General features: G+C 47.3%; 1 protein-coding gene across 1 annotated transcript; it reads left to right on the top strand.

The window, feature by feature from the left end:
• Positions 1-38,128: 38,128 nt before the first annotated feature.
• Positions 38,129-57,268, top strand: LOC132375291 (GMP synthase [glutamine-hydrolyzing]-like). Its single transcript, XM_059940567.1, is given in 3 exon segments — positions 38,129-38,183; positions 55,714-57,101; positions 57,104-57,268. Coding segments are annotated over 3 exon segments (1,608 nt in total).
• The last annotated feature ends 14,821 nt before the right edge of the window (positions 57,269-72,089 follow it).

The following is a 72,089-nucleotide window of genomic DNA, read 5'->3' as shown; positions in this document are numbered from 1 at the left end:
TCTTCAGTCTTTTAATTCACCACTGCATATTTTGAAAAAATTCCCTTGCAATGGATTTGTTAAAGAAAACAAAACTAATAATTGATTAAAAAGGCCTGTGATTTTTAACACTGAAGTTTTAAAATCATTTGAGTAAGTTTAGTGAAAATGTCACTATTAGCCTGATATTTGTAAGTTAATCAATTTACTACAGTTATTGAAACAGTTGGGAACCTTTTCTTGTTAGTCATAAGTTTCCCCTCTTAGGCATTTGACGGTCTTAAAGAGAAAAAAAATATATTAAATATATGAATGTAGTGAAAAATATTTAGTAAATTAGCTAAGTGTATAAACTGGGTTCTTCTGAGAGAAATGTGTTCAACTTGAATTTATGGAACATTATTCAAAAGTCTCACGAAAAGTGATTATTTCATTTTGACTTAATTTACTAGATTTGTAAATAGAACAAGCATTGTAGTTGAGTGTAGACTTAGGAAAAACAAATTTCAAAATATTTTGTTTTAAAAACCAATTTAAAACCCATGTAATTGTAAATAACCCTTTCTGCACACTTACAAACCCATGCTGACATTTTCAGCCCACTTCAATTACAGCAATTACTGTATTACATGACCATGGCTGTGTCCTGCCCTGTCTGCCTGCTGCCCTGTGAAGTCTGAGCTCTTTGCAACCGGAGGCTCTTTGACCCGGTGATGTCAGGCCCTGGGACCGGCCTGTGATGGGCTCTGGGAAGCCCGTTTGCCTTCACTGTTGCCCCAGCTGCTGGGGCGCTGGCTGGCAGACCCTTCCCTTCCTTTGGGGACTCCTGCAGCTGCCAGCCACTTGCCCAAGGTCACGCACCCCTGGGGCAGCCCCTCTCCAGTGCCTGATGCCTGGGGGTGGGGGTGGAGCAAGGCAGTAACTCTGAGGCACCAGAACTCCCAGCCGTGGGCCAGGCTGCAGGTTGCCCTCGGCTGGTATCCCAGCTCAGCGCCTCCCTCCCTGCCAGGTGCTGACCCCCAGGGCCTTCTTAACAAACATCCTGCAAGCTGTTCTCCCCTTCAGAGCCTGCTTCCTGGGACGCCAACCTGCAACCTGACCCACAGAGAGGAAAAGCAGGAGAGAATTATTCCCAGATCAAAAAGGAAGTGCTGATAGAAGTGTAAGATTCAGGAGCCGCCCAACACGGATGCTAACCGACTCCAGCAAGTTCCGGTCAGATCTTCTCCACCCAAGGTCACCACCACCGCACGTACTGGCAGGGCGTCGTGGTCCACGGCCAGAGCCTGGGGGCCAGCACTCCTGGGGGCCAGGAGGGAAGGCAGGTTCTGTGGCTCTGGGCAGCTTCATTTTGCATTGACTTTTTCTTTCCTTCCCATCACTTCAGCCAAAAGTCCAACTTCCCCAGCCTCTGTATTATCTGGTTTCAACACATGAAGGACCAGTTCTCAACATGGAAGGTGTATGTCTTTAAGCTCTGATTTAGTCTAGGTCTAGTGAATTCGAGTGACCCCGTCACTAGCTCTGGGCCTCAGAGTACATTCTCCAGGCTCTTTGTGGCATCAGTTTGAGGCGTACTCCACGGCTCACGTTTACCACCTCCCCAGCTCCCCTACGCCTTGCCTCCTCCCTGCCTCACTGTGACATGAAAAACAGCTTCTGACAAAAAAAAAAAAAAAAAAAAAAAAAGCAAACACCTTTTGATTTCTGTCCAAAGAAATTGACAACAGAGTTGCTGTCTGGGCTTTTTACAGTGTGATCACCCCGCTCACACCCAGAGTCTGGACATTTAGATAGGGACGTGAGTTTAGGATGCCTGCCGGAAGGAAGTTCCCGCTTCGCTTTCCCAGGGGCAACTTTCAAAATAACCACTTAGTGTTCAGCCCTTGAAAAGTTAGTGACCCCAGCCCTAACCACCTTATAAGTAATAGGTGTTTGCTACCCTTCTCTGTCTCCTGTTTGCTCATGACCTGGGACAGAGGACTGCCCTTCCCCTGGGTCACAGTGTCCCCTTGCTTCTGGGATCTGCAAGTAATAAATCTTGTGACCCTACTTCCTTTGGGTGGGTGTATTTAAACTGTAACTTCAATCAAGACAACCCTGGGGTTTTCACTTCCCCAGGTGGGAGCTGAGATGCTGAGCGAGCTCCACGCATCCTTCGAGTGGGTGGCTGTGTCCCCTCACTCAGCGGGTCGTAATCTGCTTGTTCTTAACTCAGTACACCAGCTCTGGCCTCTCAGCACACTCACCCATAAACCACATCCTCCAACAGCCAGGTATGGAGCTGCACAGTGAGCTAGATCGGACTCCTACATGAGTCTCCACTCCAGGGGCCAGCTCTCTATCAGAACCCAGTACTACGGCAGGTGTCCGTGAAGTTTTGTTAAAAGGATAAATGAGGAGAAACTTATGAAGCTTGAAAATAGATCAGTAAAATTTCTCTGCGAATGTATGGGTCGCCAGAAGAAGCAGAGGAAGCCCAACTCATAAGACACATTTTAAAAAGAATCCCTGGTTACGCAGTGGTTAAGAATCTGCCTGCCAATGCAGGGGACACGAGTTCGAGCCCTGGTCCGGGAAGATCCCACATGCTGCGGAGCAACCAAACCCGCGCGCCACAACTACTGAGGCTGTGCTCTAGAGCCACAACTACTGAGCCTGCATTGTGTTGCAACTACTGAAGCCCGCATGCCTAGAGCCCATGCTCCGCAATAAGAAGGCACCGCAACAAAAAGCCCGCGCACCGCAACGAAGAGTAGCCCCGCTCACCGCAACTAGAGAAAGCCTGCATGCAGCAAAGAAGACCCAACGCAGCCATAAATAAATAAATAAATAAATGTTTTAAAAAAAAGAACCAGGAAACAAAAGTACCATGAAAGGAAAAACCATCGCAGAGGGTATGTCAAGTGGGTGCATTTCTCAAAGAAAGCTCCTCCCACCCCCCCCCCCAACCCCAGAAACCAAATCAACTTGTGAATTGTTTTAAACTTTAAAGACAATGGCAGGATTTTTAAAGGGGCCAAGGACAAAAGAAAGATCGCACTAAACGTTGGAAGAATTCAAGCAAATCTCAGCCTCTTTTGCAGACTGCCGGGCAAGAGCATTGCTCAGGAAGAAGCTGTACCAGGCGCAGAGAACTGGAATTCTTGGCCCCCAGGTGGCGGGCACAGCCAAGATCAAATCTCCAGGTGGGAAGACCATTCATTAGAGGAAGCAGAGAGAGCCAAGAGCACAGAACTAACTAGACAAAGAGGGAAAATCGAGAGTTTAGAAGGGGCAAGTCGATCTTCACTTTGACATCATCCACACTTAATCACATAAAGTCAACACCGCCAGGAAATTAAACACACGCTGTGAGAGACCATGAGGTGAAAAGATGAAATTTTTACCATTTTATGGCAAATGTCTAACCCTTCTCAGTGCTTAACACGTCTGTTTTCCTACAGTTAACCTTTTTTATTATCTTTTAAATTAATTTGTATACCCTTAAATATTTCAACCCACCTTTCTGGACTAGGCAAGATACATATCATTTAAAAATATACTATTTCATCAAGTAGCCCAGACTCCCAAGATATAAAGAAGTATGAATCAGAAATAAAATAGAGGAGGGACAACTTTGAAAACTAAACTTAGATCCTGTGCAGATAAGGGGCTCCCCCTTTATTTAACTCATTCCATACACATTTACTTAATGCCGACAGTGGGTTTGACATTACACTTGGCTCTGTGGGAAAACAGGTGAAACAGGCAGAGTCCCAGCCCCAGTGAGATTATGAATAAAGTTGGTAATTGAGAAGGAAACACGTTTTTCTTTTTTTTTTTGAATTTTTGAATTTTATCTATTTTTTTATACAGCAGGTTCTTATTAGTTATCTATTTTATACATATTAGTGTATATATGTCAATCCCAACCTCCCAGTTCATCCCACCATCCCCACCCCACACCACTTTCCCGCCTTGGTGTCCATACGTGTGTTCTCTACATCTGTGTCTCTATTTCTGCCCTGCAAACTGGTTCATCTGTACCATTTTCTAGGTTCCACATATATGTGTTAATATACGATATTTGTTTTTCTCTCTCTGACTTACTTCACTCTGTATGACAGTCTCTAGATCCATCCACATCTCTACAAATGACCCAATTACACATTTTTCTTTTATATTTCTTATAATTTAGTGAAGAATTATTCTCGGTTCCATAGTAATAAAGTTGATATCTAACTGGAAGTACATAATCCTTCATACATGTTTTTAATTTCCGAGAACTAATATGAAATGGAGAACATGACCAGACAAATAACAGAATAAGAAATAGAAAGCAGTGTTATTAAAGATTTATCCTGCACAACAAAGCTACTCCAGATGGATTCCCTAGGTGCTTTTCTTAACTTTCAGAAAATCAAGGATACTTGAGTTTTACAAAGTTTTAAGAATATAAAAAAAGATGAAATGTTAGCTAACATTTTTGGAGGCAAATACAGACTAATTTTCACATCTTACAGACACCAATCATGAAAGCAAACTGGAACAATTCACTTTGGAAGAACAGATACAAAAATCCCAAATAAAAACTTAGCAAATAAAAGGTAGCACCTTATGAGAATTACTCACGAAACCCAAGCCAGGTTTAATCATGGAATTCAAACCATCATACAGGAATTAAAAGCCTCAACATAGTTAACCGTATCAGCAGAAAAACAAAATAGCAAGTGTCGTTCCATTACCTTCATACGTGCCAGAAATAACTTTGGCATGTTTAAAAATCCATTTTGTGCAGATCAAAACTATAATGAGATACAACCTCACATCGATTAGAATGGTCATCTTTAAAAAGTCTACAAATAACAAATGCTGGAGACGGTGTGGAGAAGAGGGAACTCTCCTACACTGTTGGTGGGAATGTAAGGTGGTGCAGCCACTATGGAAAACAGTATGGAGGGTCCTTAAAAAGCTACAAATAGAGTTGCCATATGACCCAGCAATCCCACTCCTGTGCATGCACCACAATGTTCACAGCAGCACTATTTACAATAGCCAAGACATGGGAACAACCTAAATGCCCATTGACAGATGAATGAATAAAAAAGATGTGGCATATATACACTGGAATACTACCCAGCCATTAAAAAAAAAATGAAATAATGCCACTTACAACAACATGGATGCAACTAGAGATTATCATACTAAGTGAAGTAATTCAGAAAGAAAAAGACAAGTACCATATGATATCACTTATGAGAAATTCCTTATATGAGGAATCCAAAATATGATACAAATGAACTTATTTACAAGACAGAAACAGGCTCACAGATATAGAAAACAAACTTATGGTTACCAAACGGGAAAGGGTGGGGAGGGATAAATTAGGAGTTTGGGATTAGCAGATACAAGCTACCATATATAAAACAGATAAACAACAAGGTCCTACTATATAGCACAGGGAACGACATTCAATATCCAATAAACCATAATGAAAAAAAATCCATTTTGTATACAATTCTAAGATTCAATGGATAGCTTCTTTCTTTAAATTACTTAATTATTTTAAATGGATTATTCATCTCATTTCAACCTACATATATTGAGTGTCAGTTAAACGCAAGGCACATTATACATGTCGGAGAAATGTTAGCGTTATACCCTTAAAATACAAAAATAAAATAAGACCAAAACAAAGATGTCTTCTTCATTGTATCTATTTACTACCATGCTAGAAGAGCCTGCCACAACTTTTCAAGAGGGAAGACAATAAAAGACATAAATAATGAAGGTAAGGAATAAAAATGTTGCTTTTTACCAGTGACCTAGAGAATCAAAAGAAATCAACCAAAATATTATTAGAGGTAATAAATGAATTTTGTGGAGTTATGGGATATAAGATGCAGCCTCAAAACTCAACTGTGTTGTTACAGACCTAGTAGCACACTGAAAATAAAAACAAAGAGTTCATTTATAGTAATAAAATTTTTGAATATCAACCTGCACCATGAGAGATTTATTCAAATAACATTACAAATATTTAATGGCAAAAAGAAGACATTAATGCCTAGAGAGAGAGATCTACCTCACGCCTAGGAAGACCAAAGGCAGTAAGGTAATAGTGCACCTGTGTTTTCCTGATGATCCTCAGCCCCATTAGTTCTCCCTCCCTGTCTACCTAGGTGGGCCAACATCACGGTAAAGGGAGCACCTCATTAAACCCAGAATGGTGGACACAGTCACCAATGTTGCCAGCTTACTTTCTGCTTGGTCTATTTCTTCATCACCGTCTCTGTCTAATCTTCCCAATTCTGATTCCCACTCATTGAATTTCAGGTCCCAATTTTTGGCTCATTTTCCTACTCATTCATTTTGAGGCATCCCCTCTTGGTGAGCCATCCCCATGGCCAGATCAACCAGTGATGGTTGTCTTAATGGGTCAGCCTCCAAACACCCCCTTCTTGGGTATTACTTTAGCCAGCAGTGCTCCCAGTGCCCTTGGACAATATAAATATGAGATTTAACAAAATAAAAAAATATATATATATATAAATACATATATATATAAACGTGAGATTTAATGCAATTCAAATTCAAACTTCCATGGGATACTTTAGAGTGGAATCCAATTGGGAGAATGAGTGATGAAATAATTTAGAAAAGATAATAAGGTATGCATGTAAGTTTTATGAAATTTTTTCTGTTATATTTCACTATTAAAATATGTATAAGAAAGAAAAGGTAATTAGGCTGAACTAATCTGAGAAAATAGCTTCAGAGAAGACAAATGATGTTTTTCCAAGGTCATGTGGGAGGTATGGAGAAAAGACAGAATTTGAACTCATATCTTTTTGACACCAAAGGCCGGGCTCTTAAATGTTACTCTCTGTAGACTCCACATGGATCAGAGATAAATATAAAAATCCAATCCATAAAAAAATATAGAAGAAAACATAACAGAATATTTATCTCAGTTCTGGGGAAAATAAATTTATGAATATTAAAAATGGAGGTTATCAACGGCAACAAGATGGATGTGTTGAAATCCATAAAACCAAGGACTTCTGTACAATAAAAAGCAATAAAATAAATATCAGAAGGAAAGCAACAGAAAAGGGAAATATATTGGAATATAATCAGAAAAATTTATTGTTCAAAATATATGAAGACTTGACACAATATATAAGGTCGATACCCAGATTCCACAAAATAAGAGATAAAAAAAAAGAAAAGAAAATGCTAACTCAAGGAAATTTAGATGGTAAACCATCTCAGGGAAAAATGTATTCACACTATCAAAGATATGCAGATGAAAACAACTTTAAGGTATAATTATACACATTTAACGAGCAAAACCAAACAAACCATTTTTAGGGAGGTGGGAATGGGCTATTTTCACATTAGGTTTCCAACAGCTACAAGATTTTCTTAACCGTAACTCACATGGGGTCTGTTACCCACTGGCCCCTCTAAGCAGTTTGGAAGGGGCCTGATTCATTCTACCCCGGCCAGACTTAGCACAGAAAAGAAATTTAAGAGCCGTAGGTGCTAGACAATTCACCTTCCGCAGTGGCATCATTATTATTACCCGTTTGCATGATTCATTTACTTACTTTCCGTCATCCCCCTCTTTATTGGGGTTGTTGAACAATAGACCTTTCTGGGTGGAGCCCATGGGGCTATAGCAACTGGGCATCTTTTAGGTCCTGCGAGGAAGCCAGAGGTCAGGACCGGGAGAGCGAGGCCAGAGGCAGAAGGTGGGCCCAAGAGCAGGTCACCAATCTGATAGGCCAGGGCCAGAGCCAGAATATAGCGATAAGACCTGGGACAGTGAAAATCAGCAAAGATTAGGATATGGCTTGGAATGTGTTATCCAATGGTAGCTTTCCTCACAGTCGCAGGGTGGATAGGCTGAGTCCATTTAAAGGGGAGATTTGGAGGAGACATAAATATCCATCAACTGCCCAGAACCCCAGACTGTTCCTCCTATCTGTCCATTTGCACATGTATTTCTGGCTGCCCAGGATGCTATGGTGGCTTTATAACCTGTGGACTTAGCTAAGCTGAACCGCATTTCCCAGAATTCCCTTCCCTGTATGTGTTTGGGTAGAACCACAGGAGAAATTTGCAGGAGATTTGAAAGGTAGAAGGGAGGCAGTTGCCACACTTACTCCCTGAAGGATGAAATTCAGGCTGTGTTTTAGCTTAGCTAACTTCCCTGGCTGGCGTGGGCAGCGGCAGGGCCCTCAGCTCCCCCAGCTCCCATGAGACCTCCCGGGCCAGGTGTGAGTGTGGCCCTGCAGCCAGAGTGCCGACTTCCCCTGCCGGTCACCCAGGGAGAGAGGGCAGAGATGAGAGAGACAGTCACACACCTCAGCCTGTTCCTCGTGGGGTCCAGCTGTCTCTTTCCCCAACTTCAAAACACTTCCCCCCCCAACACCTGTCCTGTGAGTTTAGGGTCGGCCCCAGACAGAGAAAAACTGCTGAAATGAGATTTTACCAGCTCCCACATACCGCCAGTTCCCTCAGACAAATCCCATATTCTATGCCGTGCCTAGTGTATCTCTGGTACAGAACTTGGTACCAGAAGTGATTCCAGGAAACAGACTCATAAGGATAAGTTCTCTGAATTGGTTCTGGTTTGTTGTGATGGGTTCTCTAATTTGGTTAGATTTAAAGGTATTAATGACCATGTTTCCTGTGGTAAAGAGGTCATTGGTGGCCCATGGCAAACAGTGGTAAACAGCTACTTAAATTCTCACCTGTAGACATCTGTTATCAAGTGACTGTAGAAGGCAAGGCTTGAGGTGACCGGGTGATTGCTGCCATGGAATGTTTTGGTGACAATAAGGAATTTAATTGGGTTGGCTGGTTTCCCCCAACTGTGCTTGGGAGAAAGAAATCAATATGCTCAGGGCTTTAAATTCTCACTCAAGTTCTGCTAAAGGTACCTGAACATTCTGTGACGGACCCAAAAGAAACTTTTATCACCTGTGGCCACCAAGATCTCTGAAAACAAGACCCAAAGTCTGAACTCACAAGTGGTTAAACTACACAGCAAGTGAAAATTTCAACCTCTCAGCCTCTTAGGTTAAACTTCGGGCTCTTCTTCGGAAGGGGTGGTACACTGAAAATCAAACGAGGACACATGGAGAGATTCTGATGAAGCTGGAGACCTTGAACCCCTAAATCCTGCCAAGTCTCCTTTTCTAAACGAAGCGGCCCTTCCACTCGTGCTTCAGGAGGCTGGCCTCCCCTTGTGACAGCCTCCCTTGAGGTTTTCAGCCACCTTGCAAGGGACTACTGACTCTCCTGGGCACCCACCCCCCTCCCCATTGCTGAGACCTATAACCAGACTCAAGTTCAAACAGGGCCCGAAGAGTGAGGGAGGAATTGTTACTTGTGAGGAGGTGCCACACATGCCAAAAGAACTGCATGATTTTTTTTTTCCAATTTATAAATATAGATAAATTTCTCTATATAGAGAAATCTGGAGAATATATGTGCGAATGGAACTTAAGGGTGTTAGAGTGTGAGACGTAAGTGCTGGATTAAGTAGAAGTTATTGAAATGGGCTCACTAAGCAGAGATCCTGGACTTGTATGTTAGCTCTAATGGCTAGCAGTAGCTCCAAAAGCCTGTTGGGTTGACTGACTGAACCTCAGGATGGTCTACACTAAATCAAGTTGAAACGCCAGTCTTTTTTTGGTACACTGTAGAGGAGGCTCTCCAAAGGCTTAGGGAGACTAGAATGCGAGAACGAATCCTTATATAAGACCTGCTCCCTCATCCACTAAGCCTATCACCTAGAGGACACTCCCTTCACAAAGGACATAAGAAGTCTATTCAGAAGGGGAAGCCCTGCACCGTTGGAGAACTCTGTAGTAACTATACTCTAAAGGCCAGGAATGGCCATGGGAAATACTGCCTCCAAACTGGGCTCCCTGAATCCATTGGGGAGGATGGATCCCTGGGTGACAGGGGACAAGTGACAAGATGGGCATGGTTACTTTGTGGGCAACAGAGCTGAAGCAGTAATCAGAATGATTTGACCTGCAGAGATCTTTGGTGTGGCTAGTTGATCATGGTGGTCCTAAAACAGAAATAGAGAGGCAGCCTATGATAGGTTTACTTGATTTATGTTAAGTAGAAAAGCTTTAAGTATGGTAACAGAACTCTAACCTAAATTACCAGGATGGAGAGTTCCAGTTCCTCAACCAATTCTCAGATTTGAACCAATTCATAGATCCAGAAGGTCTGGAATGAAGAGGCCAAGTCCCCTTGAGGAAGGACTTGTGACTATGTGATGGGAAAGGGAAATAATCAGACTTTTCAGGGATTAATATTAGCATTAGTTCCTAGATTCCAGCTACCCCTGTGGAGTAGGGGCTCATGGCGGTGAGGTGATCACAGTGGGTCCAGTGGGTCCCCAAGTCCACCCTGCAGGTATTTCAAGAATGTATAACTGGAATAAACATGGAAGCTGGAAGAGTTCCACACATTGGTTTCTGATCTGGGGAGTGAGGGCAGTCCTTGTAGGAAAAACCAAGTGGAATAGTCATTTGAAGATTTGGTTACTGCTCTAGCTGGGTGGCAACACCTTACAGGGCAAAGGCAATGCTCTCCAGGATGTAGAATATGCTTTAAATCACTAACTGATATATTTTACCTGTAGCACGATTTATGGGGACAGGAATCCAGCAGTAGAGATGAGAGTGGCTTCTTTCACTGTTACACCCAGTGAGTCACTAGTGAAATGTTTGCTTTCTCATCCCCATCCCTTTGAGCTCTGTTGCCAAGAGGAAAATGCTTATGCCAGGGACACAACTATGGTTCCATTAAACTGGAAGTTGGGACGGCCACCTGGCCACTCTGGGCTCTTCATGCCAGTGACTCAACAGACAAGGAAGGGGGGTTAGCTGGGGTGATGAATCCTGACTTACAAGGGGAAATCGGGTGCTACACAAGGTGGGTAAGGAGGAGCTTATGGAATGCAGGCAATCTCCTGGGCTGCCTCATAATATACTCCCACGTCCTGTGATTAAATGGAGAATGACTACAACCCAATGACCCAGAATCTAAAGTTCTGAGTCACCCCACCAGGCAAAGAACCATGACCATTTGAGGCACTTACTAAGGGGCAGGGAATATAAAATGAATCATGGAAGAAGGTAAGTTATAAATACCAGCTACAACCACATAATCAGATTCAGAAAAGAAGATGCAAGGAGTTATGAATATTTTTCCTTATTTTGATATGAATATATTTTGTATATATTAACCCATTTTCCCTCCTCTCATTCTCATTCATTAAAATGTATTAATAGTAGTTAATTTTATATCTTAGTGCTTGAGTTATACAATATCAAAGAGAAGATATGACACAGGCTGAAGGGAGTTAACATAACCCAAAACTGGGTAAAAGAGTGGTGTCTCCCCTTTTGAGGAGAGGGTTGGTGTGTTTTCAGTTGAAGGATCGCGTCACCTCATATTAGGCAGAAGCTTGACTTTGCTATAGTCTATATTTGGAAAGTCAGTATAGTTTAAAGAGCTGTGTATCCCAATGCCCTAATTTCCTTATATATACCTGATAGACTTGTCGTAAAGGTTAAAATGATGTGACTTAAGACATAAAGGAGGCATTCAATTAATGGTATCTTATTTTTATTAGTCATAGTATATTGGGATCAAATGTGATCATGTATAGAAAAACACTTTGTCAACTGTTAGACATTATAAATAAAATGTGCTGATGTGTTTATGATTGAAAGAGATAGAGAGACAGACAGACAGACAGACAGACAGAGATGTGTATTGATTGTCAAGTCCTTATGGTGTGGACTGTGGTGGCTTTGTCCTGTGTTAACTTAGCTGTGCTGGAAGTGCATTTCCTGGAATGTGTGGTTTCAGGCTAGAGTTGGCCGCAAGAGAAATTGAGTCAGGTTTGCAAGGCAAGTAGTCCTGCTTCCTCTCTGAAGGTCAGTGTAGGTGGATCTGCTTCTTTGGTTGAATCCTGGCTGGTAAGAGTCCCTCCTGTAACATCTAGCATATTTCTCTCTGTGGACAGGACAGGGGGCGGATTCTTCCTCCTCGTTTCCATAAAGGGGACTCTCACTTTATTCTCCAAGATGACTGAATGTTGGAATGACGACAGTTGGCCTTTCTTCCCTTCATCCTGTTTAGTCCCCGCCCCCATGTAGAGGAGCAGCCAATCTGATTGGTGAGCACCAGACGTCCTTTGACCAGAGTCCCACTGCTGGGTGAGGTCACTGTCAAAGGCCACTGCTCACGTGGGGCGCATTCTCTTACCCTCTCAGACAAACACACTCTTAGACTAAAGATACCCTTCTCCTCCTCTTCATGTTCCCGTTTGGTGTCGGTTACCAAAAGGGAGTTTCCAGGTGTAATTTTGTGAGGAAGGTTAAGAGATTCAGCCCCCTCATCCAACATAACAGTTACTGGAGAGGGAGGGAGGGAGGGAGGGAGGGATGGAGAGAGAGAGGGAGAGAGAAAGAGGGAGAGAAAAAGTGTGTGTGTGTGTGTGTGTGTGTGTGTGAATGGACATTTGTTTAGCAGTTAATAAATATAAAAGGTAATCAAGAAAATTAAAATTAAAAAACATTCCATTTTGTCTAGGTTTCAAAACAGCAAACATCAGCTTATTTATTTTTTAAAAAAATCTCTTCTGCTACAGCAGGAAGAGAACAGTGAGCTGTTCATCTTAACCTTTTGGAGTTTTCATTGAGCTTTTTTTAGTATTGAAAATAATGCAACTTCAGAAAGAAGCTTAGGAAGCCTGACTGCTGGTTTATTTATATCAAGTGATAGATTTTTTTAAATTGTGAAATGGATCTTCATACAGAAGAGTATAAATAGTTACTATAATACTATAAACCAACTATACTTCAATAACAAATAAAATAAAATGTCTAAAGAGTATAGTTTTAAAAACCACAGTTACAGTTTACAGAATCATTATGAGGTTATTTAATGTTAAGAAATGCCAGTACCTTAGAAGCCCCTGTGAGTTACTCCCCAATTGCATAATCCCTCACCCACAGAGGTAACCATTATACTGTTTTGTTTTAATCATTCTTTGTTTTTACTTTTCACCACTCATGCATCTATCCCTAAACTAGTGTCAGGCACAAACCTAGCTATATAAGGACAGGGCAATGTGGCTCCTGTTAGATGAAAGCTCCCAAGGGAAACCAAGCTGAACTGAGTCTTTCGGTCAGAGTCTGGGAGCAGTTAACTGGGCACACAGTTAACACAAGCCTAGAGCAGAGGAGAAGCTGGGCCAAAATTGCTGGAAAAATCCCATCTGTAGATTAAAAAAAATAAGTTAGGCAGCTGGGATCCTTACGCATAAGTCTTCAACATATCATGAGTCACACGTATCTGGACCAAATGCACTCTATGTCTGTTGTGCAGCTGTCATCACAGGACCTTCATCTATTATATTTGCCTCTGTGATGGGTCCCCTCTTGTATTTCATATCTTCCTCTTTCTGGATCTATTCTCTCATTTTTAGTGAAGCACACCCCAAAGCACATTGTTGAGAAAGGGTGCAAGGGAAGTACATTTTTTGATACTCTGAATATTTGAAAATATCTTATTCTGCCCTTACTCTTGGGTGATAGTTTGGCTGGGTATAGAATTCCACATTGAAGATAATTTTCCTTCAGCATCTTTAAGACCCTGCTTCATTGCCTTTTAGCCCCAGCTGCCGTTGAGAAGTCAAAAGCCACTGTGATTCCTGAAACTTTATAAGTGATTTGCGTTTTCTTTGGAAGCTCTTGGAATCTTCTCTTTGTCCCTAGTGTTCTGAAATTTCACAATGATATATTTCACCCTGAGTCTATTTTGAACTATTATGCTAGGCATCTGGTTATTTTTTTTTTCCAATCTGGAAACACAAATCCTTTACCTGATAATTTTGAACCATCAACTGAGAATAAAAATGAAGCTTCTACATACCTAGAAAAAGGCTGACTTTATAAAACCAGTTTAAATCTGTTTGATTAATCAGTGACGAATTGCCTCAGTCTTATATCAATGATAACTTGCTTCACTGAGCACACTTCTAAAAACCAACCAACCCGTGATAGCCACTGAAGGTTAGTCAATCAGTAGCCAACTTACTCTAGTGAAGTGTCGCCTAAGTAAGCACACTTCCAAGGCTAACATAGCCTACCCCCACCTCTAAAACCATGACAATCCCCACATTATCCCTGACTCCAAAGCTTTACATAAATACTGCTGTCTGCTTTGCTTGGTGAGATTGCTCCTAACTAGCATGTCTTTTCATTACTTAAGCTAATAATGAAGCAAGCCCCTGTGTGTAACTCCCTAATCATATATTCGCTCACCCCCATATGTCACTATTATTTTTTGTTTTAATCTTTTTTTTAAACTGTTTACCACCTATGTGTGTACCCCTAAACTGAGTATCTGGCACCAACCTAGCTGTGTAAGGAAACACTAACACAGCGTCTGTTATATGAAGACTCCCAGAAGTTAAGCTGGGGTGGAGTCTCTTGGCTGTAGCTTTCTGTCTCAAATGTTAAGTGGCAGCCTTTTTCTTTTATGTAACTCTGGGTTTGAAAAACAATGACCAAGTGCTCACTCACACTTAAGATCACTCTCACATCAGAAACTGATGTGGGTGCGGATGTGTTACTGTTTACAACTTATGTTGGACATTTCAGGTACCATTTGTGGTTCTACTCCTGCAGAGTCCCTGGATTGCTTGCCCCAGTCTTGGTTCTCCTCAGCTTAAAACTCCCCTCCGACACCATGCCAAATCTAATAACGCCTTTTGGAAGACTTCCACCTCTTCATGGGACAAGAGCAATCAGTTATCCAAAGAGAAAGAGCACTGAATTGGGTAATCAGGACACTTGGGTTCAAGTCCCCGTTCAACAAATAATCAGTGAAGTGACCTTAAGCACATGTCCTCATGTTCCTAACTGTGCCTTCATTTTCCTGTGAAATAAAGCTTGAACTAAATCAATAGCTCTCCACCTTGGCTGCACATGAGAATCATCTGGCAATTATTTTAAAATACTGACTACTGAGCCATACCCTAACCAATTAAATCAAATCTCTGAGGGTGAGGTCTGGGCTTCAGTATTTAAATCTCCCACATGATTCTAATGTACATCCAGGGTTGACAGCTTGGACCAGATGACTTCTGAGGGACCATTCAGGGCTTATACTTGGAATTCTAGGAAGTATTGTGATACATAACTGAATAAGTCGGAAATTATGTTGGTAGGACTCTGTTGGGTTTCTAAGAGAATAAGAAGCATGTAAAAGGCACAACACAAGAACATCTATGATGCAATTTGTCTATATGACAGTTGATGAGCAGTATGCATAATGGAAGCTTGTAGAAATCAATGAACACAAAGTGCAGACTGTAATCTTTTCTCAAGCATGCCTGTAACTGGTGACTGTAGTTGTGAGTGATAAACGTGGTGGGTAACATCCATTAATCACCCTCTAGCTTACTGAGGCTCTATGTGTTGGGAGAAGGGGTAGCTCCAGCTTGTCAGGACCTCAGTCTAAGCAGCTGAAAAGCACGGTGATCACATCTCCAGGATCCGGGGTCCCTTCTGAAACAAAGGTTGAACCCAGACTTGGACATCATTAAAGACATCATCCTTGTAGTCGACACTAATTGAGGTGGCTTCCGAGTGCTCCCCAATGTCTGGCTCTGACACCCAAGAGGGGGCAGGCCTCCAGGGGCCATGTCTGAACTCTGTGATTTTGCCCTCCAGGAATCTTTTTTCCAAAAGTGGTTTCTTGGGAGAAAGTCCACTCTTCCTGTTTCTGAGATCCTTGAAGTGGTTCTGTTATATGACCGTCTTGCATCCAGGTTGTTTGGCTATTCCTTTGATTTTTGTGAGCCATCCCAGTATCCTTCAAAGTTCCTTTTTCATTTAACTTAGTTTCTATTGCTTGCAACCAAAAGAATCGTAACTATTACAGGCCCCATCCTCAAATAATACTAACTTCCACTTATTGAATATCTGGTATTCACCAGGTACTTAAATATATTATTGCTAATTCTAAAAACAACCATATGTCCCAGGGTTGCCCAAATAAGAAAATTGAGTTTTGAGTAATTTGCTCAAAAACATAAAGCTAGTAAGCAGCAGAGCCAGGATTTGAATTTACTTCTAACTGAAAATGTTATTTTTTTCTGCTATTCCATGCTAAAAAAAATTTTTATTATCTACTGACTAGTCTTTCTACTACCCATATCCAAACTCACTCATACTAGTCTCTGAGTAAATCTCACAAAGAGGATGGGGAAGGGCATGGGAGATTAATCTGTGCCCAACATGGACCTGTCCTTTCTCTTGATGACAGGAGCTTGCTGGGGTCACAGCCAGGCTCTGAGCACCGAGGGCTTGTGGATGTTTAGTCAATACTAATTAATAGAGATAATAGGAACAAAATTCATGTCCCAAACTTCAGCAAATGAAGATTCAGCAACAGGAAACTTGCAACTTGCATGGACATCCCAGAATAGATGTAGATGAGGATCCTGTGATTGATGAAGAATATTGCTGGAAAGGACCACAGCAGTTGTTTCCTTTTAACTCCTGCTTTTTTTTTTTTTTTTTTTCCAGTTGGGAGAACTGAGGTCCAGGAAGAGGAGGACTGAGAAGGAAAGGGTAGCCAGCTTGTCCTCAGAGTTGTGGCTAAAGCAGTCAGACCTCTACATCTATGGTTTTTTCCCACTGGCTTATCCCCCATCGTTTGTCACCTTAATATCCCTATTTCTGATGGCAACGCTGCTTTTGAAAGGGAGTCAGATTTAGAAATTGACCTATCTTTATCCCCCATGACCTGACTGTGTACATTTGTACCAGGTTTTGTCCTCAAGGCACCCTGGCTCTGAGAAGAAAGTCCTCATCTTCCCACATAGAGGTCCTGTAATCATCTCTTTCTCTCTGGGGATCCTTATTTTCTTATTAGATTTCTGAAATGCAGGTGTTCAGAAGTGAGAGAAAACTGATGTAGTGGCATCTGAGAGACAAGAATCCCAGAAGGATTTGGATTTCAGATGGACACCCTCTGTGTCACAGGTGATGTTCCCCTGATGACCACATGCTGGCAATGCTGCTCGGGGAACCCAGCCCATCAGTCTCTCTGCCCCAGATGTTGGCAGACGTGGAAGCTCCCTGTTGTCGTCCCGAGACCTGAGGATGTACAAACTTCTCACTGGTGAAACCACCCACTGCTTCCTTCAAAGGGTCACTGCAGATCGAAGGGGGTTCCCAGACTCGGGAAGATGTGACACACGCCCGCTCACCGTGCCTCACATCACTGATTTCAGCATGTCTGTGGCAGACAGAGTCCTGCCTCAGGGTACAGAGGAAGCCTCTGCTTTTCTGCCTCCGGGCTTTCTCTGGGGCGGCAGGACTTAGTCCACACCTAGGCGCAGCCAGGAAACGCTGGAGATTTAATAACCGAAAGGGCAATTCCCAACTACTGGGGGACATAAGCCAGGGGACAAATATCTCAGGCTTCCATCCTTCAAAGGGACAATTCTGAGGTATATTCTATATGGTTCCCTAGGGTGGTTCTTACAGGATTGAACCCCAGTTTCCCACTGTGGTCCCCAGCTCACTCAATAATGCACTCTTTAAAAAAATTATAGCAAATTATATATACACACATATATATGTATATATACTTAAAAATGGTTAAAATGGCATACTCTGTTTATACATATACATTTATATTATATATTTTAATATTTTATATTGTTTATATATTTTATATTATATATTTCAATTTTTGATAAAGTATGCCATTTTAAGTGTACAATTCAGTGGTATTAATTTCATTCACAATGTTGTGCCACCATCACCACTATTGATTTCCAAACCGTTTTCATAATAACCCTGTACACCTTAAGCAAGATATCCCTCATCCCCTTCTACCCCCAGCCCCTGGTAACCTCTCATCTACTTTCTGTCACTATGACTTTGCCTTTTAAGATATTTCATACAAGTGGATTCATGTAATATTTGTCCTTTTCTGTCTGGCTTATTTCACTTAGCATAAGGTTTTCAAGATTCATCCATGTTGTAGCATGGATCAGAACTTCATTCTTTTTTATAGCTGAATAATATTCCATTTGTATGTGCAGAGCACATTTTGTTTAGCCAGGCATCTGTTGATGGACACGGTTGTTTCCACCTTTTGGCTATAGTGAATAATGCTGCTTGAGTCTCTCTTCTTAACTCTTTTAGGTATATAACCAGGAGTGAAATTCCTGGGTCATACAGTAACTCTGTATTTAACTTTCTGAGGAACTGCCAAACTATTTTCCATAGCAGCTGAACCATTTTGTATTTCCATCAACAATGTATGAGTTCCAATTTTCCACATTTTTGTATTATTATTGTTATTACTGTCATCCTAGTAGGTGAGAAGTGGTATATCATTGCGGTTTTTATTTGTATTTCCCTAATAACTAATGATGTTGAGCATCTTCTCGTTTGCTTATTGGCCATTTGTATATCATCTTTAGAAAAATGTCTAAGTTTTTTGCTCATTTTTAATTGGGTTGTCTTTTTTTGTTGTGTTTAGGAGTTATTTATATATTTTGGATATTAAACACTTATCCGATATATGGTTTGCAAATATTTTTTTCTCATTCTGTAAGCTGTGTTTTCACTTTGATAATGTCCTTTGCACAAAAGTTTTTAGTTTTGATGAAGTCCAATTTACATATCTTTTTCCTTTGTTGCTCATGCTTTTGGTATCATGTCTGAGAATCGATTATGAAATCCAGGGTCATGAAGATTCACCCCTTTCTCTTTCTCTAAGAGTTTTATGGTTTTAACTCTTATATTTAGGTTACTGATCCATTTTGAGTTAATTTTTATATAGTGTGAGGTAGGAGTCAAACTTCACTCTTTGGCATTTGGAAATCCAGTTTTCCCAGCACCATTTGTTGAATTGACTATTCTTTCCCCTTGAATGGACTTGGTACCCTTGTTGAAAATCAACTGACTATAGATTTATGGGTTTATTTCTGCACTCTCAATTCTATTTCATTGGTCTCTATGTCTTTCTTACACCAATATCACTGTTTTAATTACTGTAGCTTTGTAGTAAATTTTGAAATTGGGAAGTGTGTCTTCCAACTTTGTTCGTTTTTTAAGATTGTTTTGGCTACTCAGGGTCCATTGCAATTCTATATAAATTTGAGGATCAGCTTTTCTATTTCTGCCAAAAAAGACTTGGAATTCTGATAGTGATTGTGTTGAATCTTTACACTGCCATCTTGACAATACTAAATCTTCCAAGCCCTGAACAAGGGATGTCTTTCCATTCATTTAGGTCTTAATTTTTTTCAGCAACTTTTTATAGTTTTCAGTGTATAAGACTTTCATCTCTTTGGTTAAATTATTCCTTGGTATTTTATTCTTTTAGATACTATTGTAAATGAAATTGCTTTCTTTTCAGATTGTTCATTGCTGGAATATAGAAACACAACTGATTTTGGTGTGTTGATTTTATTTCCTATAAACTTACTGAATTTGTTTATTGCTTCTAATAGCTTTCTTATTGTTTCTTTGGGGTTTTCTATATATAAGATATGTCATCTGTGAATAGGGACAATTTTACTTCTTCCTTACCAGTTTTGGTGCTTTATATTTCTTTTTCTTGTCTAATTGCTCTGGCTAGAACTTCCAGTACAATGTTAAAAGTGGTGAAAGCAGGCATTCTTTTCTTCTTCCTGATCTTAGAACACTTTCAATCTTTTTACCATTGAGTATGATGTTAGCTGTGAGTTTTTCATAAATGCTGTTTATCATGTTGAAGAAGCTCCTTTTCATTTCTAGTTTTCTGAGTTTTTATCATGAAAGGATATTGGATTTTGTGAAATGTATTTTCTGCATCAATTCAGGTGATTTGGGGTTTCTTCCCCTTCATTCTACTAATGTGGTTTATTACATTGATTATCTTATGTTAAACCACCCTTGCATTCCTGGGATAAATCACACTTGGTCATAGTGTATCATCTTTTTAATATGCTGTTGGATTTGGATTGCTAACATTTTGTTGAGGATTCCTGCATCTATAAGCATAGAAGATATTGATCTATAATTTTTCTGTGTGTGATGAACCTTTATGTGGCTCTGTTATCATGGTATGCTAGCCTCAAAAATGAATTAGGAAGTGTTCCCTCTTTTTGTATATTTTGGGAGATTTTGAGAAGGATTGGTGTTAATTCTTCTCTAAATGTTTGGCAGAACTCACCACTGAAGCCATCAGGTCCTAGACTAATAGTATATTCTTTATTACTTTTCCCTTATTCCAGTTTTTCTCTCCCTGTTCCCTCACTTCTTCATCCAGGGATCACCTTCCAAACAAACTCACTGCACCCAAATCTTGCTTCAGCCTCTGCTTTCGGGGGAATCCAAACTAAAAGAATATATAATGTAAATGAGAGATTTTATCAATATATGAAAAGGTAAATGTTGTGTGAAAGAACATTAATTCACTGGACAATCCAGGGAGATGGAGAGAAGGGGAGAGGGGTTTTCTACCCAACACTGGTGAACTAGGTATCATTATGATGGGTTGGAGATTGGAGATTCAAGAGAGAATGCTGAGACTTCCAGGAAAACTGGATGCAACAAGATGAGAAATAGCTGGATGTGCTACTTAAGAGTGGAAGAGCTGGAGAAGGGGTCAGAGCCCATTAAAAAGAAAAAAAGTAGACCACACAAGAGGAAGAAATTTCAGGGGAATGAAGAACACACTGATCAAGATGGAAGACTTAGGCTCCAGCCACTGAACAAGGCAAAGGGTAAAGGCTAGTGGAGGAATTTCTATGGGAAGAGAACAGGATGAGCTGGTAGATATGGTGGGGGGCTGCGGCAGCCCTGAGAATATGCCCAGCAGACCTCCAACTGCAGGGAACTTAGTTGTCCAAGGGCACCCACCACTGTGCTCTGAAATCCAATATCATGTTCGCACCAGGGCAATGCTGCATGTTTCAACAGGCTGCTCCCAACCCATGACTGAGTGCAGCAGGGATACTAAGGTAAGCAAGTCCCGAGAGACGCAGACTCCTCTGACAGGGGACTTTGGCTTGAGAACAACAGCCTTGCCAAACCCCCTTTAGAGTGCGTGGAGGCCTAGGCTGTTTCCAGCCAACCTTCCTTCTCTCTCTCCTTCATTCAGGGCCAGTCTTACTCTGCAGTCTGATAGCTCTTCTGGCCGCTCCTAGCTTCCCTCCTCATCTTCTCCTTTAGTAGGTGTCCCCCCTATACTAAAACCCTTGCACATTTAATTCTATCCTAGCATCTGCTTTTTGAAGGAACTGAACTAGACATCGTCTGAGACATGTCCATTTTGACCCAAAGTTAAGGAGGTGGACCTGGTGTCCAGGCAGAAAGAGGCCTTGGTTCATTAGACATCATGGGGAGCAAGGAGACTCTGCTGGCCTGGGACAGGAGAGGGGTGATCCAGCAAGAGAGGGCAGTGGGAGGACAGTCCCAAGGACAGAGAGAGAGAGAGAGCCAGTGACGAGGAGGACTCTGGAAACAGCACAGCTGAGACAAGCCCACTGAATGCATGAACTGGTGCTAAGTCACCTGGGTGAGGTGTTTCATACTCCTTATCTCTGTTTTGCATGGTTGGTGCCCTGAAGTCACCCACACTGTATTAAAAATAGCTGTGTATACTCCAGCGACTGACAACACTCCTGTCCATCTTTCCATTTTTTTCAGGTGGTGGCCGCAGGCATTTACAAAGAGCAGAAATGCCAGGCACCAGGCCTAAAGGACACCTCCAAACCCCACCCATCTGCCTCAGGAATGCTTCAGGAACGTCTCAGACTTCTTCCCACCTCTTCCCTGAAGCATTTTAGATCAGCCCTGTCTCTCTGTGCCTCTTTCTTTAGGTTGGCGGGAGATCACCCTCCATGGAAAAGTATTTTTTAGATCTCCAAGAAACACAAAGTCAGTGGAAGGCTTTTCAGATGCCCTTGAAGCCATTCCTTTCAACTTCTGAGGGTCAGGCTAGGCTGAGCATCCTTTGGAAAGATGTCTCCACAGGGGAATCGGGCTCCTAACCAGGCAGGGAGGGCTTGGCTTCTGAGGGCTCAGATGGAAGAGCTGACACCCTGCCGTCTTCCAGGGTTAGAAAGCAGGACATGGGACTTCCCCTGGGAACTTCCTGCCTCCTCAGAAAGCCTTCTGGATCTCAATATACCCAGAAGGAAAGGGGTTACCTGATTAAGCATCTGAGGCTTTCTCGAGACTGATAAAACCATCCAATATGTCCATGAGATAGAACATTTTTATTTGTCAACAGGTGCAGATAACTTCATAGAAATCACTGAGCCAAAGTGATAAATTGAGCAGGGTGCTATACCAAGACTCAGACCTGTTGGTGGAGTGAGCATTCTTGTTTGAAAGGGAGAGTCCTCACTGGACATGTGTAGAAGGGGGTTGGTGGCTCAGCGGCAGAGGTTGGCGAAGGAACGTGTATCAGCCAGGTTCTGTGCAAGAGATGGAAAGGGATCGAAGACATGGGATTAGGTGCCTAAACATCTCAGGAAGGGCTGGAACCACATGGGCTTCAGTCTGGGTGCAGGACCCTGGAGGTGACCTATCAGTGGAACTGTCCCGAGGCCACCACTGTTGGTCCCAGTTGAGTTCAAGATCACACCCACAGCTGTGAGGCAGGGTCCAGGAATCCAGATTAGGGAAGCCAGCCCTGCAGCTGTGCCCGTGTCATGAACCACTCTCGATGCTGGTAATCAGGTCTGCAATGTGGTTTTTCAGCCACTGTGTCCACCACAGCTGCTTCTCAACACCCAAGAACATGAAGAATGGGCATTTGAGTGCTGCTGCAGGGGGAAAAGTCACATCTCCACAACCTCCTTTTCCAGCAGGAAAACAGCCAAAAGCAGCAGCAAGACAGCCTCTACCTCACCTTTGTCCCCCCAAGTCTTGGGCGAGAACACTGAATTCGAGAACTTAATTCACATGCAGAATAATAGCTACAGAGAAATCTAAGGAATGTAATTTTTAGCTTTCCAGCCTTTGCAGTGCAGGAAGACACCCTAGGAGTAGGGCCGAATGGAGGCTAGACAAGCTGCTCCACAGCGCCCCCCCCCTCCCCCCGCCCCGACAGGAGGCCTCCTGCATTAGGAGGAGGCTGTGCGCTTGTGTAAAGCCCCCTTGGGGGCTGCCCATTCTCTCACGCCTTCTCCATTCTCCTCTCAGAAGGGCTCATGTTGACCCAGTATGGCTGGATCCAGTATGCCTCATGTCATATCAAAACCCACTGGACAATAAATTGTATACAGATTTGATTTAGCAATTTTATGGTGTGTGTGTGTGTGTATGTGTGTGAAAGAGAGAGGAGAGAAGAGACACAGACACTGGCATTTTTGTTCTCTGGAATAATGTTGATATTCAACTGTTCGAATAATTTCATGTCCCCAAGATAACAGAGGTTTTGGATACACACAGACCTGGGTTTAAATCCCAGCTCTGCCACTACGTGACTAGCCGCTTGTCTTTTCTGAGCTCAATTTTTTCATCTGTAAAGTGGGACGAGTGATATTGACCTCACAGGGTTATAGCGAGAGATAAACCCTGGAAAGTTCCTGGCGCAGTGCCTGGCACACGCACACAGGGGCTCTAATGACTATCCTGTTGTCCCAGTTAATACATTTGGCAGGAATTGCCAATGCCTATGCCAGGAAATTGACTGTCACTCTGATAAACATCAATTGTCTCGTGGTGTTTGAGAAGGAGACGTGATGAGATTTCTTCCCTCGTGCTTCAGGGAGCCCTCCATAGACCCTCATCACCTGGTGTTCTAGGTGGCACAGCTTTCCAGAGATCACCTCTTCCAAACAGAAGGGGTCACATGTGCAGCACAGTGAGGAGGCAGGGCAGTAAGAGGTTCTCATACAATCGTCAGGAGCAGCGTTTGTTTAAACCGTAGGGCGAGACCCGTTAGTGAGGGACAGAGGAGCATTGGTGGTTCAGTGGTAGAATTCTCACCTCTCATTAGTGAGAAGCAAAACCAGTTCAGTGGGTTGTGACCAGTATTTTTTCCAAATGGAAGAGGATGGAAGGAAAATGAAAAGAGAAAAGAGGAGATAAGAAAAGAGAATGTGGACATGCATCTCAATAAGAGCGCTGTTTGGAGAAACTGTTCAGTTCATAGATGAATGTGTGCGTGTGTGCATGTGTGCGCGCACGCGCGCGAGCGCCAGGTCACAATGTGAAATATACGTTATTTGGATCTGAATCATGGCTAACAAGGTTGTGAAATAGTAGTCAAGAGAGCCAGCCCATGACTTTGGAGTGGGGACAACATGGATAACCAACCTGCTATACAACTTGTCACGAAAAGGGATTTGGTTGAAAATAACTTTATTGCCCGGGAGATAAGTGTATACCTAGAAGTCTCTCAACAGCCGCACTGCTCACCTCCCAGCTCCTGTGGTCACTGTCCGGTGGCCGCAGGTGACCCAGTGTCAGGTTGCGGGTGTGTCTCCTTCAGAGCCGCCACAGTGGCCGCACACCCGCCCCCTGTCCCGGCCCCTCCCTTGCCGCCCTCCTGTCCCAGGTGTTCCGTACCCCGCTCTCCTCCCGGGCTGCTTCCTTCCGCAGCTCCTCTCCTGCTGTCTCACCTGCTGCTTCCACTGCTAAACGGCTTTCTGCTCTCGGCCAGCAGACAACTCCCCTCACTCCACGGTCTGCACACAGCCACTGCTGCCGACACCGGGCTGGGCCATCTCAGGCTCTCGGGCTCTCTCCTGGCCCCCATGATGGGACGTGGGCGGCACCAGGGAGGCCTGCCACTCGGCCCTTGACCTCTCTGAGCCTCTGTTTCCCCATCTGCACAATGGGCAGGATAGTCACACGTGCCCAGGCTGCTCATCAACACGATGCAAGTGCCACACAAGACGATAAAGCGACTCTCAAACCAGTGAGGTCCTTCCCAGGAGCTGTGCAGGTTTAAGGTGTCTTGTGCTCGTCACGACCCTCACTGTCTTTCTGACTCCTCATTGCCCCCCTCCCTCCTCTTCCTTGGTGCTGCTTAGAGCAGCCCATCTAAAAACTGTTGATTCCTATGTGCCGTGGTCCTGCATTTAGGAAACTTTTGTCTTAGATGGAAAGGACCAGCAGGGGACAACCCTCGACCCCTGGACACCCAACACCACCTCATTTTTCATGCTGTCTGTTTTCCTTACTTTGAATCCCCCTGAGTCAAAGGGACCCTCCACTCCCGCTTATACTTGGTTGATTGTAAGACAAATGGAAGTGCTTTAAAAATGTAATGGTACGCATATTGGGATATATATGGTTTGACTCCTGGATGGATAAATAGGATCATCGCTCCCCCTCATCTGGTTTTGGACAATGGGGTGCCACATACTAAGCCTCACCACAGGCAAGGCTCTGAGCTAGGTGTTGGGCTGATGAATGTTGGGCCTGAAGGACCAGGGAATCTCCTGGGAATCAGATGCTTAAGACACAGGAAACACCTTAGAATGGCACTGTCCAGCAGAACCTTCTGTGATGATGGGCATGCTCTATTCATGCTAATATAACAGCCACTAGTCATGCGTGGCCACTGAACATGAATATGAGTGCTAGTAGGACCAAGGAAGTGAATTTTAAATTTTGTTATATTTTAATTAATTTCCATGTAAGTGTAAGTGTAAATAGCCATGAGTGGCTAGGGGCTATCATATTGGACAGCATAGCCTGACGATCTCCTTCTAGTTCCTCCTCCTTGACTTCCCCTGGGAATCTGGCCCGAGTCACTGCTTTCCACACAGGACACTGAGTCTAAGAAAGGTGAACAGGAAGGTCTCCTTGATCCCCTGGGCCCAGCCTCCTGCAGCCCTCCATCCCCACGGCCTCCCCTCCTCCAGCATTCAACAGCCTCCGAATCCAAGATTATAATCCAAGTTATGATGACAGCAAAGACAGCAGCCCAGAGAAGGGGAAAGACAGGAGGATAAATACACATTAAGGAAACCAACATGAAGATTAAGTGATTAAGGGAACAGGGCTCCTGCTGAGACAATCCTGCCTAACGAAGCATCACAGACGTCAATCTTTGGACCATGACACTCTATGCCAGGGCCCAGTTCCCTCCCAGCCAAAGAGCTGCCACTTCTTCACTAGATACCGGTCACCTGCAGCCAGGGACCCCTTCCCTCCCGATAAACCATCTTCCAAGGTGAGCTGGGAAGGTGCCAACTCATTTTTCCGTGAGCCTTTTCAAAATAAACAGAGGGAATCCAGGCTGCATACAACCACCATCAGGGGCACCCAGCCCGAAAGCAAAGTGCCGGCCTGGGAGACAGGGGGAGCCCAGGATAAACCAAGGGACCCTGGAAGCCAGACCCACCTCTGTTGTGAAATCTCTCCCCCAGGTAGGTCACTCACTAGGATCTGGCTTTCCCATTTGTTATGTGGAAATGATGATTAAACTAACACAGGACAGAAGTCTATCCCTAGTGCTCCACACGATGACTGACACATAGTAGGCACCCAACGTGTGCCCCACACTCATGGCTTCATTGACTAATTCAGCTGTCCAACTAGTAATTATCAGAAATGGTCAGCACTCCGACCAGACACTGTATATGGCCCTATAGAGTCCCATGCAATAGAGGACCTGTTTCAGGAACTGAAAGGGATGAATTTTCTTTTAGGAGTAGAAAGAATCTCATTTTTCCTGCTACCCACTGCAGGGAAGACTGATCTCTCTCGCCTTCCTGCTGGCACAGGGGCCCTCAAATATTCTGATTTATAGGCACAGTCTTGCACCCAGCACGCTTGGTAACTTCGGGCCTCAGTTCCTTCCTCTGTAAAATGGCGGTGGATTCCCGTCCAGCTCTGCAGCTCAAAGATCCCACAGCTTCCCTGCAGAGGGAGACATACGTATGCTTGGGGACTCTGTTTGACAAAGATTTTCCATGTTGTCACATTTCCTCTTCCCTGTCTCTCTATGAAGATTCTGATTAGACTCCGGGGGGACCTCCTCCTCCCTTATTGTTCCTTCCCCCGCTCACATCCTCTCTTCCCTGCTGTTTCCAACTAGCCTCGTTCGTTCCTCAGCTCTGAGGGTGAATTTGCATATTAATTTGAAAATGAGATCAGTTATTAGCCATAACCTGTCATGTATCATCCAATGCATCTGGACCTGGATTAGATTAAATATTGCCACAGAATAAAGACAGGGGGGAAAAAGAAAACGAAATAATTTAAACTCATTAATTTACTAATCCTCCCGCTTGGCTGGGCTCAGGAGGTAATTGAAAACACAGAGATTCGCTGAGAAGGCATTTGAGATGAACATTGCCAAGCCAAGCTGTAGAACGCACGAGACTTCATGGTTTTTCCCTCTCATTTACCCACAGGGAAGGAAGGAGCATGGTGGGGTGAGGGGGGGAGAGACCCCAAGAACACCAGGGAAGAGGGATGGAGTTTGAGGGCTTAGGGTCCAATGCCAACGGGGCCAGTGACTTCGTTTCCAGTACAGTGCAGGGGAGTCTCTGCTCCCCCTACAAGGTTCCAGGAAAGGGGAAGAGGGAGGACACTGTGATCCCCCCTCTTGCAGACCCTTACCCACCCTGCTCCTTCTGTGCTCTTTCCAGCCTTATACCTAAGAAAGTGCTAAAGTGAGAGTCTGCAAAGGGGCAGCTCAGACTTGTGTTCTTTTTGATCTGATTGCACAGTGTCTTTTTTAAAAGATGAGTTTAACGCCAACACTGTCAAATCAGGAAATTTCCCATAGAAATTCAGATTTCTGCTTCCCCTGACAATGCAAAGCTGGGTCCAGTTTCTTGAAACCAGTGTGGGTGGGAGCTGGTCAAGTGGCCCACTAACTTAGGTGGAGCTTGGGGTCCCTGGAGAACCACCAGGCGGGCTTCGTTCCTTTGTTACGCGCCTCAACCCCGCCCCACACATACGTCTGTGTTTGCAATCCTGCGTTTCAGGGGATAAAGGCCTTTCCCTTGCAGCTCTCAGGAAATGGATCAGTTGCAGTGCGGATAATCAGAATCCCAGACTCATCTTCATCCAGGTATTGCAAGGGTCAACCATATAAGGGCAGGGGCAGGGAACTGATGTTTCTAGAACACACACTCGGCCAGGTGCTGGTCAGGTTAACAAGAGATGAGAGACATGGTCCTTAGTGTGGGGAGTCTTGGAGGGGAGATGGGCTGTGTCTGTATAAAGAAAACAAACCAAGAAAGAACTTTCTGACAGGAGTTCTGAGAAAGACTGAGCTGGAATTCCCTGCCCTGGTGGAGCTCCCTAGAGACAGTAGCTCATGCGGCAGAGAGGACCAGACACAGCCCCCTGGGGACAGTTGGTGCCCTGACCTGGGTATTCTAGGAGCAGAGCCTCTGCCCGGGGTGGGCAGAAATCACAGTGGTCGGGGCTCCAGGGCGGGCTCTGCCAGCAATTTACTTAGAAGATGGCCCTGGGGCAAACTGCCCAGCCGTTCTGAATGCCAACTTCCTCAACCATAAATGGAACTGCCGGTGCTTCCGGCCCTCCCTCTTTCCAGGAGCAGAGAGTAAGATGCGGGAGAGCAACTGCCTCCTCTGCAGGGAACTTAGAGGGATGGCAGGTCTGCTCTGTGGGAGACTGGAGTCCCATCCATTCCATGTGCAACCTCTTTTAAGCTACCCAGCCCCTCCTCTCCAGAGTGTGGGACACCTGGCACCAGCCACAAGGGACCCCATCTCCTGCCACAAACCAAATGCTTGGATGTTAGCTCTGTTTATCGCTGCTGTAGGGATTAGCTGCTGCTTAATTAATTCCTTAACGAAGAAAACGGTGCGCGTTCCTGCACAGCCAGACACCTGGAGCAGACACTGCCCTCCCCCCACCCCCACCCCCGCCCACTCCCGCGGGCCGGCACTATTATTATAAGTTCTCTTTTAAGGCTGCACCATGAACAAGTCAATTGCCCTCTCTGGGCCTCAGTTTGTTCATCTGTACAATGGGGAGTTAGAACATCATTCGCAAGCATATTATTTTCTGTTTCTTGTCTGTACATCATTCCCCCACCCCCATCAACTCCATCATCCCCTGAATCTCAAAACAAAAAAGAGAGTGGGCAATAAAAACAACATACTCTGGTTTTTCATCAATTAAGCCCTCTAATCATTCGAGAATCATTTCATTAATCGTTTCCACCCGACCTAGCCTCAGCTCTGTGAAGCGGGGTAGAGAGTCCCTCGATGGCTCCCTAAGTGACTCAAGGAAATGAAGCCAAGTAAATCCCCAGCTCACATCTCACCACTGTGACTCTGGCAGGCTTGTTAGTGAACTTGGAAAATGACCTGTGGTTGACAAGATATCTCTTGGGTTGAGAACGAATCTTACATTTGGGTTCGGTCCCCACAGATCAGATCCCATGAATCACTGCTGGATTAGCACCCGCGGTGTTTTGTACAGCCCTTATCACCAGCATCAGGCTTCTTCGTTTACCAGCCTGTCTCCTCGGGGGGGAAGGGCGCGGCATCCTATTGGTCCCTCCAATGTCTGCCCCAGAGCAGGCCCTCTGAGAATGATTGTGAATAAATAAATGAATGATGTGTAGTATCCTAGAACCATTAATTCACTGAGGATTAGGGCTGGGAGGCTCTGTCCAGTTTATCTTCAGTGTGTTCTGGCTGGGCTGTCCCTGCCAGGGGCTTCTGCAACACCTAGGGTTCTGGGCCTTCAGGTTAAGCCTTGGTTGTTCCCTTTGCCATGCTCCTCACCCCTAGGCCTGCTGTTCTGCATCATAAAACTTTGGTGATTAGGGCCAGGATTACAGTGAGGTGAGTAAGACACTTGCTAGGGTGTGAAATTTCAGAGGGACACCAAAAAAAGACCTAGTAACCAAGGATTTTAGCACAATATTTCTGAAAATCAAAAGGAATGCAAAAAATATCCATGATGAACAAAACATCAACATTTTAAAGAAAGACAGGATCCAATCCTACACTTGCAAGACCCTGCCTCATTCACCTCCCCCTGAAAGAGTCTTTCAGGAGATAATGCCTCAAAAATAGCTCAGACTGGGAATCTGGAAGTAACATTTGCATCTATTGGCTATGACACTGGTCTCTTGGTTTCCTGAGAAAGTGTGGCCTGGGGTACTGGTTTTCAAATTTGGGGGGTGGGGTGGGATTCCAGTGTGTGACATGTGTCCCCTCCCCCACCAGCCCAGTTAGAATTTGAACTCCCCAGACTAGATGGCCACTGAAGCCCCTGCCAGCTAGTCCGGAAGACAAGCGTTTTAAAGGAAGCCAATCAGGGCCAGGCTGGCCTCGCAGTGAGTGACCCACAGTGCATGCGACGAGGCAGTCATGTACTACTCCATCCTTTGGAGCCAGGCCCTGCCACAATTCTGCTGCCCTAAACGCCGTGGGGTGGTGTTTGCTCCGTTTGACGGGATATGGGTGCTGAGTAGGCCCTTACGGATCTTCCGAGCCTCTCGGTACAGGTAGAGCCCCTGCCCCCCACCCCCAGGGGCATTTGGCAATGTCTGGAGATAATTTTCATTGTCACAACTGGGGAAGAGGATGCTATTATCATCTAGAAGATAGAGGCCGGGGACGCTGCTGAACATCCTACAAGACCGCCCCCCAACAAGGAATTATTCAGTCCCAAATGTGAATGGTGCCGAGGTTAGAAACCCTGAGGTAGAGAAACTAGGAAAAAATGGGTTCAAAACCACATGGCTGGTGAGTGAGGGACAATCCCTGCTTCTCTGATTCCTCGTTGAAAGGCAGCCACCTCTCAATCTGTCCCCCCGAGTCCTGAAAGCTTTGTGGTCGGTTCCTCTGCCCACACATAGGACCAACCCCAACTCAGGCATTTATGAGAGAGGATTTCATAATTTCCTTAGGTCCTTATAGCTTTCCTTGGCTTTCAGAAAGTCCTTCCTGAGGTCTAGCCTTAATCTCTCCTGCTGCCGTTCAAGAATGTTTGATTTCTCAGTAAGGGTAAAGCTCAGATGTCTCTCCCCTGCTCCAACCCCTTTTGACTGTTTGAAATAACCTACCATAATATTGCTGATTGAGGTTCCCCAGTCAAAGAAGGGAAAAACAGCTCAGGTATCATGAGAAAACGGCAGTTGTTTCCTTAACACCTTCTACATACTGAGATAAGCAAGCACCAAGGTACCTTTCACTTCACCTAGGCAGCCTGTATCGGGTTAATTATGATGACCCCCGGGGCTCTCAAGCGGCTTGAAGAGAAATCCCTCTTTGGCTCAAAGTGACAAATCCTCAATACACAGATCCGATTTGAGAAGGAACCCAGGGAGAACCTGTATCTGTAGATTGGATGAAGAGGATCTGCCCGCAGGAGTCATTCCTTCCCTCAGTGAGCACTTCCTGTGTGCCCAGGCGGTGACACTTAACCCTGATGTGCCTTAGAATCCTCTGGGGCGCTTGGTCCCACACAGATTCCCGGGCTCACGCCCCTCCCCCGCCAGTGTTGTACTCAGTGGATCAGGGGCGGAGCCCAAGAGTCTGCATTTCTAACAGGCTCCCAGGTGAAGGTGACGTTGCTGCTGGTCCAGGGACCACACTTGGAGAACCCCTGTGCCCAGCTGTTCTGGATACTAGGGATAGAGCAGGGAATACGCTAAGCAATAAGCCCAATACACAAGTAAACGAGGCGGTAGGTTAGAGGTGATCAATGCTCTGAAAGAAAAGAAGTGTAAGAGCAGAATGAGTGGGAATCAGGGATGTGGGGGAAGGAACGGGAAGGGGTGAAATTTTAAATGGAAGAGTCAGGTCTCAATGAAAGAGGGTGACCAAACATGCCAATTTGCCTGGGTCTGTCCTAGTTTTAGTGCAGAAAGTCCCCCATTCTGGGGAGCGTCTGAGTCCCAGGCAACCCAGGACAGTTGGTCACCCTACCTTAAGATGATACTGGAGGAAGGAAGGTTAAGAGGGAAGCAGGTGTCTGTGCAGATATCTGGAGGATGCGCGTTCCAGGTGGAGGGAGGAACCCACACAAACCCTGCAGCGAGACTTGCCTGTGTGTTCCTGGATAAGCAGAGAGGCTGGAGTGGCTGGAAGGGGGCAGATAAGAGGGAAAGCGGTCGGGCACGAGGTCAGAGAGTAATGGGGGGTCAGATCATGCAAGGCCTCCTAGGAGAGGAGCAGCTTTCCCAGCGTGGGTAACTGGCCCTGACTACCACAAACGTGCAGGGAGGAGCACGGCTAGAACGCCGGGCTTGGAGCAGAAGACTTGTGATCTAACTCACGTAAGGATCAATCGCTCTGGCTTCTGTATGGAGGACAGCGTGTGGAGGGAGCGTCTTAGATTCTGCCTTGTGGGAGGAAAAGCATCTAAGACAAAAGCTTGCCGGCAGGAGGTTTATTTGACCTGTGATTCCATGGAGAAGAGTGAAGGACAGGAGAGTGGGAATGGGAAAGGAGGAGAAGAGGGAAGGAGGATGCATCAACGAGTTGGCCACCAGCCCGGACCAGCGGGGTTTGGTTTTGGCAGGGTCCTGGGAGAAAGATATCTCAGGACTCTCCGCTCGGACAATGCCAGGGGCCGGCATCACCCCACTGCCTTCCTTGCTCTGTTGGTCAAGTGTGGCCTCGCAGCCTTAACTACCACACACTGCTGGGTTGCCCGTGTGTGCTGCCGAGTGGGCTTCTGCCAGCATCCGTGTGCCTCAGGGCCTGAGAAGTCCCAGCACAGGAAGCAAGAGGTATACAGCATGATGTACATTATGTAAGTGCCGTTAAATTGTAACCTGCATGAAGCTGGCTGTAGCCTGCACAGGACCGATTGCCACAGCAGTGGCTGGAGTGAGAAGTGGGGATGAGAGGGTGTGAAGTGTCTGGTACAATCCACCCCTTGAACCACTCAGGCCTTCTTGGGCCTTCTGCTATGTCCAACCCATCATAGAGTTTCCTTCATGGTGGTGGTTGCCTACAATCTCTGCCAAAACTTAATACAGGAAGGTAAGTGGAATTCGCTACAGTCCCTGTGATTGCAGCTGGTCCTGAGACCAAAACTGATATTCGTCACCTCCCTCCTCCAACACACATCCTCGACGTCCCTCTCCCTTGGCCAGCTGGTCTGGGCTGCTTACCTGTGAGATACTGCTGAGCCTTATCTCCAGGGGCCTGAGCTCTCAGTTGCTTTGCCCTTGTCAGGCTGCGATTGCTGCAGTTGTCTTTACCATGACCAGGCACAGAAGCCCAAGAGACAGCTCAGTGAATTCTTGAGCTCTAGACAAGCTCCTCCCTGCCCTCAATGTGTAACAGCAACCCTAGCTCCTCGTGGGGGTCAGGGTCGATTACTTCCACATACAGAGTCCCTCCTTTCTCTGCTTGCTGGTCCACTGGCAGGAGGAGCCCAGAGTGACCACGCTGTGGTCATAGCTTAAGTGCAGCATCCTCTGGTGGAAGCGTGTTCCCTGCCTGGGAATCCGACAGAGCTCAAGGTTATGAGAACAGGGAGCAAAAATTCCCTAAGTGGTTCATTAAGAGTGATGGTGAGAGGGGCACCATTTATCAGCCATTGGTTCAGTTTGTATCCTAGTGGGTGGCACCCCAGATCTGGAGAGTATGTCAACTTAGCTTTTCTTTCCCGTTTGCCTCCACACATGCTCATGCGTGTGTACACAGGCACAAATACATGTTCACATGCACACACACAGGCACACATAAGACCATGGACAGAGGCCTTTCCCAACTCTGACATTCCATTCCATTCCATTTCCATGTCCCCACTTACCCCCCAGTTCTTTCCATCCTCTGGCCCTCTCTCAGGCCTACTCTCCTCCAGCCTGTGGGCAAACTCCTAAGAGCACATAGCTGTTCTTGGTGGCAGAACTACTACTGCCCTTGCCCCTCCCTGAGGATAACGTTCCACCCAACCCAAGACTAGGGTTCATCTTCCACCCTAAGGCTCTCTCTGCTTCATTGGCCAGTCCTTACTCCTTGTATTTTCTCAGACACCTCCATGTGCACATTCATATACACACAAAGATACGATAGCCTTCTAGGACATACCTAATGGACACAGAAGCCAGGCCTCAGCTACAGCATGTTCATTTAAACCATATGTTATATAATAAAGAATATGGCAGGTCTTCATTCCTGGGTCCTGGGAGGGAGCCTCTAAACCTTGGAATTTCCCATGCTATTCATGGTGGGCCCTTAGACAACACCTGAGTTTTTATGCTCACAAGATGAATCAGGATGGGGGCTGGTCACTCCAGAAAGATGAAATATGTAATTAGATGGGTGGGGCTTTGAGCCACATTTCAGCCCAACCTCCTGGGAGGGGCGGAGTACTAGAGATTGAGTTCAGTCACATGGCCACTGTTTTCATCGTGCCCAGGTAATGAAATCCCAATAAAAATCCTCGACACTATGGTTCAGGTGAGCTTCTCGGGTTGGTGATACTCAACATGGGCTGCAAGAGGGTTGCATCTTGAGGACACAGAAGCTTCACATTTGGGACTCTCCCAGACTTCCTGTGTCTCTTTTTTCAGCAGGTCCTGATTTGTATCCTTTATAATAAAACTGTAGTTGTAAGTAGAGCGCTTTTCTTAGTTCTGAGTCATTCCAGTGAACGATCAAACTTGAGGAGGTAGTGGTACCCCTGAATTTGTAGCCAGTTGGTCAGAAGTATCAGTGGCTCTGAGGACCCTTCAGAACTGGGGCTAGTGTCTGACATGAGGGCAGCCTTGTTGGGCGACTATGCCCTTGACTTACGGAGTTTGACCTAACTCTGAATGGTTAACATCAAAATTGCATTGGACCAAAGCTGGGTGAACTGGGGTGGAGCTAACAAACAGGTTATGGACAGTCTAAGAAGAATTAGGTGAGAGGGAAAGAACAGAAATGAATGACCCAGAAAAGGCAGATTAGAACCCACCCTCTCCCCAGCTGTTCAGAGCATGTAGAAGCAGACTTGATGGTCAGTCCTCTGCACTGTTGCCCCTCTCACTGGTCAGTGCCAGAGCCCTCCATTTCCTTAAATATTTTAAATTTCAGTCCCAAATTCCAGGGGCCTCAGTAGGGGACCTTTCAGAACAAACCATATTTTCTGGTCTTAAGCTCTGCAAGGACTTTTTCAACAAAGACTGGTCTATATCAGGGTTTTTAGGCCAGAAAAGACAAAAGAAGTGACTGTAAAGTGAAAATTTCAGTCAATTTTGTCATTTGGCAGCTTGTACATTTAGAAGCAATCCATTGGTCGGATTGAATTCAATGTTATTGTGGGTTTTTTCTTTCCCCTTTCCCTACGTTCAGCCAAAATAGGAGTCAGTAAGCTCAGACAGCGTCTCAAAAAATCTCTCTGTGTAAAGAAGGAACTCTAATTGCTCTGTTCCCTCACTCGGATATTTTGGCCAATTTCAAGACGCATAAATAAGCCTGTTATTCAGGCACAGAGGAGAGTGGGATTTATTAATTTAAATGAGTTGATTTGGAGGTCTCTGGGGAAAGCCGCCTGCATTATTCACTTGTTAGTCCCAGGGTATAATTTACAGTGAGTTTTCCCTTTATGTTTTGGACCTAGTTGAAGCTAGGGCATAAATTTCCTCAAGTTATTATTACTATAATTTATTATTCATTGACTGTTGACTCAGTGTAACACAAGCAGTGGCAGAAAGACACGATCCTCCCACAGGGCAGGAAAGCCATGTCCCCAACAATTCCAGAGGGACATGTAAAGAGCTCCTGGGATCAGAGGAGGGTTCCTTCTCCCCAGGTCTGGGACGCCACCTGGAGCTTTTTGGTGTCCACTAAAGTCTCCCCGGGAGAAATAGGCTTTTGTAGGCTTTGTGGGGAATCGGCCACAAATTGGGCTAATTGTTGACCTTAATTCAGACAAAGAGTCCAATAGGATGGGAAAGGGCCACTGTACAGGACTGGGACAGGAGCGAGACCCTGGGGTGGGGTAGGGCAGGAGATGTTCCCACTTGGGGGCCATTCACTCACTTTTACCTCCAGGTGCTGGGTTAAGAAGCTAAGCGTTTGGGCGGGTGGAAAGCAACGAGGTGCAGACATCATCCCCTCCCCTCCCCCACCCTAGTTCACATCTGCCCCTCCTCCCTCTCCCACCCAGCTTCTCCCGTGGGGGGCAGAAGTATCTCTCTTCGATCCTCAATCACTTCAAACAATTGTGCAGCTTGGAGGCGCAGGCCCGAGTGACAGAACGTTTTAGACATAGCAACAGAAAGCAATTATGTGCTGTTTGGCGCTGCCTATAAGTACAATCGGAATTAGAGGGGAGACAAAAATGATTTCAGAAGGCCAAGACTGGGTGACTGGTGACAATGCAATGACACACCTTGCTCCCTCCCTCCTTCCCTCATTTCTTGAGCTTCAGTTGTGCGCCAGATTCTGTGCTGTATCTAAGAGGCGTTCACTATTAGGTGTGGGGTGGAGGCGGGGGAAGGACACACAAATCAGTGTGTTCTGCCAAAAAGAGCTCTGGGGGTGCAGGGAAGTTACTTAACCTCACTAGGCCTTAGCTGCCCCGTCTGTAAAAGTGGAGGGCCACCCCACCTCACAGGACAGCTGTGAGGGAAACACGTGTAGTGGACAGAGCACACGGTCAGCGACGATTAGCTCTCTATCTCTGTCGTAACCAGTAAGTGTTACTCTGTTGGTGGGAATGTAAACTGGTGCAGCCACTATGGAAAACAGTATGGAGGGTCCTCAAAAAATTAAAAATAGAGCTCCCATGTGATCCAGCAATACCACTCCTGGGCATATATCCAGACAAAACTATAATTTGAAAAGATGCATGCACCCCTATGTTCATAGCAGCACTATTTACAATAGCCAGGACATGGAAGCCACCTGAATGTCCATCGACAGGTGAATGGATAAAGAAGATGTGATTATATATACATGTGTGTGTGTGTGTGTTTGTGTGTGTGTGTGTGTAATGGAATACTACTCAGCCATAATAAAGAATGAAATAATGCATATGCAGCAACATGGATGGACCTAGAGATTATCATACTAAGTAAGTCAGACAGGGAAAGACAGATACCAGATAATATCACTTTTATGTGGAATCTAAAATATGACACAAATGAACTTATCTACGAAACAGAAACTGACTTACAGACAGAGAACAGACTGTGGTTGCCAAGGGGGAGCGGGTGGGGGAGAGAAGGATTGGGATTTCAGAATTAGCAGATGTAAACTATTATGGGATAAACAACAACGTCCTACCATATAGCACAGGGAACTATATTCAATATCCTGTGATAAACCATAATGGAAAAGAATATGAAAAAGTATATATATGTATAACTGAGTCACTTTGCTGTACAGCAGAAATTAACACAACATTGTAAATCAACTATACTTCAATAAAACTAAAAAAAAAAAGACAAAAAAACAAAAACAATAAGTGTTACTTATAGATGCAGTGTGCTGAAAAGCTATGCTTCCACCAAGCAACAGCTTTTATTTGAAATTGTCAATGAAACATACATACACACAAACACACACATATTATAAATGCACAGCTTGATGAATTCTCACAATTCCATACCCAGATAGAGAAATAGGACATTACGAGGATCCCCAGGACCCTCCCCCTACTATCTTCCTATTCCTTGCCCCACTCCCAAAGATAACAATTATCTTGACTTGGAACGGCACGGATTAGTTTTGCCTGTTTCTGTACTTACCATATAAATGGAATTTCATAGCATGTACTCTTTTTCATCTGAATCCTTTTATTAAACCTTTTGTTCGTGGGGGACGGGAGTCATCCATTTTGTGACTGACTTCCCTTTGTCAGTGAACTTTGCAACTGATCATATTTTTATGGAGCTGAGAGCCACAATAACGGCCCACTTCCAGAAACTCTACAGGATCCCACCGGAGTCATTCTGTACACTTATCTTGCCCTTGCTCCCCCATATTTCCCCATGAACTGTATTCTGTCTCCTTTGGTGAAGTGTAAGAACGTTTATGACTTGTCTCACATCCCATTTGGAATAATATATTTGGAAAAATAATAACTGAATGGATCTTAGTTCTTCCTTCCCTAGTCCAAGCTTCCTCTCACTATACAACTGTTTTAGGAAGATGATAATAATGATGATGATGTTGATGACAGTGATGATGGAAGAGGCAGAGGGGAAGATGGTGCAGATGAAGCTGACGCCGGTGATGACAGGTAACACATTTTATGTTGCTTCTTACGTACCCGGCCTTATTCTAGCCTCCTGACCTGTACTGACTCATGAAATCTTCATCACAACACACTTCTATCCCCACTTTCAATTAAAGAAACCAAGGCACAGAGAGGCTAAAGTATCTTGCCCAAGGCCATCCAGCTGGAAGGTGGTAAAGCCTGGATTAGAGCCCAGCCTGAGTGGTCTGGTTTTGGAACCCTGCTCTCAGCCAGCAGCCAGTCCGGTCACTGAAGGACAAGGATGTCCTCTGAGCCATTTGTATTGTCATCCCTTTAGAAGCAGTGCTCCTGGCTTGCTCCCCTGATCCTCTGCATCTGTTACCAAAGCACCAATGACAAGCCTCAGTTGCAGTCTTGCACATGTGTGTGTGCACGTGTGCATGCGCACACACACACACAAACACACGCAGGCACACGATGCTCCTGATTTTAATGCAAATGAGCACATACCACACAGCAGAGCAGTCTCCCTCCACACTTCCCCCCAATCCCACACCAGGTGTAATTATCACTGTCTTTCAGCAGAGCCATAGGTAGCCTTCAGTGGCATCAACAAAGGGAAAATCCCTGCAAATCAAGCTGACCTGCTTACAGAGGAAGAGCCATGGTTGCCTGGGAAGGATGACCGGAGCTGTTATCCTTGGGAGAATTTACCCCGGCCCCACCAGAATTTCCATTCACTGACTTGATCCAGGCTCTTTAGGTACTTATTTCTACACTTCACAGCCATCCCATAAAGCAGGAGTTACCATTTCCTCTTTCCAGTTGAGGAAACTGAGGCTCCGATAAGATGCAGTCAATTAATGGAAGCCTGAGCAGTCTGGTTTGATTTGCCGTGAAAAAGGAATCCCAGGGCTTCCCTGGTGGCGCAGTGGTTGAGAGTCTGCCTGCCAATGCGGGGGACACGGGTTCGAGCCCTGGTCTGGGAGGATCCCACATGCCGCGGAGCAACTGGGCCCGTGAGCCACAATTACTGAGCCTGCGCGTCTGCAGCCTGTGCTCCGCAACAAGAGAGGCCGCGATGGTGAGAGGCCCGCGCACCGCGATGAAGAGTGGTCCCCACTTGCCGCAACTAGAGAAAGCCCTCGCACAGAAACGAAGACTCAACACAGTCATAAATAAATAAATAAAAGAACGTGAATTTCTAAAAAAAAAAAAAAAAAAAAAAAAGGAATCCCAGTGTTTGTTAAGGAGAGGAACACACTGATTTTTTTTTTTCCTCCCAACAAAATCAAAGGGACTGGGCCCCCAGAGCAGGAGCAAGGGAGGCCTTAGGTTCAACCCAAGCCACAGTGCAGCGGCAAAGGAAGCTCCCTGGCTATCTCTCCTCTGAGCAGATCAGGCTCCTCGCCTCCAGGAGATGCCACTGCGAGTGGGAATAACGGTGAAAATATGCGTCGACCTCAGGCTCCCCAGGAAAGCTACTCCCGTTCTGGGTCCTTCCTTGGGCTTTAATCCTTCTTACCACTTAATGTCTCAGTAAATCTTGTTGACAACTGGTCTATGCTTTCTCCAAGAGCAGTAAACACCTTGTAATTTACAAATCATTTCATCAATAATTGCCTGCAGAAGAAATGAAGCAACCAAAGGCTGGGTGGCGAGGATGGAGAAGAAAGAAGGACCATCCAATACAAGGGTGCTGTTTAAAGAAACAGAGACAGGCACCCGGGTGCTTGGAAAGGGCTGCCTGTCCTCAGTGACTAATTCCTGTTGTCACGCTTAGAGCAAACGAGTGATGCTGAACGGCCCAGGTGCCTGGCATTTCTCAATTATTTCTAATCCATGTGGCCAGCCTGTACAGCCCGCATCATGGTCCCAGCTCTCACACGTATGGGGGCTAAGGCTCACCTGGGGTGAGTAGTCTGTCCAAGGTCAGGCAGCCTGCAGGTGGCAGAGCCAGGATCCAAGCCTAATTCTGGCTGCCTCCAAACCCACGCAGGCTCCCACGGCCGCCTTGGTCTCCAATGGACGATGGTTTTTAAGAGCACTTGACTGCAATCCATGGGAAGATATAGATGTGACATCTCCCTGGGCTGGAAATTGTCCCTTCGCCCCTTGGGATCCCTCTGCCCCAGGAGCTGTAGGGCACTGCGCCCGTGGCTTTCTTGCCCTCTGGCCTCTGGGAGGCTCTGTGAGTGGGTAGCTCCAGCAGGACATGGAAGGGCGGAGAGTGAAGCTAGGGGTATTTTCCCTCCTGGCTTCCTTCCTGCTGGGTTGCAGCAGGCTGGCTGTCCCTCTATAAAAGGCTGTTGCTCCTCCCAAGGTGGCCTTTTCTATAGGACTCCCCTGTTGGGTTCTGGAAAGCACTCCCTCCCTACGTTCCTTCTGCCTCAGGGGTGGTAACAGCCCTACTGCTGCCAGCCCCTGGTCCTGCATCCATGGTTTCCCTATTCTCCACCTTTGTAAACAGTCCGTGAAGCCCGGCGCCAGTTATTCTCATTGAAGTGTGTCCTCTGTTTCCTCTTGGGACTTGGACTGGCACAGCGACCCAGTACGCACGCGTGCACACACACACACACCTGAAACAAAAGTGTCAAGGAAACTTCCTATTCTGCCATGCCCTACCCTGCCTCACCAAATAATTAAAATTTTTTCATGGCCCGCATTTTGGAAAAGTCCATTTTAGACTACACCCATGGTAGCATCCATAGTGATCATCTAGCCCAATCCTGCCTTTCTGAAAACTGAGGTTAGGAAAAAGAAGTAACTGGTTTACAAGGATGTATTGTACAACACGGGGAATATAGCCAATATTTTATAATAACTATAAATGGAGTATAACCTTTAAAAATTGTAAATCGCTATATTGTACACCTGTAACATATAATATTGTACAGCAACTATACTTCAATTATAAAAATAAAAAAAAGTAATTGGTCAAGGAAACTTGCTCAGGCAAAGTCCGGACTAGAACTCGGATAAGGTGACTGCAGATCCTGCTTGCAGCACCTAGACCAAGTCCTGCTGCCTTTGCTGTGAGGACCCTTGACTCTCCCATGACCTTCTCTCCCAAAGAACTGGCTGGAATATGGTCATCACCTTACTAACCAGCTTTCCCTTCTCATTCCTGGTCTTCTCCAAGGCCGCCACTTACTCTCCCACTCATGAATGGCGCCACCACGGTCGATGGGAGCCTCGCTCGTCGGGGCTGGAAGGAGACCAAGCAATCACTCAGCCCACCCCTCTCATCTTACAGGTGAGGAAGCATGTCACCCAAAACAGGACTCGCCACTAAATCAGCACAGGCCTGATTCACAGCACAGTGGCCGGGATCCAACGTTAGAGAGAGAAAGGAGCGTGGCCTGCAGCACGAGCAGTCAGGGAGCACCTCGGGAGTCGGGGGGTGCCCCGCCACGGCTCGCCACAGCTCCCCACACCCTCCAAAGGCAGCAGAATCACGAGGAGTTCACAGTGGAGGGAAGGGGAGCCTGAGGTTTCACCCTGATCGTAAGCATCTGGGTTTCCTCCTGAGAAAACCTCCTGGTTTTCCTCCCATAAGGGGGAGATGACTCATGACCTTGAAACTGAGCATGACCCTGTGGGGCTCCTGGGCCTGGAAACCTTTCAAACAGTCGCTAATCAGGGAAGTGAGGGGATGCAGAGACAAGGGAGGAGCATCCAAGAAACAACGGGGCAGTTGCAGCAGGGCCCTAGCGCTGCCTCAGGGGATACACATAAACATATCTTTGAGCTCTTTACAGATCTAAAACCCCCAACAAATGGAAGATGTCAGCATTCATTCCAGAGAAGATCACAGTTTGATAACCTTGAAAAGCTCATCAGGAGACCACCTGAGACCAGATTGAAGGACTGCAGCAACCCCCCTCCCACTCTGATCCTTATCAGCAACTCCGCCCTTGAACCCTTGCTATAAAACTCCTCACCAAATTCTCCCAGGTTGGGATGCACAGTTTTTCAGGGCACGAGTCCACTGTGTCCCCCTTTGCCTGGCAAAGCAATAAAGCTGTTCTTTGCTACTTCACCCAAAACTCCTTCTCTGAGGTTCAATTCGGCACCTGTGCACAGAGGCTGAGTTTTCGGCATCATTCTCAGTGGTTAAATCTCCTCTCCCAGTCCCTGTGGCCATGGCCTCCAAAGTGGGGAGCACAGAGGGTTAGAAAGCAGAATTGAGGGGGGCAGGGAGGAAATATTACAATTCCTATTTGTATTTATTTTTACCTTTAAAAAATGTTTTCCTTCTATTACTTGATGTCGTGGCTTTCAGTATTACATGTATAAAACTTACAAATTAATACCCTTATTTTGAGGGTGAGAGGTAAAATGTGTTCATTCTTGGGATACAAATCTGCAAAGGCTCTGCTCTGGGGAACCGGGGACTCTCAGAGTATGGGTTGCATCAGAATCACCCGGGGAGCTCAGTTCAGGGCCCAGGCCAAACCCGCTGCAGCAGGTTCCCTGGGTGCAGGGCCAGCAATCTGCATGTCAAGCAAGCTCCCCAGGGAAATCCATGGCCACTAGCCTGTGCAGATGGTCACTCTGGACTTTGCCTCTGCAGCAGTTGGGAAGAACCCACTTAGTCCACAGCCATCCCTCTGTCCCCATCCCCAGAGCTGCGTCTCACAGAGAAATAGGTCCTGGCAGTCCTGTCTTCCACGTGCTGCATACAGGGTGCTTGGCCAAGGGGTAGCACGGGGCTGAAGCCCTTGGGATGTGCACCCTGACACGGGAGCTACCTCTCCCTCGAAGAAGGGGCACCTCTTTTCTAGTTTACCCAGAGCTGCCCTGAGGGCTGGCGGTGGCTCTGGGCTGCTGTCCATCTGCCGGCTGGGGGAGCCTGACCTTTCACTAGGACCAGACTGGGATCACCACAGCAAGGACAGCCCCTGTGAGGGCAAGAGGGGAAATGTGACTCAGACACGCCAAGACCGGCCTAGGGTTAGGGAAACACCCCCCAGTCTGGCCCAGGGTTTAGAAAGAACTTCCTGATGTGAGGGTGTTAAAATGGAAAGTCACGGAAGACCCACCTCAGGAAAAGGAGGAGGGAGAAAAAGATGGGATAGAGAAAAAGCAGATGAGAGAGAATAAGACAGGCAGAGACTGAAAGAGGAGAATAGAGAAACAGACAATTACCCTTGAGGGGTGGGCACAGTGAGGAGTGGGCAGTAGGCACCGTAGCACATCTGCCCGACAGGCAGAGCTGGGGAGAGGGTAGGTGGTGGGTTATGGCTCATTTTAGGAAAAAAATTATGCCCCCTGCTAAGGCAGGAGACAGATGGGCTCCAGGTTAGATATTTACAACTGGCTTCCTGTTCACACTTCCTGGGGTGAGAAGAAGTTGGGCTTCAGGCCAGACATTCATTACCAGCCCCCTGTTTACATTTCTGAAGTAAGAGACAAACAGGCTCCAGGACTACATATTTATGACCTGACTCCTGTCTATATCTCGAGATCTGCACCTCGATATAAAACCCAGCAACAGAAATAGGGTAAATAACCAGATGTTGGACATTTTTATGGCAGGGACAGAGTAGGACTAAACCCTGTTAAAAGATCAAGAGGTCATACATTTCCCATCCTTGGGGCAAGGGAAACATTCTGCACATGCGCAGAAAGGCTCCTTGGAGGTCAAAAAGGAGGGGGCACCACCCCACAATATGTGATGCTAAGGCCATCCCATAGGCCTCTGGGCTGAAATCCATCTTGGAAAAAAGTTGCACATGTATGTGGGGGAGGGTCCTAGGGCAGGTCAGGTGTGGAAAAGGAAACCAGATAATTGGCCAAAGGTACACAAAGACCCGGAAGAACTGCCCTATATAAGTGACTTAACGGCTTCTTTACTGCACTCCTCCTCATTAGGGAGAAAGCCCACACCCTTTCTCTCTGGGTGGGCATCTCTGCCTTGCTTCTATCTTAACTAAACAAACGGTTTCTCTGTGTGCTCTCCCACCTGTTGTTGCGCTATGTCTCTAAAAATAAACTTTGTACCTGTTTTTACAGTTTTGCCTCCATGAGAAGTGCATTTTTCACTGGGGGCAAGAGCCACAGGGTGTGGTGGCTAGGATTCCCGGTTTTCATCCAGGTTACATAGGTTCAATTCCTGGGCAGGGAATTAAGATCTCGCTTCACACCACCGCTCACTTGCTGCCTCTCCGAGATCACCGCAACCCGCCAGTCTGTATATTCCTTCACACTGGCCCAAAGCGCTGGAGTAGGAGAGGAAGACCAGGGATGCTCAGCGTTTCTGGGACTTTCCCTGGTGAAGGTGAGGAAAAGCATTTTGCACTGTCAATGTTCTTCCATTGGCCACTGGAGCCTGTTTACATTCGTGTTTTAGCATCTGAGCCGTAAATCAGCAAATTACCTGTTGGGCTGTTTTAGCCAGGATGCTTGCTGATGATGACATTTCCACTGCTGATATACACAGGTGGGATTCTCCAGGGTGACTGCTATTATCACATCATCAGGAGTTTATCTTGGGAGCGTTTGGGTTTTGCTGATTTAATAACCAAGCCCTGGTGTCTGTGCCCTCGGGGGAATGTTTAGCCTGATGAAGGGTACTGGCGAGTCCAGCGTCTTCTCCCGTAGGTCAGGCCAGAGCTTATTTAAGAGAAAGTAAAAGGTGCAAGGGGAACGTTTGCTTGTTTCATTGGCCATAGACTTTCCTGGCAATAATTTGCAGCAAGATAAGGGACCTCTTCAAGGTCATGCATCTTGGCTGGCTGGGTAAGGAAAAGGACTTGGGAAATTCCGGGTGCTTGGTTTTTTAAATGAGTTTGCTGATTTCTCTCAGACTCATCCATCAGCTGATGAATGTCTATTGTTTAACCGATGGTTCCTGCCCAGCTGGCCTGGCTCTCTGCCTGGACACGCTGTGTCTGGATGAAGGCAAAGATGGAGGACTTGCCCTGGGGTCTGGAGTGCCAAAGCCCTTGTATCCAGACCCCCAGGCATAAACCCTGCCCCAAGGTCAATAAGCCACTGAGCCTCATGGCAGAGAGGTAGCTTGGAGAGAGAACAGGCCACCTCTGCACGAAGGGGGATGGGCAACAGTGCCTGTGTCCCAGCTTGCGCAGGTCCAACACCCTATTTCCAGACCAGTGACCTGCTGGAGCAGAACCTGTGATTCCTTGCATTTATTCCTGGGGCTTAGCACATGGCTTGACACTCAGCAAATGCTAAGTGCTGGAATGAATGAATGAATGTAGTGACTTGCCCAAGGACACATAGCTGGTGGTGGCACAGCCAGGATACCCAAGACTAGCGCTGTGCACCTTATATCCCCCCCACTGTCTACCAAGGGGTTAAGTACACAGGCGTCTGGCCCCAGACCCCTGGAGTCTGAGTCCTGGTTTATTTCCTAGCTGCGAGGTGGCTGTGGAGGCATGCCTCTCGGATCCCTCTTCAAGGAGGAATTTCCTGTTCAGTGACAGGAGGGCAGTTAGCTGAAAGCCTCTGGTTATGGCACCTTCAGGGGCCACCTCAGTTCTGGAGCTCAGGCCAGTTCCTCCCAGTCAGGGCCAGCCAATGACCCAGCATGGCAGGTGCTGGGGCCTGGCCATTTCTGCCCAGAGCCGGATTCGTCTAATGGGCAGTCTGCTGGGGAGCTCCCCATTGGGCGGCCTGAGATGCTGCCACTGTGCATGAACTGGTGAATGGTGGTCTGAGGCTTTCCTGCCCCCTTCCCTCCCCCAGCTTGCAGGTCTGCATTATGGTCTGAAGGCTCTCTCTGCCCAAGGACCATAGTTTGTTATGTAATAAATATGATGATACTGCCCAGGGATAACTGATTCCATCACCTGGACCACAGTGATTGCTGGGGGAGGGAAGTAGAGGAAATACATAACCCAGTTTGGGCCAATGAGTTATGAGATGTTTGAGGGGGGGCTTCTCCAAAGCTCCTTCTTCTTTTATAAGAACCTCTCAGAGAGAAGCTGTTTATCTCCAGATGGTTCTGTAGCCACCAATGTGGTGGGATTGGGGGGAGGGTGGTCAGAAGAGAAAACTGACCCAGGAGTAGAGTGGAGCCCAGGGAATCACAACAAAATGGGGCCAGAGTCCTGCTGACAAGGAGAACCCCTGGATCAAACCATGCCTGAAGCCAGAGACTTTTCAATAATCTGAACTTTTCAATAATTCATTCAATTATATCACCTAAGACAAGCTAAGTGTTCTATCTATCATTGACAATGAAAATAATCCTGATTCAATTAGGGAACAAAAAAAAAAGAGGGATCACCCACCCACCCACCACCCCAGGCCAGGTCACAAAGAAATGAATCTCTGATGGTAAAATTTCAAGCACATGAATGGCAAGGAAATCTCAGGAAGAGGTTTGGGGACAGAGGATTCAGCAGATGTTCCCCAACCCAGATTTCATAGGCAGTGGATGCTCCAGGATCCACCTGTGGCCTGAGAGCTGGATAGACAGAGGCCAGGGTTACAGTGGTGGTATTCCCACCAAGTGGGAAACCAACCAACCAACCCCCTGGGGCAAGAAGAGAGGAGAGCCAGTCCATCTTCCCACACAAACACACACACCCAAAATGAGAGGAGGGAACAAGGGCTGACCTGCGTAGGGAGCCAGAGTAAACCCCACGGTACGTCTGACATCCAGGGTGAGTTCAGGGTTAACTAGAACTATTCCAACACATTGCCCAGCATCCAGGGATCCTAATCTTTGTCCCTCTGCCCCCAACTCCGAAGGCCCAGTGCCCCCACCCCTTGGCTCAGCTTCCTCTCCCAAATGTCACGCAAACTGCCCTGCAGAAGTCTTTGACAGGTCCTGCTGAGCTAACTGCCCGGAAAATGCCTAAAACATGGACTGTCTCAATCAAAAGGAGAAAGATGCGCAGCTGATTAGGCCTGCATTATTTGACCAAGTGTGCTGGCTTAATAGCAATTAATGACAGGGTGCGGAGGGCAGAAATGTCATTACCATTATCGACATCTTCTCTTTGTGGGAGGTGGCTGTGGGTGATGGGAATCTGAGAAACCGATCAAAGATAACGAAGTTCATTTTTCAAGCCAGGGCTGGGTGAGGGGGTCCTTCCTCAGGCTGGGAAAGGGGATCACAGGCCACACCCAGTGGCTTTTGAGGGACACACCAGTCCAGGGCTGCCAGCTGGCCTGACCCTGAAGGTGGTTCAAATTCTGGCATGGGCTCTGCGCCGTGAAGTGACGGTCGAGGTGAGGATGTGGCTGTGGTCCTAGCTCTGCCCTGATGCATCAGGTGAGCCTGGACTAAGTCACCTTACCTGGAACTCAATCCTCCCTCTGTTAATGAGGGGTGGTTCTGGAATCAGTGCTTCTCAAAACAGGGGTCTGTTGGCACTTGGGGTGGTCAAGGACCAGTCCACACATTGCCCCAGGGGGCACATTCACTAGGAATCCCCACTGCCCCCCAACCCCGCAAGATGGCCCCAGCCACTGTGACAACCCAAAACCACACACTCATATCTCAACACATCCCCTAGGGAGACAGTGCCACCCCTGGCTCTGGACCACTCTCTGGTAGCTTTCCTGAACAGCTGGGTGGCCTCCCTGTACCTCAGTGTCAGCATTTCAGAAATGGGGATTATAACGTGCCTGCCCCATTGGGCTATGAAGCTTAAGTGAGATACTGCTTATAAAAATGAAGAATGGTGCCTGGCACACAGAACAATAAGCTTTACCCACGTGATCAATGTACGGAGCCCCCTCCCAAGTATCTATTATCCAATTTCAATCCTACATGGTACATGCCATTATTCCCATTTTATATCTGGGGAAACGGAGGACCTGAGAGGTGAAATAACTCGACCGATTTCAACAATGACTCAGTGTGACTTCCCAGCCTGGCCTCTTTTAACGGCCCATTTGCGGGGGACATGACAAGGCCAGGCACTTACTGGCGTCTGTTATAGGATGTCTGTACTGTGGGGCTGGAGAAAGTCAGGACAGGGCCTGGGGCTGATTACCGTCAGTTCCAGAAGACGGACTGGAGGTGAGGGCCTTCCTGAATCTGCCCAGCTATATGCTTCTCTGGCACCCTGTTTGTAAATCCAAAATTCAGGTCAAGGAGGTTTTCTCCTTGCTTGCTTAAGATGGTTCTAAGGAACAGGACACAAGGGGCTGAGCTCAGGGGACCAGGTCCAGCAAGGCTGGGGGCAGGGAGTCCAGAGCGTGGCTGGAGAGGTGGGCGGTCGGGGGCGGCTGCAGGAAGGGCATCGCGCTGGCAGGACACTTCCTCCATGATATCCTGGGGCAGCAGAGGAAGGTGGGCAGGGGACAGAGCCCATACCACAGAGAAGCCACCGAAAGCTCCGGGAGACCCCACGGGATGGCAGTCCGCCCCTTCCCTGCAAGCTCCCGCTCCTCAGCGTCTATGAGGCCCTGCCTCACCTCCACGTGCCCGCCCCCCAACCTCTGACCTCATCTTGTGCCGCTATGTCCAGACACCCTGACCTTTCTTTTCCTCCCACCTCAGGGCCTTTGCCCGGTGGTTGGTTCTGCCTGCAATGCTTTTCACCCAGACTTTCCCACGCCTGTCTCCTCCTTATTGCTGGATCTCGCAGCTCAGAAACGCCTTCCCAAAACACCCCAGGTGAACCAGTCACACAACCCTGCTTCGTAGCACTTAGCAATGGCAAGAATTGTTTGTGTTTATCAGTATAATGTTCTGAGAGCCTAGAACAGTGTCTGGCACTAAATAGGTCCTCGGTCAATATCAAATGAATGAATGAAGGACGGAGACACACTTTCCGATGGCAGGGAAACTTCGGTCTGAGGGGAGACACAGCCCCGTCCTCAGGGAGCCCCGGTCTGAGGGGAGACACAGTTGTTTTTCTTGCGGCAACAGTTATCAGCAAGTACTAACCAAATACATGATCCTTGCCGGCAGTGTGGCTGAGGAGCCACATGCTTACGGGACTGTCAGGGAAGATTCCCACAGGAAGCTGCCTCTGAAAACTGGAGCCCCCACATCTTAGACCCATCAAAGGGGTCTCTCCCTAGTGGACCAACACAGTCCTTTTAAATCAGAGCCAATCAAAGTGGTCATGCTCAGATGTGGCTGGTGAGTGTGATTAGTGACAAACCCCAGAGATCTCTCACCACAGGTCCAGACACACCTATGTGACCACTCCTTTTTGCAGTATAAATACTTGTCTGCCTCTTGATTGGAGAAAAATGTGGTCACAGGCCACCCTCTGCTTGGAATTTCTCCCCTCTTCTCTGAGCTCATGTCCTATCTATATCCCCATTTATAGACTCCAGGACCATGGAATGGGATACAGGGCACAGGTCACACTGCAGTCTGCCAGTGGCACCCACATGGAGTTGTGCAGTACACAACCTGTACAGCTGTGCTTAGCAGCACTGATAAACTCCCAGAGTCTCAGGACTGAAAGGGACATCAGAAAGCCTAAAGCACAGTCACTCAACTTTAAAATGAAGAGCCTGAGGCTGCTGGTGGAGACAAGGCTTTTCCAAGGCCATGCAGTGGTGCCTCAGTGAAATGGCTGGGCCGTGGACCCACAGCTCTTGGCTCTCAGAACGGCACCATGAGGTGTCCTCTGCCGTCCTCCCTCCCCTCCTCTAGGACTCTCAGAACGCCCCCTTCCCTCCCCTTCAGCACATCCTGTGCGCCCACCCTGGTTCTGTGCTCTCATTCAGACTCAGTACATGCCATGCTTTGGGGTCTTCCTAGGTAAATCACATCACCAAGCTGTGGCACCCATCACTGGTCCGCTCAGAGTTGGGGGGCCCCCGCCAGAGTGGGTCCGCATCTGTACAAGGGTTAGTAATGGGGTGAAGGGAATGATGAGGAGGTGGGGAGGACCCCCATGTTTCCTGGCAGAGTAAACACACAGAGTCAGACACACTTGGGTAGGAACTGCTCTGCCCCCCACTCTGCCCCCTGCCAGGGGTGTGACCTTGGTTGGTTCACTCAGCCCTTCTGGGCTCCAGATGTCTCGACTATAAAGGGGGGTAAAAATAACCCTCATTTCTCCCCCCACCCCTCACCCCAGCCTAGTCAGGATTACATAAGGTAATTGATGTGAGGGACCGAGCTTGGCTCACGCCATAGCTGCACCTGCCCCTCGGAAACAAGCCCTCCTCCTGGAAGCCTTTCTCAGCCTCTGTTCTGCATGTGTGTTATGGCTCTTCCCCGTGGAAGCCGTTTAAAGGCAGGAACTGCTACTGGGAAGAGAGAACATCTTTGGCACAGCTCGGCCATTACCAGAGATGTTTAACCAGCCCGCGTTCAAGGCAGAAGGACGTGCATGAAAGCGTTTTATCTTCCTCCCACAAAGGGAGAGCAGAGCCCTGTGCCAAGCCGAAATGAAGGCTTGATTTTTTAAAATAGACATTTAGGATTCACTGATGCTTTGCTAACCCCCAGTCCAATCACGACATCAAGGAAAGAAAAACTCCATTTTCCGCTAAGATGCTGAAATGGCCCTTTCCAATTAGGCGGTGGGCTCTGGGAGGGGGAGCCCAGCCAGGCGGCCCAGAGCCGTGTCTGCTCATCTGTGTGTTTCTGGGTCTGTGAGCACCTGGGAGCTGAGCGCACGCGTCCTGGGTGAGGGGGCTGGCCTCCAAGCCATCCTGCCCTCTGGGTCTCCCACCAGGCTGGGTCCCTGGTTGTCCCTGGGAGGGATGTGAGACCTGTTCGTTAGCAGTCACTTACATGTTCTGCATATATCAGTAGGTCTGATCATCTACTTTGAATTAGCAAAGACCAGGACTCTCACAAAATTGCCCACAAAACGCGACTACGTGCTAATAACACCATCCATCTGAAACCCACCATTCCCCAGCTCCCCATGGCTCCCTGTCTGTCAAGAGAACACAGACTCGTCTATTAAGACTCAGCCCAAGGGCGGTAATTAAAGCAACAACGACAAACACTTGTATGTCCCTTTTGCTGTCAGTCATCGCTCTAGCTGCTTTCCGCATATTAACTCATTTCATCTTCGCGTAACTGTGATGCTTCAAGAATGGCCACAGATCCTTCCCACTCCTCCCACTGGAGAGTTTGAGTCTGTCTTCTCACTTTGAACCTGGGCAGGCCCTGGGTCCACTTGACGAGTACAATGTGGTGGAAGTGATACTGTGCCAGTTTCTAGACCAGACCTGAAGACACTAGCAGCTTCCACCTCCATCTCTTGGTGCGTTCTCTTTGGCAGCCCTGGGCCTCCATGGAAGGAGTCAGACTAGTCCAAGACTGCCATGCTGGAGGGACCACATCCACGTGCTTTAGTGGACAGTCCCAGCTGGACCCGGCCTTTCAGCCATCCTGGCCGAGGTGCCAGACATGTGAGTGAAGCCATCTGGGACCTTCCAGCTGAAGTACCATTGAGTGACCTCAGCTGATGCCACGTGGAGCAAAAGCACCAAGCAGCCAAGCCCTGCCTGAGTAACTGCCCACAACATCATGAGGTATAATAAAATGGCAGGAGTACTTTGTTAGGCAGCAGTAGATAACCAGGACAACCTTCTGAGGCAGGTCCAATGGAATACCGTTTGACAGCTGAGAAAACTGAGACACAGAGAAGTTAAATAGTTTGCCCATGATCACACGGCTAATAAGGGATGAAGCCAGGATTCAAAATCCAGACAGCCTGGTCCCAAAGTCCATGCTCCCTCTTCTCTGAACGCTAAATTGACTACTATTCCACTGTCCCAACATCTCTTGAACTTACCCATTGGTAAATCTTCTCCCCTACTGGATGCAAAGGCTACTGAAAGGCAGATGCCAGTTCTTAGTCAATGCATAGCCCTGTCCTGGGACAGAGGAAGAGTGCTCAGTGTTTGCTGAGAGTGGAGGGGGGTGGGGAGTAGATAGATCGATGGACTGATGGATGGACAGATGAATGGGCTTGGAGAGGAGAGAGCCTGGAGAACGTGGAGGAGCTAGAACTGTTTGGGGTGTGGGCTTAACAGAGGTGCCATGTGAGGATCAGCATGAGGAAAGCAGAGGGGTGCAGAGACTCCCTTGACTAACTGTGTGGCTCTCCACCCTCTCTTCTCCAGGCCTCACTGAGAGTCACTCTTTGAGGCTAAAGATTAATTCTGAAAAGCACTTCTATTTTAGTGTTATATGTTGCCTCCATTCTTTTTTTTCCCCCAGCACAATTTTAACAAGGACCAAAAACTTCCACTAATAGATATGTCACGTGCCTGAAATGTCTAGTCACCAGCTGAACACTAATTGTACCTCTGAATGTCCTGGTAGCCCAGGCAAAAGGGGAAATACATTGTAGTTAAGAGTTCTCATCTGGGGGAGATTTGCTGACCTCTTAGATCCAGAACCAGCAACCCCAATAACCACCTTGCAGAAGGCTCATCTCTGACCCTCAGGCAGGGAGCCCCTCCACACTCAGCCTCTGGACGCACGCACCCCATGTGTTCACCACCAGTCCGCCCTGAACGCAGTGGTGCTTCTTCCTAACTCCTCCTCTGCTGTTCTCAAAAGGGCACGGGCTTGAGTTCATTCATCTCTCAACCATGAATCCTCAGCTCTGCAGATGCTGTGCTTCTTGCCAGAATAGTCAGTGACCGCAAGGTCTTCCAAACCTCTGGAAACTTCTGCAGAAACAAGAGTCCCTGGGCTCCTCCCACCAGCACTCTTCTCTTTAAGATTCCAGGCAAACAAGAGGATTTCTATTATCTTGTCCAAGAGTATTTTTCCGGGAAGAGTGGTTAGGCTGAACCTCAATGGAAATTTCCACTGGGGCTTTTCTGTTCTCTGGAACCCATTACACAGAGCAGCATTAAATTTACAGGATGCAATCCCTTAGATGTGGATGGTTAGGTTATATAGTTCACAGGAGCAGATAAAAAGAGGCCAAGAGGGGCTTCCCTGGTGGCGCAGTGGTTGAGAATCCGCCTGCCAATGCAGGGGACACGGGTTCGAGCCCTGGTCTGGGAAGATCCCACATGCCACGGGGCAACTAAGCCCGTGAGCCACAACTACTGAGCCTGCGCGTCTGGAGCCTGTGCTCCGCAACAAGAGAGGCTGCGATAGTGAGAGGCCCGCACACCGCGATGAAGAGTGGCCCCCACTTGCCGCAACTAGAGAAAGCCCTCACACAGAAACGAAGACCCAACACAGCCATAAATAAATAAATAAGTAAGTAAGTAAGTAAGTAAGCCAAGAGACTCATCTGGAGATATGAAAGTTCTCCTGCAAAGAGGGTGGTCTCTGCTCAGAGTTCAGAAAGAGAAGTCTGTCCTTCCAGGAGGGTTTTATTGCATAGATGGTTCTTACAAAGGATGCTGGATAACATAACAGTTGACCCAGAGATGTTCATTGTCTCATTAACCTCCTGAGAGTGACCAGGACAGCAGGTTCTGAGCTACTTAGAGGGAGCGTCCAGAACAACCAAGCACAGAGGTCGCCCCTCCTGCCCTGCCCCCACCAGCCTCTACCACTTGGCTTTACTCAAGGCAGGTAATGAACAGACTTGAGGAAAATGCTTACTCCCAAGCCAGATGCCACATTCACTCTACCAGGTCTCCTCTCTGCCACCTCCCACCGTGCGCACGCACACACAATTTCCCCAGTCTCTGTGTTCATGGAACTAATCTACTTTACTACCACCTTGAGGAACGTGTGAATCACTGAGCAAAGACAGAGAGACAGCTGAAGATAAGTTATTTTTGGAAGGTTGTCATTTTGAAGCCCCAAATGCAGGCTTCTCCAGGGTGGGTGAGGCTGAGGAAGATGACAGGCAGGTTGGGCCATTCCCTCTTCCCTGAACAGCCCTTTCTCCCCTACACTCTGGACCTTTGCACTGTCTGTTCCCTCCGCCTGGGATGCCCTCTTCTGATCTCCATCTTTTCCTGGCAAAATGCCATCTGTCTCTCTCGAGCCCCAGACATTCCTGATCTCCCCACCCCAGCATAAGCTCCCCGAGCTTAGGGCCCTTACCTCTCATGTCACAGAGTTGCTTCATGGTAAACAGTGTAGACTCTGGAGCCAGTGGCCTGGGCTCAACTTAAGACTGCTACTTACCAGTTGTGTAATAGGGAAGAACAAATCTGACTCCATATTGGATCTGTTTCTTTTACTTTCACCTTTGTATTCCATTGCTTTTGCTAGGATAAGAATGTTGCCTGTAGCTTGAAATATACAGGATAGACCATTCTCAAGGCTCTGACCTTTAAAGGTATAACACTTTTCCATTCATATAGAGATAAAAAGTTGCAGAACAGACAATAACATTTGTTTTGTTAGAGGTTTATAGGAACATGGTGACTGGACCTACAGGGACAGCTGCAAGAACAAAGGATTCTGACACCAAGAGGTCTGCAGCAATCAATCACACCCCCTCCCCTTTTACTATAAGAGAAGCCTGAATTCTAACCAGGGTAAGATGGTTCTCTGTGATGCTAGCCCATCATCTTCTCCATTTGCTAGCTTTCTGAATAAAATCACTATTCCTTGTCCCAACAACTCGTTTCTCAGTTTATTGGCCTGTCATGCAGCGAGCAGTACAAGTTTGGACTTGGTAACAGCTGTGCAACTTTGCGCAAGTTACTGAATCTCTCTGTGCTTTAGATGCCCCTTCCATGAGATGAGGAAGATAACCATGTCTACCTGATTCGGGCTGTTGAGAGAATTTTAAAAGCAATGACTGTAAATTGCTGTCATTATCATTATCCCTGGGGACTGCGTGCTCAAGGCTGGGGGGCACTCAAAGGAGCTTGGAATGCCTCCTGAACTGCAGTGTGGGAATAAGGAATTGGCTGCAGTCCGCTAGGGAAGTGGGGATTGAGAGACAATAATGCAGTCGGGGCAGCTCCAGGAGTAATACGGGGACCCAGGGACGTGGTGGGGCTGGAGGTCCTGGCCCAGCACACCCTGACTGCCTCCACCACACCCTGAGATCTTCCTCAGCACCAGCCCCCATCTCCTCCTCCAGACTCGGGGACCATCTGAGAGCAGACTTGAAAGGCAGCTCCTGCCTCAGATCTGCTCTGCAGGGAGTTGCAGCATTGGTAGGCTGGAAAATGTCCACAGTCCACTCTTTGGAGGAGGGGAGGAGCAGCTGTGATTTACAGTGTCTGCCAACTTCCAAGGTGTAAATACTCCCAGCATGGCGGGTTTCAAGCTCCTGACACCGTGTCACTGAATACAAAGTTGAGAATGGATAGGCAGTTCCCTCTGTTACATGGCAATTTCACTATATGCCCAAGATAGATGTAAATAACCTGAAGCGCATGGATCAGAGTAAAATACACAGAATTAGAATGTAGCTAAATAATGACAAAGTAATAGGTTTCAAACATATATTACATTTCTTTTTGATATTATAATTTAATATAATTTTAAATCATGGTTGTGTTTAAAAAGTAGCTGTCAGGATGCCTGAAACGGTTGGTTGTTTGGCCTGAGGCGACCCAGCACTGGAGCCTACCCAGGCTCTTTGGTGGGGCTGATGGCAGACTCTGGGAGGGCTCAAGCCAAGGAGTACTTCCCAGAACTTCTGCTGCCAGTGTCCTTGTCCCCACGGTGAGCCACAGCCACCCCCCGCCTCTGCAGGAGACCCTCCAACACCAGCAGGTAGAGCAAATGAATCTAAAAAGTTATATGGAGTGCAGTTCCACCCTGAAGCTGGCCTTACAGAAAATGGGAAAGTAATACTGAAGAATTTCCTCTTCGACATAGCTGGGTGCAGTGGGACCTTCACTGTGCAGAACAGAGAACTTGAGTGCATTCACGAGATCAAAGAGAGGGTCGGCACATCAAAAGTTTTGGTTTTGCTCAGTGGTGGAGTAGACTCAACAGTTTGTACAGCTTTGTTGAATCGTGCTTTGAACCAAGATCAAGTCATTGCTGTGCACACTGATAATGGCTTTATGAGAAAACGAGAATGTCAGTCTGTTGAAGAGGCCCTCAAAAAGCTTGGAATTCAAGTCAAAGTGATAAATGCTGCTCATTCTTTCTACGATGGAACAACAACTCTACCAATATCAGATGAAGACAGAACTCCACGAAAGAGAATTAGCAAAACCTTAAATATGACTACGAGTCCTGAGGAGAAAAGAAAAATCATGGGAGATACTTTTGCTGAGATTGCCAATGAAGTAATTGGAGAAATGAACCTGAAACCAGAGGAGGTTTTCCTTGCCCAAGGTACTTTATGGCCTGATCTAATTGAAAGTGCCTCCCTTGTTGCAAGTGGCAAAGCTGAACTCATCAAACCCCATCATAACGACACAGAGCTTATCAGAAAGTTGAGAGAGGAGGGAAAAGTCATAGAACTTTTGAAAGATTTTCATCAAGATGAAGCAAGGATGTTAGGCAGAGAACTTGGACTTCCAGAAGAGTTCGTTTCCAGGCATGCACTCCCAGGTCCAAGCCTGGCAATCAGAGTAATATGTGCTGAGGAACCTTATATTTGTAAGGATTTTCCTGAAACCAACAATATTTTGAAAATAGTAGCTGATTTTTCTGCAAGCATTAAAAAGCCACATACACTATTACAGAGAGTCAAAGCCTGCACAACAGAAGAGGATCAGGAGAAGCTGATGCAAATTACAAGTCTGCATTCACCGAATGCCTTCCTGCTACCAATTAAAACTGTGGGTGTGCAGGGTGACTGTTGTTCTTATAGTTATATGTGTGGAATCGCCAGTAAGGATGAGCCTGACTGGGGATCTATTTTCCTGGCTAGACTTACACCTCGCATGTGTCACAACATTAACAGAGTTGTCTATATATTTGGCCCACCAGTTAAAGAACGTCCTACAGATGTTACCCCCACTTTCTTGACAACAGGGGTGCTCAGTACTTTACGCCAAGCTGATTTTGAGGCCCATAACATTCTCAGGGAGTCTGGGTATGCTGGGAAAATCAGCCAGATGCCGGTGATTTTGACACCTTTACATTTTGATCCGGACCCACTTCAGAAGCAGCCTTCCTGCCAGAGATCCATGGTTATTACTTTTGATTTATTACTAGTGATTTCATGACGGGTATACCTGCAACCCCTGGCAATGAGATCCCTGTAGAGGTGGTGTTAAAGATGGTCACTGAGATTAAGAAGATTCCTGGTATTTCTCGAAATATGTATGACTTAACATCAAAGCCCCCAGGAACTACTGAGTGGGAGTAATAAACTTCTTGTTCTACTTAAAAAAAAAAAAAAAAAATGCCTGAAACTTCAGCAATTGGTTCTCCCCTCATTAGTAACCCTGATACTCTTTGTAGCACATACCTACCTCAGGACCTTTGCACCTACAGTCCCCCCCCCACATGGTATGCTCTTTCCCCAGATAACCCTGTGATTCCTTCCCCACTTCCTTTAGCTCCAGCTCAAGCACCACTTTGTCACTTATTCAAAGATATTCTCTGGCCATTCTATATAAATAGCAGCACCCTTTCCCTCAGTCCTTCCTAGCCCCCAGCTCTGCTGTACTTTCCTCCAGAGCCCTTGACACCATGGACACTCTATTTGTTCATTCATCATCATCTTCCCCCACTGAAATCCCCACAAGGACAGGGATTTCTGTCCACTGTGTTAACTGACCCCCAGTTAAATTATGTCTGATAGCAGGTACTAAACATAGATCCACAGAAAAAGTATCTACAGCTGTCCAGAGTCTACAAGGTGCAGCCACAATCATCTCATCTTCTCTTAGCAGCAGGGTGGTTATGACGACTCCCATTTTACAGAGAACTCCTTCCCCTACCACAGAAGGTATGAGGCTTTGGGATAAATTGACTTCCCCAAGATCACAGCTAGCCAGACAACCTGCCAGACCAGTATTCCATTCTTGTGACCACAAACCCGGGTTCTGCCCTCAATACTGCAATGCCTCTCAGAAAAGCAGGAGAGCTCCCCTGGGTGATGCACCCTTGAAGGCCCAGGATTTGCAGTCACACTATGTATTACCTCTCTTGAGCCCCCAGTGAAGTTCCTGGGACACACTAACTGCTCAATAAACAGGTTTCTAAGTTGAAGTCAGACAAGTTCTTTTCCCAATGCCCTCCCTCACCCTCGCCCTGCACGCTCCCAAAGTACCATCCCTCCACCTACAAGATCTCCTCCACCGTTGGGAAGCTCTAATGAAGCTCTAGGGTGAAGCTTTGTCTGCTAAGGTTTAAGACATTTTTTCAGGTCAGATGTAATTGCAAGCATCCTCATCTCCTAGCACGCTACCTGGCACAAGAACATGCTCAATAAATAAATCTGATTGAATAAAGCATATGTGTGTGTGTGTGTGTGTGTGTGTGTAGGTGAGAGGATGAAAAGACTGCTACACTGACGGTGGGGTTTCAGGTACCCTATGAGGCAGGGAAAGGAGAGAGGGTCCTCTGGAACTCCACTTCTTCTCGGGGAGCACCGGAGGCCGGGTGTGGAGGAGTGGATGCGTGTGCAGGTTGAGGTGGGGTTTTAATTATCTGCTCCCCACCTCTTCCGAAAATTACCTGCTTGTAAAGGGGAAATACTGTTTCCTGGACACCTTTTTTTCTGGAGAGGACCAGAGGCAACTTGGGGAGAATCCAGGCCTTCAGGCAACCTTGGGCAACAGGAGCTGGTTGTGTCCTCGGTGATTGCAAGGCTTCCCAACCTTGTCCAATGCTACCAATCACCTGCTGTAATCGTTAAGCAATTCAAATTCCAGGCTATGGTTGTCACATTAGCAGACATCAGACTCACCTGGAGAGCTTGTTCAAACAAATGGGGGGGCCTGGGCCCTGGCCCTGGGGATTCCGATTCAGTAGCGCTAGTGTGGGACCTGACGGTGCAAGTATAACAAATCCCCAGGTGTGCCGGGTGCTGGTGTTCCTGGGACCACACTTTGAGAATCACTGCCCTAGGCCAGCTCCCTGGACCAGAATCTCCAGGGGAGGGATCTGTGTTTTCTCACAACTTCCCAGGTGATTCTCAGCACCAAGACAGTTCAGGAAGCTGCTAAAATGTGAGGGCCACCTGCAGCCGAAGCCCCTGGGACCCTTGTTATGAGGCAGATTCCCAGGCTCTGCCTCAGCTCTGAGGACTCAGAACCTCTGGGCGGTGGGGCCCAGGAATCAGAATTTAACCATTACAGTTTGGGAGTCCTGACCCTATATACAGAGGAGTAATCACTTAGTAATCAAAGTGAACGCCAAACCAGGCTGTTTTCCAATGAAAGAACAATCCAAGGTTCGGGCAAGCTCGAGTTGCCCTGGGAGTCTCAACCTCCGCCCCCAACCCTCCCAACCCCGGGGAAGTTTGGCCAGAGCCCTCTGGACCCTGGAGCTCTCTCTCTCTCTTTAGGTGCAAGAGCCACGGGGGCACAATTCCCCAAGCACGCCGCTCTCCCTCACGCTGCCGTGCCTTTGCAGCTTTGCACAACCTAAGGTCTCAACCAGGATGCTCTCTCCGCCTCCTGGCGTCTCTCACATCTCAGCCCTCACTCATGCCTCCGTGACGCTCAGTGACCTCCAGCCCACAGGCACGCTCTCCCCGGACTCGCACTGACCTTGCACGATTGTCTACTACTGCTCTTGCTGCAGTGACGGGGCCAACGTATTGAAGGATCACAGCCGTCCCCACCTTCCAGGGCGTTGGTCCTGCTTGGTGATGCCTCGGTTGTACTGGCCGCGGATAACAGGCAGGGAGGAACATTGGGACGGTGCTACTGAAACCGTGGTTAAATCCACTTCGCTTGCCTTCACTAATCCAGGTCGTTTTAAGACTCGCCTGTCCTCCAAGCGGCATGTAGCCTAAACAGTAAGATGTTTGCTCCAATTGTGTCCCAGGAACTTGGAGTCAGTTGCCTAGTTCAAGCTGAGCAGGTTAAAACTGGAAGGGATCCCCGACCCTTCAACTGGGCATGCGCGAGCGTCCTTGGTGAACTTTTGCACGTGTGGAGGCATATAGTTTAGTTACGCCTGCACAGAACAAAGATTATCACACCTTTTTCCAATCACCTTTCCCCTGTGCTCCCCACGCCTGAGACTGCCCTGCTTCTTTATTCTTTATCCCATCAATACCCCCGAGGCCGTTGCCTTCAGGTGGACGCATTTGAGATTTCTCCTCCTGTCTCCTTGATTGGCTGCCTTGCAAATAAACCCTCTCTTTGCTGCAAACCCTCTGTGTCTCAATGTTTTGGTTTCCTGTGCACTGGGCAAAACAAACCTAGTTCGGTAACACTACCAATGGAAGCATTGTGGAAGCATGACACAGGTGGGCTGGAGTTCTGGAAAAAGCAGACCCATCTAGAGAGCATTTTCTAGAGGGAAGTGGAGGTTAAAGAAGACTTTTAAGGAGTTTGGGTCTCTGCTGTGAGATGTAATTCCCACCTCACTCCTCCCTCTTCCAGAGAATCTTCAGCAAAACTGCTCATTATTTGCAAAACCTTTTGGATGCAGGTTTTTCTGTATCATTATTGTGATGCTGTGCTGATATGTTCCTTAGATGGAGTCAAGAAGGCCCATTTTCAATGGGTCCTGACACTCTGTACTGTCCTGTATTAGTTATTGCTGCTTGACAAGTTACGTTAAGACTTAGTGGTTTAAAACAGCAATAAATATCTATGGTTTCTGGGTCAGAAATTTGGATAGAGCTTAGCTGGGTGGTGCTGGCTCGAGATTTCTCATCAGGTTGTGGTTAAGATGTTGGTCAGGGATGCTTTCATCTGAAGGCCTGGCTGGGGCTGGAGGAGCCCAGGAGGAGAAGCAGTGGCTTCCCACGGATCCCTCACACGGCTGCAGAGCTGATGCTGGCTTGGCAGGAGGCGCTGTGCGCCTCAGGGTGGCCTCTTCCTGGTTGCACGAGTGCCTTGAAGCTGGCTGGCTTTCCCCAGAGTGAGCAATTCAAGAGAAAGAGAGGCAGACGGAACAATGTCTTTTATGACCTAGCTTTGGGAGTCACACACTGTCACTTCCACTACATTCTATTGACGAGGAAAAACATCACTAAGAACATCCTACATTCAACGGAATTAGGCTCCCCCTTTTGAAGGGAGGAGTGCCAAAGATTCCGTGGGCAGATTTAAAAATACCCCAGTTGTCATGTATGGGAGACTGGGTACCTACTTCTGGTACATAGGAGATGCTTACTAAATGTCTGGTGAACTGGACAGACAGCCCATCTTTCCCTAATGCCACTGTGAAGCTGAGATGGAACAGGAAGCAGCGGTGACTGGACCAGGGCAGCACTGTCTGTGGGCATCTCTAGCTGTCCGACGCTGCTCTTGGCTGCCGGCCTATCTGGGACATACAGAGCAGCCTCTCATGGCCTGGGTCTCTGACCAACAGTGTCCTTCCAGCTCTGTGCACCCCTCTGGCTCCCAGCCTCCTGTGTATGCCTCTTACATGACTCCTGTTGACGCTAAAAGGCCTGGACAGGCAGCCACTTCCACATGGGGTTTGCTTCCAGGCCTGGATTCCTTCTAGAGGGAGACTATTATTCCACTGTGACATGGTAGGGACAGATCAAGGGGGTGGGAACGACCTTCCTCCAAGGCTACTACAATATGGATATTAATCAGACCAGCTCCTTTCCTCATAGCCTTTATATGTACATTTCAGCCTCTAAGACTTTGCTTGTGCTGTTCCCCCACCCAGAATGCCCTTCCTTGTCCTCTCTGCCCTGCTAGATCCTGCTCCCTGGGAGGCAGTGTGGCGTAGTGCAGAGAACACAGGCCTTAGAATCTAAAGGCGGGAAGAAACTCAAGGCTCCGCTTCACCATACAGTACTTGAGCACTTGGACAAGTCAGCCCATGACCTTTCTGAGCCTCGATGTTTCCCATTTGTAAAATGGGTCTATTATACCACCTTAGGGTATAATAAGTCGTTTCTAGGCTTAAATGAGAAAACAGAAGGGAGAGTGCTCTTTGTGCAGCATAAAGCACTATAGGTAAGGAATCTTTATTTTTCCTTTTCATCCTCTTGAACCCAGCTCAGTTCTAACTCTCCCAGGAGAACCTCTTCACATTTATGACTCTTTCTAGCAATCACGTTTCAATCACACACACCTGCATTTAATCTAACACCCTCAGATTTTTCTTCTCATTTGTGTTGGGCCAGTTTCTGACATGGAGTGTTGAGTCCAACAGGACTTGCCTGTGTCTCTACCACATCACACAGCACAGTGCGGGGTCCACCTGGGTGCTTGGAGCACCGTGCCCACAGACCACACAGGGGCATGCTGACTTTGGGGGCTCCTTTTTCTATTCTGCTGTCTGTGATCCTGTAGATCCCCGTTTAGTGGAGATTCTGTGCAGCCGGTCTCCAGCTTCCATTTAGTTTCTAATGGCCCACGCCTGTTAGTCTCATCAAAGAACTGCCTTTGGGAACTGCTTGGTCCACACTTGCAGTGGACCAAGTGCCTGGGAGTGTACACCCTCTCTGGCTGCCGGCAGTCCTTAGTCAATGACTGACCTGTGCAGAAGTCTGAAAGCCCAGCTCCCTTGCCTTAGAAATGCAGAGGTATAATTTATGCTCCAGAGCTCCCGCTGGGATGTGGCCTGAAATTGCCCCTTGCCTCGCCTTCCTCGTCCTGCTTCCCCGACTCCTTTGCAGCTTCCTAAAAACATCCTTTGCGCACGAATCCTCAGCTCCGGATTTACTTCTAAGGAACCTGCCTAAGAGATCCCCATCCAGGCTCCCATAAGAATGAGCAAGGTGGCATTGATGAGCCACGTGGACCAAGATCTGCAGAAAGGAAAGGGAGGGAAGAAAACCACATCTCTTTTCCTCTTTTGGTTGCTTCCTGATCACCACCAACGCCACAACTGGGGAGAAAAAAGAAGTGATTCATTTTCAGTTTACATTTTCTTTAACATAACAAACTCCCGCTTTTGGAGGCTTAATTGGATCTATTCTTGGATGTGACAAAAAGTTAGTGGGAGATGAAAGGGGCACATCAAGGAAAAAAAAACATTCCAAGTGAATAATTTAAGATCACATCCATAATTAATGGCATTTGGCATGTTTCCCCTGGAAGCCTAATCATAGCGTGGAATGTGCTAATTAGAGCGGTTTGGTGCAAATCAGTCATTGCAGGTGTGGAAAAGCTGCCTCTGTTCTTTTCAGCACTGGTGGCGGCTGTGACACTGGATCCTCAGGTGGGGTGGGGCTTGAGTAAATGATGGAGCTCCGTTTTGAAACGTCTAATGGTGTGAAATGAGTTTCTCTTCTTGTTGAGGAGGGGCACATGTATGCAGTATGTGGTGTTTGATGGCAGGACACAGCAAGTTGGAGCTGGAGAGACATTTTAGGATAGTTCTTTCCCTCTCTTATCTTTGGGGAAGACAAGAGAATGAAACAGGGTCAGAGCTGGAAGGAGGGAAGTGAGGAGAGGAAGTAACTCCCCCAGCCCCTGCACCTACCCAACACCCAGTGGGATAGGGGAGATGACCTGTTGCAGGGCCAGGTGCACCTCGGAAAAGGTAAGGCACCAGGGCATCTTTGGTTTACTCTTTCGTGTCCACGCTCCACCCCAAGGAGGCTGAAACCACGCACTCAGCCCTGCCTGATGTCTGACTTCTGGTCAGATTTAGCACACGGGAGCCCCTATTTGAGATTGGAGGGCAGGAGGGAAGAGAGAGGGAGCTCAGGTGACTTACTTCCCATCTCCTCCCTCCTCCTTGCTGGGATCTGCCTGACCCCCTAGAGCTGAGATTCCACTTGTTGTAGGTCAGCCCTCTACTCACAGCCTTCTCGTCGCAGGGTCTCGCTGACCTGGGCTTCAGGGCCTGGGACATCACATCCCCACCCTTCCCAGCCTGGTCTACAAGTGCTCCCCCTTGTGGGTCCCTCTCTACCTGCACCTTTGTAAACACCCCTTTAATAAATTCTCCTCAAATGATCCTTAATTTGAGGGTGACATTTCTTAACAGCTGTGTCAAGACCCTGAAAAAGAACTAGTTCACAAGAGTGACGTTCTTTTTAAATGGAGCGCTCTCCCTTAAAAGCCAGTGTTTTGGCCAATATTCTTTGGCAGTCTTTATTAAATGCGTCCGTTATTTCCCTGCCGTCTGAGAGAGAAGTAACTACACATGATTGAAAAGCTACCCTTGCTAACTCTTTATGAGCATCAACTGTTGTCCCATGGTGGGCACTGCAGGCTTTGGCGACTGTTATGGTCTGAATAGTGCCCCCCAGATTCATATGTTGAAGCCCTAACCCCCTAATACGACTGTATTTGGACATAGAACCTTTAAGGGGGTGATTAAGGTTAATGATGTCATAAGAGTGGGTCCCTAATCTGGTAGGACTGGTCTTCTTAAAAGCATAGGAAAAGACACCAGAGCTTTCTCTCTCCTCCTGTGCCCACAGAGGAAAGGCCACGTGAAGACACAGTGTGGAGAGAGCAATCTGCAAGCCAAGAAGAGAATCCTCACCAGAAGCCAACCCTGCTGGCACCCTGATCTTGGACTTCTAGCTTCCAAAATTATGAGAAAATAAATGTCTGTTTAAGCCACGCAGTCTATGGTATTTTGTTTTGTCAGTCTTGAGGCAGGAGATAGATGGGCCCCAGGTTAGACATTTACAACTGGCCTCCCATTTACATTTCATGGGGCAGGAAAAAAGTTGGCTTTGGGCTGGGCACTAGCCTCCTGTTTGCATTTCCTGAGACAGGAGATAGGTGGGCTTCAGGTTAGACATTTAAAATCAGCCTCCTGGGACTTCCCTGGTGGCGCAGTGGTTAAGAATCCACCTGCCAATGCAGGGGACACGGGCTCGAGCCCTGGTCCGGGAAGATCCCACATGCCACAGAGCCACTAAGCCCATATGCCACAACTACTGAACCTGCACTCTAGAGCCTTCGAGCCACAACTACTGAGCCCACATGCCACAACTACTGAAGCCCACAGACCTAGAGCCTGTGATCCACAAAGAGAAGCCATCGCAATGAGAAGCCCACGCACTGCAATAAAGAGTAGCCCCCGCTCACCGCAACTAGAGAAAGCCCGCGTACAGCAACGAAGACCCAAAGCAGCCAAAAATTAATAAATTAATAAATTAATAAAAAATAAAATAAAATAAAATAAAATCAACCTCCTGTTTACTCTCCAAAATGGAAGAAACTACAGAGACAGGGTAAATGTGGATGCCTTAAGATAACAGTCATGGCAAGAACAAAGAGGGGCAAAACCTTGTTTGAATAAAGGATCAAGGGATCTCTGCTTCCCCCCTCCTTGGGGCAAGGGAGACACCACACATGCGCAGAAAGGCTCCTTGGGGGTCAAAAGTCAGAGGACAATGCTAGGCCATGATGAGTCTTGCTTCTCCCAGATGCCTTCACGTCAAGATCTATCTTGGCTGAGAGGTGCGTGTTCACCTAAAGGGAGGGTCCTGAGACAAATTAGCCAGGAGGACAAAACAAGATGATTGGCCAGAAGGAAGACAAAGACCTGGAAAACTGTCCCTTTATAAAGGATTTAAACTTCCCAAAGGCATGACTCCTTCTCTCTGAGTTTGCCCATGGGTCTTTCCACATGTACTCTGCTTTTCCAATAAACTTTTTACATTTCTCTTTACCTTCTGCCTCCTTGCCTGAATTCTTTCCTGACAAGGCAGGCAAGAGCTGGGGGTTTAGGGTGTAGCCTCTGGCCTCTGTGGTCTAGTAGTTAGGACTCCCGGTCCGGGAACTAAGATCTTGCTTCCAGCTACTGCTTGCTGCTGCTTGCTGCAAGCTGCTGCTTACTGCTGCGTGCGTCCAAAATCAGTCTGATCACAGACTAATACAGAGACTCCAGAATATAGGACAGTTTGCCCTTGCCCTAAGTGGTTCCAAATTTCATGCCCACCCTACTCCGGTTTTATAGTTTCTTTGCCTTATCTCTGAGCTATTACCTCTTGTGGCCAATAACGTCACTACCTTTAGCATAGCCATCCCTTACTCACTTAAATCTTACTTGTTTCCTAGTACTAAACTGTCATGTGAGACCAGAAAAATAAAGCTCATTAGAATCATGTATAAAACAAGAGTTAATAGGTTCTGGGTGAGGGTCTGAATTGCTCTTCCTTGAGTAGCGCATGTATTTTAATGCAGAGACTTTATCATGAGGACTTTTTAAATGCCCGGAAGCCATTTTTTTGTTACTCTGGCATCCTTGTTGTATTCTTTTACAGCTGAGGTTGCCAAATCAGTGGCCTAAGGAAAAAATGTGGTATCACAGTAACTTCTCTCTTTTCTTTTCTGAACTGGTTAGAACACAATGAAACTTCAAATCTTGTACGATAAGGTCTTACCTCACACCTGAGGATCCTTTGGCTTGAAATTATTAGAAACTTGGCTCCTGGCCCCTGCTACATGGCCCCTGGTAGGAGAGGGGCCTCTGGATTCATTTAGCCCAGTGGGTTCCTGGAGAATTTGATTAGCTCTCAGGCCTTGCATTAGCCATCGTTTGTCTCAGCCTGGACGGCCCTGCAGCCAGTTGATACGGGGCCGATTTTATGAGGCAACTCCCCTCCACCCTCCTCGGCTTGTAATGCTCATTGGCAGAGACAGCTAATCGATTGCTGCTCCTTGCCAGCCCCCCAGATATCGACTCAGGTCTTGGGAAGACTTTATAAAGAGTCATCGGGGGGAATCTTCCAGTTCAAATTGAATTGTGGGCCATTAAATCTCTTTAGTAAAAGACTGCGCCTCATATCATATGCCAATGCACCTTCTGAATTTTTAACCTGCGCAAGAGAACAACCGCCTTTCCTACAGCCATCTCAGCAGGTTCCGGGTTTTTTTTGTCCCTCCAGCAGATCTAGTTAATTGTTATGGATTTTCCAGCAGGTAAAAGAATTTGGAGTTTGGAAAGAGCAGGCTTTGTTTTCTCTTCTAAAGAAAACCAGTTCAGGTGGCTCTGCCTAGAGACACAGGAAGGAGGGAAGAAAGAAGGAAAAGGAGAGGGGATGGGACCTGGGGTGACTGCCATCCGGGGCATCTCAGACAAAACTGGCTATTGACCAGATGCCACACGTGTGCACCCCGCACATGCAGCTCAACACACACAAGCAGACCCACATGCGTGCACACACACGTCCACACCAAAGGCACATATATGTACACAGATACACACATAACACACATGTTCATGTGCACACATGCATACACACGATGTGCACACAAACACACTTGTGTGTGTGCAGATGCCCAAACGTACACACATGAATGTACACACACCAGCTTCATCATTGTTAACATGTGACATTAGACGAGTTATGTAACTCATTAGATGAGTTATTAGATGACATTAGATGAGTTATGTAACTTCTCCCAACCTTGATGTTCTCATCTATAAACCCAGAGGTAATCCGGGTCATCGTGCAGAATAAATTAGTCCATAGGTGAGAATCCTCAGGCATGCAATAGGTATTAAACGTCTGGCCCTGCTGCCTGCAATCCTTGGTGAGGTCTGTCATGGAATCAGAGATGGGAGGAACTTTTAAAACTCTCATTTTATCCAGGAGGACACAGAGGACCCCATAGAAGACACACTTTGTCCAAGGTTACCCAGCGAGTTAGTAACAGGTGGGACTAAACTCCTGGTCTGCTTCTTTCTAGTACTGTTTTCTATTACGCTGCCTCCATCAAGGAGAAAGAAGAGGCCTGGCCAGCCACATGCTCAACCCCAACAAGATCACTTGTTTTTATTAACAACTCCCATTTGTGTAGCATTTTACTCTTTTCAAAGAGCCGAGGCTAATTAGAAATTGCAGTCCTCAGAGAGGCTGCCCTGGGCTTCCTGCGGGCGCCCTTGCCCAGGGTGAAGGGAAGCGAAGCTAGAGAATAGGTCTCCTTTAATACGAGGACGTCACTCCCGGGTCTGACCTCCCGGGCCTGTGTGTGTGCCTTGAGAGGGCAGGGTCACCTGGGAACGGCCTCAGGCTCCCCTGCCCAGCAACACCATTGACTTCAGCAAAGGCAGCAGTGCATTATGGATGCAGGTGCAGGCCGGGCTGGGAACCAGAGCCCAGACTCACAACACAACATGTAGTCAGGAGTGGAGGAGGAGCCAAAGTCAGGAACACCGGGGTCGGAGTTAGGACAAGAATTTGATTTCGTAAATATTGCCAAGCACTCTGCCCTGTCTGGGAATGGTTAACAACACACACAAGGTGTGTGAGGCTGGAAATGCCCCTGGCCTTGCGGGGCTCACGGTTTAGTCACATTTGAGCACTCACCACTTGCCAGGTACTATTGTCAGGCTCTCCATGTAATCATTCATCCAATCTTCAGAACAACTCTATGAGGTAGGGTCTGTCATTATGCCCATTTTACACACGAGGAAATGGAGGCAAAGAGAGCTTAAGTCTCTGACCCAAGGTCTAAGTAATAGAAATAGGATCTGAATCCACACACCAATGATGCCACTGTTCATTTGGGTTCCCCTACAGAGGCCTGAGTAAGGACTTGTGTGCAAGTAGCTTATGCAGGAGCTGATCCTGGAAAACTCAGGAGGAGGAGTAGGGAAGTGGGGCAGGGAAGGGAAGGAAGCCAAGACAGACAAGCATTGATGATCAGATCCCCAGCTGATCCTGCTTCATCTTGCTAGGAGCTCTAGAAGCCAGTGCAGAACCTGCACCTTGGACTTCTGTGCCCATGGAGGTGAGGGAGCTGGGGCATTTATACACCTGCTCCCGTCAATCACGGGCTGAGCTACTCTCGGGTTGTATATTCCCCAGCTCTTCTAGCCCTCCATGAAGGGGCACAAAAGGCTTCCAAGGCCAAGGAACGCTCTCAGCCAAAAAGTTAAAAGCATCTGGAAGTGGGCTGTCGTGTACCAGAGGGGATATGGGAGGGGGGCACTGACAGTTCAGTGTGGCCACCCCAACATTCTAGATGGCAGAAGAGGACAGGGATCCTCGCCTCCAGCTCAGATATTGAAGCAGGTAGACCCAGAGGGGTGAGCGATTAAAGATCTGAAATACCTGGTACATGGGGTGATGTCCCCACCTCCCCTCATCCCAGCTTACAGATCAGCCCCTGCAGCCTCATTCCATGAACTTCCCCAAGTCCTAGCACAGAACCTTCCTGTCAGGCCTGAACATGGGGAACTTAAGTTCAAGGATGAGACAAAGACCTCACCTCATCCAGCAGCTTCACCTGTCTTACCCCTGCCGCCACCCTTGACTTTGAGAGGCACAACATCACCTGTGTCATGTACATGTCCCTAATTCTCCCACCCTGGCAGGGGAGCTCCCGCAAGGCAAGGCGTGTAGGCAGGAGAGGGAAGGAACTGGATGTCCCACTGCAAAGGGCCGCTTGCCCCCAAGGTTGTGAGCCCTGATACACTGGAAGCAACAGCCCGGCTCGGGAGAGGAGAGCTGGCGGCGATGAATATATACATCCTTGTCTGCTGTGAATTGGTGTAAGTGGGCTGTTCTGTTGGCTGAGTATTGGAGAATGCCGGTGGAATGTGGAGACAAGTCAATAGACATACGTAACAAGAAATCATTGCATTTAAAATGACCTCCCCCTGCAGGCCTTGGGAAACTGTCGCTATCAAGGAAAGAAGTGGGCCTCCGCTAAGCCGGGAGATGCTCGTGGGCTTGGGCGGCTGTGCGATCCTGCGGACCAGACCGTCCTTCCTCATCCGCTCAGCAAGGATTTGTCAGGCACCATCCAGGGTGACCTTGGCACTGGGATGTGGACGAGGAGCCAGCATGTTCACAGTAACTCCCTGCCCAGGGAAGGGTCAGAGTTATTCTTGATCTGCTGGAGTTTACATATATTTTCTTTTTATTCCCAGCGCTCAGGGCAGCACGGACATCCAAAAGCCTGTGGCCTCATGGAGATAACAGTTTCCTTACCTGTAGGTTGGGGATAATAATGACCCCCAGAATTGTTATAAGGAATAAAGTCTATGAAGTATCTAATATGCAGCACATGCCTGGCGCTGGGTGTGACTGTAACCATCACTGAGCTGCTCACTGTCTGTCTCCCGTCTGCAAAGGGGGCTCCCTGAGGGAAGAGAGGTGCTGTTGACTTCCTCTCCGCCCAGGCCGTAGGGCGTGGCAAATTGTGGTTTTCGGTAAGCAGTGAATGAATGAATTAATGAGTGAGTGAGTGAGTGGAGTTGTGACAACCCCTGATACATAGTAACCTCGAGTTTTATTGTGTAATAAGATTTTAACCCCAGATTAGGTAAATTCCCCTGTACTTTTCTCTCAAACACCCATCCCAATCCTATTTACTAATATTTTCTATCATCATTTGCTTACTATCTGTCTCTTCTATTAGAATCAAAGGCCATGAGGGTGGGGCTGTGTCTTTCTCTTCACTGTGTATCCCTAGGGCTGAGCATTCTTCCAAAGCTGGTGCTCAATGATCGATGGAAGGGAGGAGTGGAAGACGGAGGGATGGAGGAAGGGAGGGAGAGAGGGAGACAAGGAATATGAAAAGTGGCAGAGTGACTTGGAAAGCTGTAGGCGCTGAGCACCAGAGGCTTTCGCTGCCCTTGTGATGGGCAGGCGGGGTCCTCGGCTGGGACTAGGGGTGGGGGTAGAACAGGTCTGCACGAATGAGTCTGTGATCAGGAATGAGGCTGCCCTGCTTGGACTCTGTGAACCTCTCCCTTGCTCCAGCCCCCAGCTTGGCATGCTGTTCCCTCAGCAGCCTCTGTGTTTTCCCAGGGAAGAGAGTTGTGGTTCGGTGCCTGCTAATGCCTGTTAATGATGCCTGTTAATGAACCTGGCCTGTGGAGGGATTTCATTTCCTCCCTGCAAAGGTCACTCTCTTCCCCCCACCAGGTGGAGGGGTGCACAAAACAGAGGGGGACCAGGCAGCTTCTCAGGGGAGCCCCACTGCCCAGCTCCCTAGGACCTGTGCCAGCTTTGCACATCCCTGGCTGCGCTTGGAAAAGGCACCGAATGTCCCCGTTTGTCTCTTGGTAAAAAGCTGTGTTTTCCACCTTGTAATTAGCGTGGCTCTGCTTGCAACACCATGTTCCTTTAATCACCAAAGGGTAAGCTTGCAGTTAGCATAATGCAACATGTTCCTGCTCAAACACACAGGCAGGAGGAGGACAGAGAGAGAGAAGGGCTGAGCAGTGGACCCACAGGCAGCATTCTTGCCTGGGAGAGAACAGCCATCTTCTGGGGCAGAAAGCGGACTGGAGCATTGCCGGGGGTGGGGGTGTTGGGGGGGGGGTGGGCGGGGACAGATGCTGAGAAGCCAGAGGAAGGGACAGGGAAGCTCCTGGCCCTGCCCTCAGGAGCCCCAGTCTGAGGGGGAGACAGGTCTCTTGACCTCAGGGGATCCCCAGACTAACAGCAGAAGGAAGGGAAGTAAACTCCATTAAGCTCCTACTGTGCACAGGCTAGATGCCCCCGCCGCCTCACTTTACCCTGTGGTGTAAGCGGAGCTACGTGTCACACACCAAGGGGCATCACTTGTGTGGAACACAAGGAGGGTGGTGCCCTGAAGGTGGCTCTGGGTATAAGCATGCCCTCCGCCAACTTGCAGACAAGAGGATGGGAGACAGACGCTAAGCCCAAGGACTCACAGCTGAAAGCTTGGAACCAGGATTTGAACTTGGTCTCTGAATTCAGGTCACGTGCCGCTTGGGCAGTTCCTGGTGTGTGAAGGAAAGTGGGACAGAGAGAGAGCAAGGCCTCCCTGCACATCCCACGTCTCAGCTGGCTTGCCCTGAGACAAAGGCTCACAGGCCTGTGGGCAGTTTCCCGGGAAGTGGTCCCTGCAAATGGGATGGAGTGAGAAGGGGAAATGGCACCAAGAAGGGGAAAAGCAAAGCCAAGTTTGCATTGTCGGATTAGCCACCTGTGTGGGCAACTGGTTCTGGACCCCATGGGTCATCTCAGGAGTCTTGGGGCATGTGTCTCAGAGCTGCATACCAGGAGATGAGTGGGAGGAGAAAAATTCTCAGTGGCTGCCGCCCCCTCTTGACCAAGGGTGGCCAGTGCTTCCTGGTTGCAGTTACCTGAGCACCAAGCAGGTACTCCAAGCAAGTACTCCCATGATGGATCTGTTTCTTTT

This window comes from Balaenoptera ricei, chromosome 11, assembly GCF_028023285.1.
Source record: "Balaenoptera ricei isolate mBalRic1 chromosome 11, mBalRic1.hap2, whole genome shotgun sequence".
NCBI lineage: Eukaryota > Metazoa > Chordata > Mammalia > Artiodactyla > Balaenopteridae > Balaenoptera > Balaenoptera ricei.
This window is presented reverse-complemented; position numbering and strand designations above follow the sequence as displayed.